Genomic DNA, 72089 nt, shown 5'->3' with positions numbered 1-72089 from the left:
CATGTAATAAAGTAATTTTAAGAGACAGAGAATACAAGTTAGTAGAAGAATTGGAAAAGGAGGTGGCATCATTTAAAGAACCTAGGAATTCTACACAACAGAGAATCCGTTGATAATTGGGTTTTAAAAACAACTCTTGTGGCTCCTCTGGGTCTAATCCTCCTCTCCTCAGTTTACATTTACAGATTGAGATCTCCTGGGAAATGGCTATCACATATTGGAGACAGCTCAGGAGCCCCCATCAAGGTACTCATCTTTAACAAGCAGCAAGCAGACACAACTAGCTCAAAGCAGAGCATTTACAGAAAAGACAAAAAAGGAACAATAGTAAGAGAATATTTCCTGGTTAAACCTATGGGCACACTTTTAATATCAGTGAGGAGAACAAGCACATGTACAAAGTGGAGAGGCAGACATAGAGGGAATAGATAGGAGCCAGATAACTCACATTCCTACCAGTGCAGAGCCCCTGAGTCCTCGTGATAGACTCATACTTCTCCCCCTAGGAGCAATAGATTTGCTGGGAATAGTGTTCACCTGAGTTCCCTGAGCCTATTCTTCTCTACACTCAATGGCTCTCTTCTTGACTCATGGTGATCACAACCTTCAAAATGTCTTACTGCCTGGACTCTAGGAATGTTTCCTGCTAAGGGTGCTGCTTCCTAAAGGGCAAGTAACCCCCCTGCAGGACACTATACCCCAAAGAGACATTTATAGGAGGGGAAGAGAGAGACATCTTCCCTTATCTCTGAGAGGCAAGAAACAGCCTGAAAGTTAGATTCAACCTATTCCCTCTGGCATTTCATTAACCTACAGAGTAACCATGTTTTAGAAAGTTGCCTGGGGTCCTCCTGTGGGTCACACAAGCCAGTATGTGTTAGAAGCAGGACTTGAACCCAGGTTTTCTTGACTGTGTGGCCAACTCCCCATCTACTATCCCATTCTGCCTCTTGACCACTCACAGAGTAGGCGCCTAAAACACTTGTCCAATGAATACAGAAACTGAGGACTCAGAGGAGGGGAGGATAGTGCCCTGAGAGAGGAGGTATTTAGAGGAGGTGGGCACAAATCATGGCACGATGAACATGAAGACGATCCCCAGGTGACTGTATGGAACAAGATGTTCTGTGTAAAACTGAATCTGCCTCCTTTTCCTTCTTGAGTAACCCGAAGCTTACATCAGGAGGAAGGAAAAAGGACACCATGAGACCCCCAAAGTTATTTCATTTCTGGTTAACGATGTGCACAGAGCTGAAAGGGGCTTACTTAATGACACATTTCTTTGGATATTAGATCAACAACAGCCATCAGGTAAGGGTCAGAAAGCAGTTTGAAACTTTATAGCCAATTAAAAATCCATTGTACCTTCTACAAATAATCTGTTTGGCTTGTCTGTAGGCTCAGCTGTGAGCATCGAGCTGAAAAGAAAGCCATTCCCTCTAACTCCTTTTCACAAATAGCACACGCAGCAGTCTTCACAATTATGTTTCTTTACTGTATCTACATAAGGGGTGCCCCTAAACAAGGGCCGTGATTTCACCACTGAAAATGTGCTTAGCTTTTAAATGCCAAACATTTTCCTTCTTTGAAGCTTGAAATAGGGAGATGAAGAGGATGATGAGAGATGTCCTGCCTCCCCTATGACCCTCCCATGCCTAAAGAAATAGCCCCATCATATGGAGTCTACACTATACTAGAAAAGAATCCAGGGCGGACTGCAGAGGAAGTCATCCTTAACTATAGAGAAAATTAATTGAACATGAAAGGGGATGGACCAAGATGGTCCCTGAGACGCATTCTGACCCTAGTTCTTTGATCCTGTGGTCCAGGACATGGGAAGTGGCTGGACAGGCTAATTTCAAGAGATAACCGGACCTTAGAAGCCATCTAGCCCAAATCATACATGAACGAGAGCCCCTTCTTCTGACAAATGTTCATTTAGTCTTTGCTTCAAGACTTCCAGTGAGAGGAACCCCAGTCCCTTCTGAGGATGCCCTGGTAGGAATATTTTGCTAATGCATGACCAGACTTTGCCTTTGTAATTGTCACTCACCTCCCCAAATTCTGCCTCCAGGGACAAAGAATGTAAATTGAATTCATGATAGCTCTACAAACTTTTGAAGACAACAATAATGCTTTCCCCATTCTCTAGTTTAAAGATCCAAAATTCCTTCAGCCAATCATGATAGAACAGAGAGAAGTAATGAGGTTTTATGATTGCCTTTCATTGGGTCCACTCTTCTGTTCATCAAAGCCCTTGCTACAATATGGCAGCTACATGGAACATGGTACTGAAGATGTGGTCTGACCAGGGCACAGTACACTGGCATTACCACCACCCTCCCCAGCCCCACCTCATTCTGAACACTTTGCTTTCTTGGCAACCCCAACTCCTTGACTTCTGGTGAGCTTAAAATCCACTAGAACCCCTGAGTTTGTTTTTTCCCCCAGACTGACTGAGATCAAGCTATATCTAGCAATCTTGACTTGGGAAGTTGATTTGTAGAAGTCAAGCTTGAGAATATACATTCCTAACCTATTAAATTCCACCCTAGAAATTTCCCTAACGTTTTGAGGCCCTCAAATTTTAGACACAAATATTCCTGAAACCTCTCTACACTTCAATTTCTTCTTCTATAAAATGTAAGCCTACTGTGTACTAAGCTGATAACTAATTCACTTTCAGATTTATAATTCTATAAGTTTATTACTAGTAATATATATAATATGTGAAATATTATATATATTATTTATTGTTCAATCATTCCATCATTTTGTGGTTCCATCTGTGGCAAAGATATTGGAATGATTTGTCATTTGTTTCTCACATTCATTTTATAGATGAGGAAAGTGAGGCAAATGGGGCTAAATGACTTGCTCAGTCACAGCTAGTAAATATCTGAGGCCAGTCTTGAATTCAGATCTTCCTGACTCCAGGCCCAGCACTTTCTTTATTTTTTTAAACATCCACTAAGAGAATCAAGCATTGAATCTGAGTAAGCTCTTTGAGGGCAAGAACTGTCTCTGTTTTTCTATTTGTACCTCCAGCTCAAGCAGATCTTAAATAATTGATGATTTATTTACTATTTCTATAACCTACACCTCCTTCCTAATAGACATCCCAGTCTGGGCTTAGATTAAGAGTCATGAAGAGATGATGAATTTTTGTCTATTTGTTCTCTTCTGTTATAGCACTGTCCCTTCTAGTTCTGAGTGAAATTATATTCTTTATTCAATCCGTCTGTAAAACAAATACATTAATAGAAGATAAACTTTCTTTAAGGGATTATCCAGCAGCTCTTGCAGCAAAGTATTAATTTTGAAAAAGCAAATTTGTGGAAGAATCACACCATTCCAACACTATTCTTTTTGAATCTCCTTTTATCCCACAAGCATTGGTGGCTTCACAAGGTTCTAACCCACACAATTATATCAACTCCAAATCTTTTCTTTATATGGGGACTTAGGAGCATCTATTATTAGGGACAGAATTGGCAAGTTAGGTTAACATAACATATACCTGCACAAATCATAAATCCATAGTTCCTCATATCAGTATTAAAATCCAATTAGTCCATTACAGCTCTAGGAAGGAAGGAAGGAAGGAAGGAAGGAAGGAAGGAAGTAAAGAAAGAAGGAGGTAAGGAAGAAAGGAGAGAGGAAGGGAAGAAGGGAGGGAGAGAGGAGGAAATTATTTTTCCTTTCCTTGAGTCCTCATTCACTTACAAATAAAATACAAGCTTCTAAGCTGAGACCTACCAATACTAACTGTATATTATACTACTATATCTACACATTATAGTGAAAAAAATTGTTGTCTTTGTAATTAAGTGACTTGTTCTGGAATCTGGCTTTTACCATCTTAACTTTTGTTTCCTCATCTTTAAGGTGAGAATGAGGTTTGATTAGATGACATCTATGCCCTTTGCAGCTCTAAGTTTATAATCCTGTGATCCCATCCTCCTGCCATTGCCTTTGGATACTGTTCAGTATAAGCTTCCTAGTCCCTATCTTGGAAGCAAAGCCCTATTCTGATCATTACTTTGGGTCACTTAACCACTCTAAGCCTCAGTTTTCTCATCTGTAAAATGAGAGAAAAATAATACCCATAGTTTTTCATGGGATCAAATAAGATAATGGAGATAAGGTGCTTTGAAAACCTTAAAATGTTCTGTAAAGGGAAGCTCTTAGCATCCCCTGGCAATGGCTCCAGGTTGCTTCCCCCTACTCCATCAATCTTACTTAGCTCATTGACTTTTCACATACTTCTCCAAAAGCCTTGATTCAGAAAGGCTGGCCAATCTGACCTTTCAGATCCTTTCCCTTAATACTAGGGGTTTCCTACCGTTAAGCATCAGAGGAACTTGCCTGAGTGAGGAAATGTTCAGCTGGTGACCCATGGGTGTCTGATTACAATTTCACAGTCCATCTAGTTACCTTAGAACCACTGAAGGAAGAAGAGTCATTTTTGGCCATGTCTTGCTTGTTTAATGGGATGGACCTCATTTTAAAGATTACTGGAGAGCACCTTCTATTAGGTTTTATGGGGCCTCCTTTTCAAATTGGTGGCTTTAGGCTATTTACAACTCAACCAGAGATTCCCTGCACTTAGAGGAGCAAATAGGCACCTGTGAGCCAGAGCTTCCTGTCTCTACTGGCTACCATTCCCATATGGGTCTCTTTCTATCCTTTTCTCTTCTATGTATTAGTTTTTTGAAAAGTAGACATGATTGAATAGTCCTTACTCAATATCAAAGCAGAGAATGGAGCTAAAGACTCAAATGTGAGACCTGAACATTGGGGCTATTTTGTGGAATTATAAGATCATCCATCTAGATCAGGAAGACAGCTCAGAGGTCCTCTAGTATAACCCCCTCATTGTACAAATGGGGAAACTGAGGCCCAGGAGAAGTTAAGTGACTTGTTATATGTCTCTTAGACATACATCCCTTATCCTTTATGGATTGAAGGATGGTCAAGAGCCTGTCATTATCTAAGAGCTCCCTGTACCAGTCAAATTATGATTCAGGACTCTTTCTTCCCTTCCCTTTCTTTTTCTTTGTTTTATCCAGATATAAGAAAAGACTTAGGTTGGGCAGAAGAGTTGTCTTCAAGTATTTCAATCAGTTAAGAATCCATTAAGAACCTACTAGGCATCAGGCACTATTACTAAGCTCTAAGGATACCCAAAAAGGGGGAAAACCCAGCATCTGTCCTCAAGGAGCTCAAAGCCTGATTGGGCAAAAGCACACAAACCACTGTTTACAAATAAGCTAGGTACAAGAAAAAATGGGAAATAATCAGAGCTAATAGGTACAAGAGGGGTGTGCCCTGTTTGTCCCCAGAGGACAGAACTGAGAATAATTGCTTTGTATTGAAAAGGTAAGAATTTGTGTTTGGTTTAAGGGGAAATTCCCTAAAGATTAGAATTATTCCAAAGTAGAAGGATCTAGGTGGGCAGCCAGGTAGCACAGGGGTTTGAGTCAGGAAAACCCTTCTTCCTTAGTTCATTCAAAACTGGCTTCAGACTCTTACTAGTTGTGTGACCCTCAGCAAATCACTTCACTCTGTTTGCTTCAGTTTCCTAATCTGTCAAATGAGCTGAAGAAGAAAATGGAAAACCACTCCAATATATTTGCCACAAAAATCCCAAATGAGGCCACAGAGTTGGACACAAATGAACAACAACACAAAAGAAGGGGGGCTATCTTCACAGGATAAAGGATTTCCCCACCCTGGAAGTCTTTAGGCAAAGGCTGGATGATGTGTGGTATAAAGAGGATCCTTTCTAAGGTATGGTTGGAACTAAATGATCTCTGGGGACCCTGCCACCTCAGAGAAATAGAACGCTACTAGTTTCTGGATCTTTTAAGAATTGCTAAGGGCTTCCCAAGCATTACTTTCTTACTACAGTGGAGAGGGTAGGTGTTTTATTAACACAATTTTATAGATGAGGAAACTGAGGCAGACAGAGGTTAAGTGACTTAACCAGGGCCACACAGACAGTAAGCATCAGAGGCTAGATGAGAGAAAATCTAGTCTTACCTTCTATTATTTTCAAGATTAGGACGAGATTGTTTTTACGGAAGGCTTTTTCATTAGTTCTACAATAATGGCAGGTGGGTGGCTGCCTACTGTGCCATGAGTATTGACAGACTGACCGGGGATTTGGAAACACACCTGAGGGCTCTGATGGAATCACCCACCTTGGAGAGGGAACTTTTCATTGTCATAACCCCTCTCATGTGCTAGACAAGACCTTATTCTCAGACTAGAAAGTCTACTCAGTGGCCTCAGATACCTCCTAGCTAGGTGACCCCCAGCAAGTCACTTAATCCCCATTTCCTGACCTTAGTACTCCTCTGCCTTGTAATCAATACACAGTATTGATTCTAAGACAAAAGGTGACAATAAAAAAAAAAAAGAAAGTCTACTCAGGTCCACGAGGAGAAACCAGGAGAACAGAACATCCGGATCAGATCCCTCAGAGCCTTGTTCTCCAGTCCCCCACAAGGATAATTATGCAATAATAACAGAAGAGAATGAGCTCTGTGTAAAATGTTTCACACACACACACACACACACACACACACACACTCCAGCGCTGTCTAAATGCCAATAGTTATTACCAAAATAAATAGAAAAGAGGGTCTTGGTAGACCCCAGTTAGGCATCTTTCAGGGAAAAATACACTGGAGATGAAGAGAAGAAATGCTGTGCCACGTGGAAAAAAATTCTCTAATGTGAAGACTGGCACTGGAAGGGGTGGGTGGATTTAGACACATGCTCTGTGTCTCGATAGCCAATGTAGTATTTTTAACCTTGACCAGAGTGTTCTCAGTATGCCTTCATATTAACTTGTAACAGAGATAAAATCATCCTGTTAAAATAGCCATAATATTAGTTACCTCGGGGCGATGCTGTCAGGCTTTCTAAAGCACTTTGGAGCTCCCTGGATAAAAGCTGAGATGGGCTTGCAATGTTATTATTTATTAGCTCACAGGGCTATTTGGCTAACCCTCCACGTGAACTCACTCTAATAAACCGACTCCAAAGGCCCTAGGAGCTATAAATCCATTCTCCCACTTTCCTTCAGCAAAGATGGAGGGAGCGAGATGACCGCTTGCCACTTGAACCTTAAAAAGGGTCCCGTGTGCGTGGCCACGGGTGGGAAGAATATCCAGGGAGGGCGTGCATTAGTCAGCCTGGACTCACGACCAGGTTCTAGTATCCTATCCTGGTGGAGTGGTCTAGATTCAGGCTAAATAAGAAGGGGAAATCAAGTCAATTCCATTTAACGAGCATTTATTAAAGGGTTTACTATGTGCCAGGCACAAGGAATATCAAAACGATGAGGGAAACCATCCGAGCCCTCCAAGGTCTTACATTTTACTGGGAAGAAACAACACATACATAGATATATAAATACCAACCACATTCATAATACTAAATTCTGGGGGAGAGGAGAGGATGGAGGGCAGATAGGAACAACCGTGGCAGAAAACAAGAAAGGGTATCATCAAGATGGAACTTTAAGGATGATTGGGGTTAGAAAAGGATCTAGAGGAGATGTCAGGATCGGTAGAAATCCAAGGAGTCTGACCTGGTCTTTGGTCATCACATTGTGCCTTGAACTTAAGAGTCCAAAGACCTGGCTTCAAATCCAGTTTCTGATACTGTACGACTGTGGGTAAGTCACTGAAACTCTTTGAATCTTAATTTCCTCATCTGTAAAAGAAAAAGGATGAACTAGATGGTCTCAAACATTTCTTCTAGCACTCAAGCCATGATTTACTTCTAGCCATCTTTTGCAGAATAGGTGGTAGTCTGTGCAGTGGTATTTTCCTTTAAAAAATGGGATAGGTAACAACTAGTCCAGGGTCACACAGCTAGTAAAATCTGAAGTCAGATTTTAACTCTGGTCTTCCATATTCTAGACCCAGCATTCTATCCACTAAATCATCTACTGGCCTTCACAATTTACAAAATCATTTCTTCACAATGGGAAGTAGGTAGAGTATTTTCACTACCCTTTTGTAATTGAAGGAATTGAAGTTCAGAAAGCTTATACATGCTTGTACATGATTTAAATTGGGAAGGAATGTGGGGTTTGTATAGTTCAAACCCCTCATTTCTGTGTGGGGGAGGGAGGAGTGGAGACCTAGATAGTTAGCTAATTTGCCAGGCTGTAAGGGCTGGACTCAGAATTCCAGACTAGGTTTCCTCATGTGTCTTCTCCCATGCTGATTAAAATGTAAACTCTCAAAGAGATATCTTAATGTGTATTAAGCTATTTCTACATTAATTTGATTGAACTTCCTGAGGATGACCTCAATTTTAGAATGCTGACGTGGGGCTCAGAATGGGGATGACCTCCTCTGAAACATCATGGTTACAGAACATCGCTGAGACCCTCTCTCTAAAGCTACACATTTCAGAGCAGGAGCCCTCTTAAGCTCTGGTGCCAGCCTGAACAGGACTAAGGGCTAGAGGGTTTTAGGAAAGGTTCTGTTGGTGTGCCTTCTAATCTGACTCTACCAGACAGGACACAGATCAACCACAGTCCCATCAGATCCTGAGGAAAATCAAGAATCTCTTTGCAAGGCACATGATTGACAGCTTCCCTCTTACCTTCACCTTCTGATGCCAAGGAAAATGGTTGGTCTGGTTCAATGGAATGGAGCATCAGCTTTGGAGTCAAAAGACTTCAGTTCAAATCCCATCTCTTTCTACTATTTACTACCTATGTGGCTTATGGGCAAGTTACTCAAACCTGCTGTGCCTTCATCAGTTTGCTCAACTGTAAAATGAAGATTTTAGACTTGCTGGCCCTTGGGATTCTTCCATTCTATAATGGAGATACTGAGGTGATGGTAGATTGAGTTATAGACTTGGAATCAGAAAGACATTAAATACAGCCTCAGAAAGTTACTAGCTCTATAAGCCAGGATAAGGCACTTAACCACTGTCTGCCACTGTTTCCTCATCTGTAAAAGTAAAGATAATACTAGCATCTAGCTCCCAGGGAGCGTTGCTATGAAGATGAAATTAAATAATGTTTATAAAGTCTATCACAAACCCCAGAGCATTTTATGAACATTAGTGACTTTATCATAATAATAATAATAACAATTATTATTATTATTCTCCAAATATGTATAACATGACGCTTTCCAGGAATTTGGGGGCTATGATATTCTTGCTGGACGTGAGTAACACAATAGTTACAGAGCCTTCTTAAGAGGCTCTTAAGAGTTTTAAAGAAAGAAATCAGGATATACCACAATTTATTCAGCCGTTCCCCAATTGAAGGGCATCCTCTCATTTTCCAGCTTTTTGCCACCACAAAAAGTGCAGCTATAAATATTTTTGTACAAGTCTTTTTAATCTATGATCTCTTTGGGGTATAAACCCAGCAATGGTATGGCTGGATCAAAGGGCAGGCAATCTTTTAGCACTCTTTGGGCATAGATCCAACCAGAATAGTTGGATCAGTTCACAACTCCACCAGCAATGCATTAATGTCCCAATTTTGCCACATCCCTTCCAACATTCATTACTCTCCCCTTCTTTCATTTTAGCCAATCTGCTAGGTGTGAGGTGATACCTCAGAGTTGTTTTGATTTGTATTTCTCTAATTCAGTGATTCCCAAAGTGAGTGCTACCACCCCCCGGTGGGTGCTGCAGTGATCCAGGGAGGCGGTGATGGCCACAGGTGCATTTTTCTTTCCTATTAATTGCTTTTAAATTTTTTAAAAATTAATTTCCAGGGGGCTAAGTAATATTTTTTTCTGGAAAGGGGGTGGTAGGCCAAAGAAGTTTGGGAACCACTGCTCTAATTATTAGAGATTTAGAACACTTTCCCATGTGCTTATTGATAGTTTTGATTTCTTTATCTGAAAATTGCCTATTCATGTCCCTTGCCCATTTATCAATTGGGGAACGGCTTGATTTTTTATACAATTGAGTTAACTCCTTGTATATTTGAGTAATTAGACCCCTGTCAGAGTTTTATGTTATAAAGATTTTTTTCCCAGTTTGTTGTTTCCTTTCTGATTTTGGTTGCATTGTTTTTGTTTGTACACAACCTTTTTAATTTAATATAATCAAAATTATTTATTTTACGTTTTGTAATTTTCTCTAACTCTTGTTGGTTTTAAAATCTTTCCTTTCCCAGAGATCTGACAAGTATACTATTCTGTGTTCACTTAATTTGCTTATAGTTTCCTTCTTTATATTCAAGTCATTCACCCATTCTAATGACTTCCAGGAATTGATGCAGAGTGAAAGAGGCAGAGCCAAAAGAACATTGTACACAGAGACGGATACACTGTGGTAAAATAGAATGTAATGGACGTCTGTACTAGCAGCAATGCAATGACCCAGGACAATTCTGAGGGATTTATGGAAAAGACACTACCCACATTCAGAGGAAGAACTATAGGAGTGGAAACACAGAAGAAAAACAACTGCTTGAACACATGGTTTGATGTGGACATGATTGGGGATGCAGACTTGAAACGACCACACTAATGCAACTATCAATAATATGGAAATAGGTCTTGATCAATGACACATGTTAAAACTAGTGGAAATGTGTGTTGGCTATGTGGGGGATGCTGGAGGAGTAAAGTAAGAACATGAATCATGTAATCATGGAAAATTTTTCTAAAAAATAAAAATTTAAGAAAAAATGAAAAAATCAGGGGAGATGGAATACATGTGACCTTATTGACCATTTTTCACTGACTTTCCCCCAACTTACACTTTGGATATGTTTTGGAAAGGCAAATTATTCACTCCCTTCAAAGTGGAGCAAATGAGTCAATGATCAAAAGTTTTGATAACTTTGAAATTTTGAGACTCATCTTGCTAAGTGGCCTCTCCAATTTTGGAGTGTATTTCCTAATATTTAAGAAGGAAAGGGTTTGAATTGGTCTTAGAAAGCTTACAATGTCAGGGGTTCATGCTACTAACACACAGAGAAACCAAAATCTAGACAAAATAAGGGATCTGACCAAGGACAGTTGGGCAGCTTCAGACAGAGCTATGACAAGGATTTGGTCTTCTGTACCACCAACCTCTGCTCTTTCTACTATACTACTAACAAAAACCTTATTATAACTGCATATTAACACCTATAACCAGATAAATACCATTTGAAACCCTATGCCTTGCAGTATGAATTCATAAGAGTAACAGCATGATCCCAGTAATTATTTTGTTTTTATTTGTATTGTACTGATAGGCAGCATAGAGGAAGTGGTTGTGTAGAGGACAGAGAACTGGTCTTGGAGTTGAGAAATCCTCATTGAGAAATCCCAATCCCAGTGAAATCACTTTTAAAAAGGCAATATGGAAGTGAGTGGACTTAAAGTCATACAATCTTGTTTTGAATCCCATCTTTCACATTAGCTAGGTAATCTTATGTAAGTCACTTAATTTCTCTGAGTCTTGGTTTCTTCTTCAGGAAAATGGGGATAGTAATTTTTGTACTATGTGCCTCAAATGGTCATTTAAAGGAAAGCATTTTGGGAACTTGAAAGAGTCAAAAATGTATTATTAATAGTTTGTGCTATGTCTCTCTTTCCATCAGATGATAAGCTTCTCGAGAGCAAGAGATTATGTATAAATCTACTTGCCACAGAACTTAGATGAATACACTACACAGTGTATTCACTGTGGATGTTTAACTAGTGTCAGTTGGGACATAACAGAGGAAGACATAGGTACCAGTCACAGCCCCCCAGTACTAACAGAATGAAGTCACATTTGCAAGAAATGTTCTCTGTGACCTGACGTGTCTACCTTCAGCAACACTGTCTAAACTTACTTTCTTCCCATATCAAAAAGTTGACAGAATGACAAAAATACCCTATGGCAATGACCAGCCAGCTGCCCTTCCATCATAATGCCCACATCAGTTTAAGGACAAAAGTATTATGGAAGTTTAAAGCTCCTAGGAGACATCAAGTAGTACAAAATTGGCAACTCTTTCATAAAGTGCATCATGCTAGATGAGAAGCATCTTTTCAAGAAGAGCAAGAAGATTGCTCTGCATAAAAAAGCATAGACTAAACTAAGATGAAATGATCACTTTTTTCCCGTGGTATTTGTAGAGCTGAGACAGTAAAGACTTTTATGCTGCTAGAAAGAAAAGACTTTAAAATCAGAACTCTGTGGGGTTATTGACATGCTCCATTGAAGCTCCTCTCTACTGATTTCCAATCCTCAGGAAGATACCAAAGAATTTTTCTGATAGAATTCAGTAATGTTTGTTATCTCGAATTCCTTGAAACATCTGGCTGTCATATTAAAGGAGCCCCACAGGGAGCAAGAGGACTGGCTACTCTTGGGTTAGCCCATTCCTTCCAACCATTAATTCAGTTCTGACAAGTTTCAAGTTGAGATGGATCTTCTCATATTGTCCTGGATCAGTCACTGGAAATTGTAGTCCCAATGGCTTCAGCCCTGACTTGTACTTTCTGGTCTAGCTCTATGATGTCGCTAAAGAAGGAAATTCTTGATGAGGGAACTCCTACAAATATAAGTCAACAATTAGTCTGCAACCTGTAGTTCTAGTCACCTGGGGTGTAGAGAAGTTAAGTGACTTGCCCATAGTAACACAGTTAGACATAGCAGTGGGTAGAGTATTGGACTTGGTGCCAATAAGACATAAGTTCACATTCTCCATTTGACACTAAGTAGTTATACAATTTTGGCAAATCATTGAACCTGCCTCAGTCGAAGTTTCCTCATCTCTAAAAGAGGGCAGTAACAGCACCTCTCTCCCAGGAGTGCTGGGAGAATCAAGTGAGCTAGCATATGACTCATTTGATTATATATATACATACATATATATATATATACATACATACATATACATACATACATACATATATATACATACATATATATACATACATACATATATATACATAAATATTAAACAAATGTTTAATAAGCACCTACTATGTGCCAGGAACTATACTGGGGATTTTTTAAAAGGCAAAAAATAGTCCTCAAGATGCTTATAATATAAAAAGCCTTTGCAAACCCCAAAGAACTATATACATGTGAGCTATTATTATTATGATTATTATGTGTCAGAGTGAGACTCGGCTATTACTCTACCTAATCTTAATGAGGCTCTGTCCCCCTTCATTACACCCAGGTGTTTGAAGGGCAATCCTACTGCAATAGCTGTTACCCCACTAATTGTCTTGGGTGGCTGTGGTTATCAGCCTAGTGGGAGAGTGGGAGGGAGCTGTCCACGTGTATCCCTCCTGAAGCTGCTCTAGGTGTAAAAGAACAACTTTCCCTGTTAGAGGTCTCTCACTCACTGGCCAAGGGTAACAGCACTCTCCTGGAGGAACAAACTCCTCCAGATTTTGCCTTGGGAGAAGAAATGATTTCCATGTTTTACTGACCTCTCCCTCCCCTAGCATGTACTCCCCCAGGATTCAGGTTTCTCTTGGATGAGCCCAGTCGGATTCTTCTTGTAAAGCTTCAAGGGTCTGTGACTTTGCTAGTGTGGGGACTTCCAATATTTATGGAGCTCATGACAAGGTTAAGTGTGTTGCTCATGGTTATATGACTAGCAAAAGCTGGGACCCAATTCTCACCTAACTCCAAATGTAGCCTGCTTCCCAACATAACTCACTTTCAAATAAATGGATTGAGGGTCTACTGTATGGAAAGGCATGGAGTCAAAGGGAATATATAAATATATATATATATATATATGCATACAAGCTACACATATGGATATATATATGTAGGTGTGGGTATATCAAGACATAGATTCATGTGTGCACTAACATGTATGCACACAAACATATATCTTCACATCCCCACCATTCATTCATCAATCAGAATTCTTTAAAAAATGTAACCCTTCCTCCTGTCTTAAAATTAATATTGAACATCAGTTCCAAGGCAAAAGAGCAGTAAGCGTTAGGTAACTGGTGTTAAGTGACTTGCCCAAGGTCACACAGCTAGGAAGTATCTGAGGCCAGATATTTAGACTCAGGTCTTCTTGGCTTTAGGCCCCATGCTCTATCATTGAACCACCTAGCTGCCTTCTTCTCCTAGTCCTAAATTAATGGTATTATAACTGAGGCACTCAATGAATTCTCATTAAATGAATTAAAATGAGTTTAGTTTATCTTGATTTTTAAAATAGCATTTGGAAAAGAGAAGAGGCCAAAACTTTTAAATTAATAAGCAAAAGATACTTCCTCTCCCTTACAATAACAATAACAAAACAAAAAAACAGTAATCAGGGTCAACAAATAAGTCACCTCGATGGCTCTTAACCTTCCATTTACCTTAATTGTTACTAGTGTAAAACAGAATGAAAATGAATCCACACAAAGCTCAGAGCACCCAAGAATGTGTGTGTACAGAGAAATATTTTCCATCATACATGTTGAGTGTTTACACTCAAAGAGAACAAAGAATTCTCTTTTACAATGTGCATATCAACACCTATGCTACATATATGCATAAATATAAATAGTATATACAAGCATCTAGACTTGGTCACCTGCCAAGATAAAAAGCTTATTTCAGGAGTCTCTGTATATCCTGAATATGCTGATCCTCCCTGAAAGACTTCCCTAAACTGATTGCCATCTACTATTGGGTTCTTCAGTGAGTGACCAGAACAAGGAAGGGCCAATCAAATCAATATTGGTTCAGTGTCAAGATATCCAAAGTGTTACGAGCCTGTAATAAACCACGAACCCAAGGCTTTTATATGTATTTTTCTGTATCTTGGTTTCATTTTCCTGGTTTAAAATCTCTCATATGGATGACACCTAATAGTGTCACACTTTATCCAAGAAACTCTCTTCCACATTCATTCAGAAGGTACTGGATTGAAATCAGATCCCCAGAAGGTCAAGAGTAGTAGAAAGGAACTACCCTCATCATCTCTTTCTTGGATGTTCAGAATGGAGTGGCATCTCTCCCAGCTGCCATCTCCTTATTACTACAAATAACTGATCTGTTTGTGCCCAATGTCTCCTCCTCTCTAAATTCTCTTTCATAGGGCTGCCATTCCTCCCTCCCCACAATACTTGTCTAACAGTGATTTTGTTGATATGGGGAATTCCCAGAAGGATAAAACCTCCTTCTGCCAATGAAGAAGTAGGCGAGCTCTCTGCATCTTCTAGTCTTAGAGAGTTGCCTGGAGCTGGGAGAGGTTAAGCAAATTCCACAGGATGACAAAGCTGGGATGTGCCTTGGAGGTGAGGCTTGAACAGCGAGGTGACAGTGAGCAAATCCCTTAACCACTCAGAGCCTCAGGCATCTCTCTAAGATGTATCACTTGACTTACAGATGGATTGCAATCTGCAAGAAAATCACAGATGACTGGTGATTCTTAGTAACGAGCACAGGAATAGCCCTGGAGTAGATAGCTGAAGGGGGCTTTGTACTGGATCTCTGATTTCATGGTTATAAAGGATTCTCAAAAAAGGAAACTTCTTCTACCGGTGCAAATTGGCACCTTCTCTGAAACTTGTAGTCTTAAAAAGTTGTCTAGATCACTGAGAGTGCACTGAGGAAATGATGGACTTGGAGGCGGGTGGCTTAGTGGATTGAGAACCATGCCCAGAGATGGGAGGTCCTTTATTCAAATCTGACCTCAAACACTTCCTACTTGTATGGCCCTGGGCAAATCACTTAACCCTCATTGCCCAGCTCTTACCACTCTTCTGCCTTAGAGCCAATATACAGAATAGATTCTAAGCTGGAGGGTAAGAGTGTAAAAAAAGAAAAGAATGGAATAGACTTGCCCTGGATCAAACAGTTAGTGTGCAAACAAGGTAGGACTTGAATCAGACCTTCCCTGGATTTGAGGACAGATTTTTTTTCTAATATAATTCACTGCCTCTCAAATGAATCAAACTGATTTCAAATCCAATAGTTATTTTTTAAAATCCAATAGTTATTAAACATTTATTTTACTGAGCATTATACTGGTTTCTGGGGATACAAAGGCTAAAATTTTAAATGTCTCTGTCCTGAGGAAACATACCTTCTCCTGAGAGGCATAATATATGTGTGGATAAATAAATAGAAGGAAATCTGAAGATGGAAAAACCAGTAGCAAATGGGATAGGGGTCAGGGAGAGAAGGAAGACAATACCTGAGCTGAGCTCTAAAGGAAGCCTCAAGAGTCTGAAAGGCAGAAAGGAGGAGATGGAGAATTCCACACATAGGGATGGGCTGTGTGCATGCCCTAAGTGGAGGAGAGATTTGATGTTAAGCTCAGAGAAGACACTAGAGAGAAAAGAGAGTTCCTGAATGAGAGTAGTTAAAAATAAAGCTAGATCAGTAGGTTGGAGACAGACTGTAGAAGTCCTCAAATATCACACTAAGAAGTAGTTAATTTATCCTAGAGGCAATTGGGAACTACTGATTATTTCTGAGGGATGAGGATGAAGTGGTTAGATCTGGGCTCCCCGAAGGTTACTTTGCCATCTGGGGGGGGGATGTTAGATTGGAGAAGAGAGAGAGAACTGAAGCAGGAAGTCCAATTAGGAGGCTATTTCAATAATTCAGATGTGAGGTGATGAACTAGGATGGTGGCCTATGAATAGAGAGATAGGAATAGAAAGACCTTCTTCTGGAGAAAAGAAACAAAATCGACAAGACTATGGATGAAGCATTCGTTGCACAGAATTATTGTCAGGATCTAATTTTGTCTTTAACAAGGTCAACAAGCTCTGTTGCTAAGGGCAGTCATCAGGATCTCAGAAACATTCTCCATCTAGTGAACTTTCTGCTGCCATGGTAGTCATCATAATGAGATTAGCCCTGCTAAATATTCCATAAATAAGAACATGGTATTTATAGCAGTTCAGCTGGACCATAGCAATGGACTAGTCCAAGACCTATGTTTTACAAAGAAGGAAGCTGAGCCTCCGAGATATGGCTGAGTCTTGGGGGTCTTGGATTCCCCCATGTCCTTTCCAGTATGCCAATCTTAGGAACTTGCAAAGACTAATAATGCTCTGAGCTCCTGAGGGAGACTGGTAGAGAATTAGTGTTTCCATGGTGGAATCGGACTTTTATACAAATCCCTCTAACTGCCACCGTCCCAGAGGAAGACAAAAAGATTGATTTTATTTCTTGCCTTATCAGTCATAAAAATGAAACTGCAGTTCATTCCTTCAGGGTGTGTGTGTGTGTGTGTGTGTGTGTGTGTGTGTGTGTGTGCACATATATGCATACACATTTCCCTTTATCCTATGTAATACTTAATAAGAACAATCAACCTTCTTTCTCTCCCTGTGTCACCTGAACAGTGATAGATGCATCACGGAAACTTATAATAGCCCCAAGTGTGTAGGGAGAATGGACCATCACTCATAGCAAGTAGCAATTATACTATGTAGGGAAAATACTGGAGCATTTGGGCCACATCTTGAAGAATATTTCTGAAAATCTATAGGTTTTGCCAAGATGAAAAAGCAGTAGCAAGAATAATTTGAAACCAACAAAAAGTTAAAAGGTTTTACCTATAAATTGGCCAAGAATATGATTTTTCCCTCTCCTGGATTTGGCTGATTGTTAAGCTAGCATTTCAAAAGAAGAAAAAGGAAAAGAAGCATATGGGAGAACAGAGAAAGAGTCTCTAAATACAGTGATGCCAAAGGGGATGACTAAGGAAAACATCACACCTTTATTAGGTGGAAAATCAAGGCTAATATTAGATGGCACTAAAAAGATGGATGATTTCAGAGGGCTTTTTAAGATGCTTAGTCTTTGCAGAGGCAGCTAAGGGGAAATCTGTCATCAACACAAGGTTAGTGGAAACAAGCTGCCATGGTGGATTATGGCACACAGGGCCACTGTCTCTCACCCAGATGAGTAATAGGCCCCTGCAGGTCAAACAGATCAGACTTTAATGATCAAGATTTTGTGTTGGTCAGGTGGATTTTTCCTGCATGATCTAAAAGCCTAATATTTTTGGATATTCTAAAACCAAGCTAAAACAGAGCAAAACAGAGAGAAAGAATTGAGAGTGTAACATAAGGGGGGGGGAAATAGGGTGTAATTTTTTTAAGAAAGAAAGAGCATTGGGGAAATTAGGAGATCTGGGTTTGAGTCCTGGCTCTGTTACAAATGTGTGTGTGATACTCCAGTAAGTTATCTGAGAGTCAGTACGGTATGATATTAAGAGGGCTGAATTTGAAACTGTGGGAGGTCCCAGATTTGCAACCCACTCTTGAATCATCTTGAGCAAGACCCTTAACTTCTCAGTTTCTTAATCTATAAAATGAAGGGATTGGAATAGATTCCCTCCATGGTCCCTTCTCACTCTAAATCTGTGACCTTTCTAGAACCCAGTTTTCTCATCCATAAAATAAGGTAGTTGGACTTTTCTAATTTTATCTCTGGCAGCCAATGGTTTTTTAAAATCAGTGGCATAAATCCATTTTATTTATTTTTGCTCTGCAGACCCTAGAGATTTGGAGTCTGAAAGAAATTAAACCAAGGCTGAAAATTATTTTAAAACTGAATAGATGATAATAGTGGAATGATACTTCAGGCTAATGATATTCACTAATATTAGACCCTATGATTTTGTGAGGGTAAAAGGATGCTGATGCAATTCACAGCTCTCTACATTCAACATTCTGCATTTGCCACCTCGCTGCTCTCTTCTGGACTTCTCCATTAAGCCCTCATTTCTTCTCCCTCTCCCACTTTCAGCCTCCTTTCCTGTGTTATTTTCTATTAGAATTTAAACTCCTCAAGGGTAAGGATGTTCTTCTTTGTATTGATATTTTCCAGCACTTAGCACCATGTCTGACCCATAGTAGACATTTAATAAATGTTTATTGATTATTGACTGACTGATAAACTGACCTCCTTCAAATAAACTACTCTAATTACTGACCCCAGAACCCTCCCTACATTTTTCTAGATTTCATTCTGTCTTGACTGTGGCTTCCCCAGTCTTCAACTGCAGTCCACATGCCTTGAGCCAGAGCAAACAGAAGGCAGCTGTATGTCACATATTAAAATTTAAAATGATGGCTCCCTTTTCCAATTTCACCACCTCTTCAGTATGTGAACATTATGGTGTCTGCATACTACTGTTCGGGAAAAGCTTTAAGTTTCCCTCAGAGATACAGGTATACCTAGAGGGGACATCACAAGCATTAAAACATTCTCTCAAGGTGAGCCTCCATTGATATTGGGTGCCACCTGGAGAGGAAATCTCCTCTACCAACATATAACCCAGGGTCTCTCACATGCTTCAATTCCGCTTACTGAATATTTATGAAGTTTCTACCACCAACCAACCAACATGCATTTATTAAGCACCTATTATGTGCTAGCCACTGGGAACCCAAAGATGGTCTCTACCTTCTAGGAGTTAATATTCTAAATATTAAGGTAGGGAGTGGAGATGACACAACTTATAAACATAAGAAAACAGAATAGGGCAATGGAAATGCAAAGTTATCTGGGGAGAGAGAACAGGCTAATCATTGGGAGACTCAGGACAGGTTTCTACAGGAAGTAGCACTTGAGTTGCTATTTAATAAAGTTTGATGGAATTGAACTGAATGTCAGGAATCATAATTTTCTGGTCTTCCCAAAGCTACAGGGCAGTGATAGATTTTCATTTCAAAATGCCTTCCCTTAGACTGCCATTTTGGTTCTCTCTGATTACACGGGACAACAACCAACCAACCAGCTCTCTGAAGAACAAATTCCTAAAGTAGGATTAGGAATTGGGGTGGGCACACATTAATCACAGGTATGGGGGTTTTGCAGAAAGACTCCTTGCCTGCTTCTGACCAGCCACATGTAATTCACCACACATTGGGATTTGGTGCTTGGGTGGCCCTTGGTCCACCCTGATCCATGACATTAGCAAGGGTCAAGTGTTAAAAGGAGAGATAATTTCCTGCTTTCTCTCTGTCTCTCTGTCTCTGTCTATCTGTCTGTCTCTTCCTCCTACTCTACCTTCACTCTTGTGAGTGGGTGGGCAGAGCCAATGTAATAAAAAAAGATAATTCTAATAATTCTCTGGATGCCTTTTCCATCTTGTGACTCTTTTTGTGAGTAGGTCACCATCACTGTTCTCAAGATGGACATGTCTAGGATTAATGGTGACCATGAAGGTAAGAGAGGTCTTAGGTCCATCAGTTTGAATGGGTGAATAGCAAGGGGAATTTATTCATCAGAGGAAACGATAACTGATAGAAGTCATTGACATTTGGACAGTGCAGAACCAAGATGATAATTTTCCCTCTTCATGTGCTGACATTCAGGAATCCTCCTGGCAAACTATAATGGAAGTTTTAAGTTACTGATTGCTGAAGTCTTGTCAATACATACTGTGAGAACTTTATATCTTTTTAAAAACAGCTTTTGTAGATAGAAAATACAAGTTTAGCTCATACTAGACTTGTATGGTAAATTTATTATATTTTTATCTATTTCACTTTAGGAGAAAAGCATGGGCAGGAGCCTAAGTCTTGAGCAATTTTTCCCCAGAATGCTGGGATGAAAATAATAATAAGCTGAAAAATATGAGAGTAGGGAGCCTAACTCCTCCCATTAGAGATCAGAATCCTCAGGAGTGGTTTTGGTCTAGAATCAAGAGAGATCTTTTAGGGAGAGGAAGTTGGATGCAGTGCTCCAGCCCCAATGTCCCAGAATGGAGTCAGAGGACCTGGTTCAAATTCTGCTTCTGTCTCTTATTTCTTAGGGAGTAAGTCATTTCATCTCTCTGGACATTAGTTCCCTTATTTGTAAACAAAGGAGAAAATATGGTCTCTGATGGCACAGCATTAGATTGATGATCTTATTTTTTAAACCCATACTTTCATCTTAAATTTGATATTAAATATCATTTCCAAGGCAGAAAAGCAGTAAAGGCTAGACAGTTGGGGTTAAGTGACCTGCCCAAGGTCACACGGCTAGGAAGGGTCTAAAACCATATTTGATCTCAGGACCTCCCATTTCTAGGCCTGGCTCTTAATCCAGTAAGGGACCTACCTACCCCAGATCAGTGATCTTATAAACCCACTATTTTCCTTCCATGCAGCTTTTGGTCTTAATGCTGACATCCCAGCCCCTCATGGATTTGGTAGAGAAAATGAGGTAGCATGCTGTAGGTCTCTGAGGCATTTCTCTTATCAGAGCAATATTTCTGACTCATTTCAGTAGTAAAGGAGCAAATGCTAAAGTTTCCTGATGATCCTAGAAGCCATTTTTCTAAAACATCAAATAATTCTCCTGGTACAGCTTCAGCTCCAAGGACCATGGTCCTCCCTCCCAAATAAATTACCCTAATGCTAGTGTCTGAAGCAGCCCGACTGGCAAGGCCATCAGACAGAGTGGCTGGGGAACGTGACCTGGAGGCTGATGGGTCACTTGGCCCGGGCTGAAAACTGCCAATTTGGAGGCAGAGCTGTCACTGATGGAGCCATGGTCCAGCAAGTGTGAAGAGAAGCGAGAGGAAGGAGGGCAGCGTCTGTGTGGACAGCTCCTTCCTGAAGAGAGGAGGCTGGAGCAGGAGCTCATGTCTCAGGAGCTGCAGACCTCTGAAAAGTAGGTTGTGTGGTACAGTGTGTGCGTGTGTGTGTGCACATGTGTGTGAATGTGTGTGTAGTTTTTTTGAACACTGAAAATGGTTGCTTAGCAACTCGTCTTTGCATCGCACGATGCCATTATGATTTCCACCTGCTGGAGATAAACATCAATAAAACTATTTCTTTGGAAATTAGAGAAATAGCAAAATGAAGTCTTTCCACAGCATGAATTCACATGAAACCTGCAAAATTAGGAAGCCCAAAGACATAAGTGCACACATGAAAAGAAAATATGGCTCTCTATTCATATGTATATGTATGTATGTTTTTATTTATACCTATTTTATATTATACATCTACTACAGGTATATTATACTTATATAATAAATATTTCCTATTTAAGCACATATATCTATCTTATATTTATATATATTTTATATTTATGTATGTATACCTGAATCTTATATTTATATACATAAAAACTCATTTATATTTATATATATATGCATATAGGTTTTTTCTATTTATAGATACATATATTTATGTGCACTTTTTTCCTTTCAAAATGTACTTCAGCCCAGTTAAATTGTTAGCATTCACATCTTTGCCAAGCAAAAATAAGTGTCCTGGCTCCTAAGAGAGTATTCGCTCAGAAATGATGTTGAATTTCAAGCGTCAGTCCAGGCAGTTGACCATGAGTGCAGACAAGAGAAGGCAGCACCCATGTGGTACAGTTTGAGAGACACAATAAAATGGTGCATGCTCAGAAATGCTTCCACCACTGACCTGCCACTGAACCAGAAATCACCAGCATTTAAGACATATCTCAGGCTCCAGAAGGCCCTCGTGAAAGTAGCTCCTTGGAGAGGTAAGACATATAAATGACTGGGATGCTGAGTAGCATCGCATCCTGCAGTTGGGTTTCTCAGTTTGGCTTTCAAGAGATTCATTTGTGACTCAGAAAAAGCAGACTTTGGTTACCCTTGTCAACAGGGAGCAGCCATACTCCAAAGGTTAGAAGAGTAGGCTTATGCTTTAAGTAGAATTAGTCAAAAGATATTATTAAGAGGTAGCCGGTCATTCTCTGTATTTACATTAGAATCTTGAGGCTTAACTTGAATACTTAACCATTATAGTGGCATGATGAAGCAAAGTGGGGGGGGGAAGCTTGCATTTAAAATGTTTAAGGACCTAAATCCAAATCCTGCCATTCCTACTTAATAGCTGCGTGACCATGACCACGTGCTTTACCTTCTGTGGGCTTTAGTTTTCTCATTTGTATAATTGGGGTGGGAGGAAGAGAATAGATGACTACTAAGCCCTCTTAATGTTCTAAATCTGAACACTTTATAATAAACTACCATATCAGTAGGAAAATATATTCAGAGTTCCAAAGATCCAACTCAAAAGTTAAATTTTAGATCATAATTTATGTGTAATTTAGAGATTATTTCTAGGATTTTTTCTTTAAGTTTTCAAGAAATAATTACCTAGGTATAGTTTGATAACTTGAGCCCTAATCCTTAGCTTTAATTAACTACAGTGAAAGTGAACCAGGTCATATCCAGAGAAATGATTTTAGTATCTCTTTAAATTTACCCTCACACTTTATCTTAAAGTCAGAGTTACTAAGAACCTTTCAATAGCTGCAGGACTTCAGCCCAGGTTGACTTCAAAGGTCTTTGCAGATTCTTACACTTAAAAGCTACAATAAAGTCTTTAATGAGGTTTCTCTAATTATTATGAGTAATCTTATTCAACCAGTGGTGCTCAATATCTGTTCTATTTATTTTCTGTGTCTTTTCCCAGCGATAGCCCAGAGAAGACATTGTCAGAAAGAAGATAAAAAATCTCTCCAGTTTTCTTGTCCTAGTTTTTCTGGTCTTCAAATACCATTTTTGAAATTTTTGAAATAACAAATTATTATTGTTCAGTTGTGTTCAGTTCTTCATGACTCCATTTGGGGTTTTCTTGGCAAAGATGTGGAAATGGTTTGCCATTTCATTTCCAGATCATTTTGCAGATGAGGAAACTGAGGCAAACAGGGTTAAGTGACTTCCCCAGGCTCACATAACTAGGAAGTGTCTGAGGCCAGATTTTAACTAGAAAGATGAGTCTTCCTGACTCCATGTCCTGCAATCTATCCACTCCATCACCTAGCTGCTCTCACTCAAGAGGAGGGAAAAATATAAACAGGACACATAATATGGACTCCTTATCAGCAGCATGAAACCAGTCAATGTCTTTATGTTCATTTAACTTGCCTTAGCTTACTCCTCCAACACTAGGTTAGACCTGAGACCTAAGAGTTCTTCCCATCTGATTGAAGAAGAAAATTAGTCACATCAGGTGTCATTAGATTGAAAAAACAAAAGCCTACGTATCAGGTATGTAGTGGAGAGGATTTCTATTCCTATAGAGATTAAACTAGATAGCCATTGAAACTCCATGAATATGTGAGAAATTATTTCTGATAAGAAGGGAGTGATTTTTCATCCTCAAAAAAGAAAGAAATCTTTCTCTTCCCAATAGAAATCTTCAGTGTAACTTCTGTTTAAGCTGTTAACATGGATTGGAATCTAATGTATCATTCACTCTTCTCTAGCTGAAGACATAATTCTATAAGAGAAATTCTTGGATTTGATTTCCAAAAAGAGGGCTCATTTTCCCCACAGAACATTATGTCTTGAATATTTTTAAATAGAAAACATAAGAAACTTTTGATAAAAAGAGTTCAAATAACTTCCAGACCCACCCAATATACAACTAACAGATACAGAGTTCTATTTTCTTTCATCTCAAAAAATGTCATATCTACACTCTCTAAAAACAAGGTAGCATAAGCTCCTTGAGGTCAGGCACTGTTCTATCTCATTGCCTTGTGTATACATACACATCGAACAATTCTGTGGTGAAAGGATGAATCAAGGTATTTTAACTCACCAATTTTCTGTGGATATGTTTTGCCAACTTCCCAGTTTGTTTTTTTCTGGAGGCATTATTAAATGTTAATTTTTACTAAAGGAGAAAGAAACTTCTAGAAGGCAGGTCTTACAATGTCATCAGAAACAAGCTCATTGAAAACAGGCTGTGTACTCCTCCTTCCACTTTCTTTGCAGAGGTGGGAGATTGAGTGTGGAACGCTGCATATGTTAGGGTTTTTCAGTGTGATGGCTGATTTTCCAGAGCTGAGTTTTTTTTTCTTCCTTTTCCTTCTTTGTTATAAGTGATGGCTCTCAAAGGAGAGAGTGGAGGATGTGATATGGATATATTTGGAAATGTAGGTGATATCAAAATAAAAGATGTCAATAAAAAAGATTTTCAAACAGCTGTGTGGTACTATCTTTATAAAGTTCAAACTCATGGATTTTTTGTTAAGAAAATTACTTACCAGAACACTTGTTTTTGAGAAATGGGAGCTGGCCAACTGTGAACTGTGAAAGAACCCACCAGTCTTAATTACCTCTGTCCTGCATGCCTTCTAATGAAATCCTAGATTCTAAGGGTTGGAAGGTCGCTCAGTGGCCACCTAGTGCAGCTAATGTCATCCTTTCCATCTCAGAGAAGTAGCTAGCCTTTCCTTGGAGCCTTCTAATGAGGGAAAAAGTTCACTCACCATAAGATGAGGGATTCCATTTTGCCACTTTGGGTCAGGTCTAATGTTTAGGAAGTTTTCCCTTAGATCAAAGTTCGGTCTACCTTTTTTCCACTTGCCACTCGCCCCCATCATTCTTTATTCTGCCATTTGGGGCCAACCAGCCCACCTACAACTTCCTCTAAGGTTAACTCCTCCTCCATATGGTAGACCTTGAAACACTTGAACACAGCTGTCAGTGTGGGACAAACTCTTAAGACTCAGCCAGCTTTCTTCTGACATCAAGAACTATGTGCCCTCTCAGCTTGTCCCACTTTCCAGCCATTGTATACTCAGAAAATGCAGGCTAGTTTTAATATTAAACTAAGGAAAACATAGCGAGGAAGGTAAATCTTCTGGAGAAAAGATAATCAAATACATGACTAAGCCAAATAGAAATGACATTTTGATTATTTGCTTTTGCAAAATATCCCTTCCATGAGCCTAGAAAAGTAGGGATTGACTAAAGGTGTTTCAGCAGAGGGAAATGATGCCAATAATCCATCTTGGACTCCTTAAAATCTTCCCTAAGACACTGTCCACCATATCTCCTCTTAAGTCTCTCTTGGCCCTATCTGGAATTTCTGTGAGTTCCTTACTAGTAAATTATACTAGCAGGAGCAGAATGGGCTAGCGGGAAAAGTGCTAGTCTCCGAATTGATAGAGCTCTGGGTTTGAAACCAGCTCAGATACTAGCTGTGTAGCCAAGGATTAAGACCTTTAAAGTCTCTCTTCCTCAGTTTCTTCATCTGCAAGCTGGGAATAATAAGAAGTAGGGAGGGAATAAACACTTATTAAAAGCTCACTATATTCGAAGTACTGTTATAAGCATGTTACAAATATTATCTTATTTTTATCTTTAGAAAAATCTTGGGAGGTAGGTGAATTATCCCCATTTTGCAGTTAAGGAAACAATCAGTCAGAGGTTAAATGATTTGCCCAAGGTCAGAGAACTAGTGAATATCTGAGGGAAGACTGGAACTTGGGTCTTTTAGGAGATCTACAAATGAAAACGCATCTTATTGCTTTATTTATTTATTTATTTATTTATTAGTATCCATTAGTATTAATTAATTATTTCATTGGGTGCTATGTACTATATAGATATATAAAATAATAAGTGTAATAATAATTATTAAATATTAATATTTATTAAGGTGTTTTGCCTATCAAAATACTACACCCTTTCCCAATCTGAGTGCAGTCAGATTTTCTTCTTACACTTCAAAGAAAATGACATGTCACAACACACTGAATGCAAAAGCAGATATGAGAATCCATCTCTCTTCTATTTAATCAGACACTAAAGAGATTTGCAAAAATATGCAAAACAATGTCACTCTTCTTCTTTAAATATTTTTTGTTCTGGAAATATAATTGCTTTTCATAAAATATGCTATTCATGTGAATAAGTTTATTATTGTTGTTTTAAATTCATTCATAAATATTTTTGAAATTTATCAGTTTGCTAACATAGCAAATATCTCTAGCTCCCAATCAACTCTATAGGCAAAAGTTTTGGGGGGTCTTCACTAATTTTTAAGAGTATAAAGGGGTCCTGACATGGAAAAGCCTGAGAACTGCTGGCCTTGAAAACAGCTAAAGTCCTATAAATCATGACTTAAGGTACAGAGAGGACTAATAACACAGCAAGGATTGGAGGCTGGATTTGAACCCAAGTGTTCCTGACTCGGAATCCAGCCATTTTGTTATTAAGTGCCTCTTGAGTTCATGGGTGTCTTCTTAAAATAAGAAGGTTAGAGTCAGACTCAACAACTGCATTTGGTGCTCAGGTCTGTCTCTTTCTTGCTATATGACATTGGGCTCTTGACCCTGATTTTTTTTTCATCTGTAAAATGTTTCAGTGGCTTCTAATTTCACAAGCTAGCTTAGTACTTTAAGATTCTCAAAGTACTCTATTTTTTTTAATTTTTAAACCCTTAACTTCTGTGTATTGATTTATAAGTGGAAGATTAGTAAGGGTAGGCAATGGGGGTCAAGTGACTTGCCCAGGGTCACACAGCTGGGAAGTGTCTGAGGCCGGATTTGAACCCAGGACCTCCCGTCTCTAGGCCTGGCTCTCAATCCACTGAGCTACCCAGCTGCCCCCCAAAGTACTCTATTTTATCTCATTTGATCCTTATACAGTCCTGGGAGGTGGGTGCTATTATCATTATTTCCATTTTATCAATAAAGAACCTGAGGCAAACAGGACTAAAGTGCCCAGGATCACCCAGCTAATAAGGGTCTGAGGCTGGATTTGAACTCAGGTCTTCCTAACCCCCACTCCTGTCTCCACTGAATCATATGTGAATTCTCCTAGATTTTAAGTTTATAGAGGGAAATTCAAGAGATGCTGTGACCAAGACATTCATTTCTGCAGTCAGTCTCGTGAGGAACATCTCCAACCTTAGCCAAGTTGGTCTTTGGCCAACAGACATATAATCCATCACCAGACCAGCACATCTGTAAACTAGGGATAGTAATTGCTTCCACAATCTACTTGACAGGGTTATTGTGAGGCAGAAATGAAACAATGTGTGCAAAGGGCCTTGTAGACTGTAAAATATTACATAAATGTCAACTACTATTTTCATTTTAAGATTTGGAAATACCTGTAGGCGAGACAATCCATGCATTCATTTTCTCGTTCAACACAAATGTGCTACGTATGCATAGCATTTATATACTATAATGGGGAAAGCAAAGAAGACAAAGGACTCAGTTAATATATATATATATATATATATATATATACACACATATATATATATATATACATATATCACAGGTGGAACTTGAACCCAGGCTTTATGGACTTCATAGCTGGGCTTCTATCTCTTTTTCTAATTAGGTATTTAAAAAACCCATTTAGATCCATAGTTAGAGACTAAATAATTAATTTATTTCTCTATGCCTCTTTTTTCATCTGTTAAAAAAAGCAAATGGATAACCATTCTAATTTATTTTAGAGGTCAACAACAATCCATTAGCAAGTATTTACTGAGCTGCCATATGGCGCATTCCACTGAACAAAGATCTTCCTAGCTTTGTTGCATGAATAATAAACATTATTGTAAAGTCTCACATAAAGTTGATGAGTTTTATTACAACTAAATTTCTAGTTGCTTTCTGGGATTTCAGTGATTTACAAGTTTCTGAATGTTAGACATTTAATATTTATAAAAGTCCTAAGAAAATGGTAACTACACTTGGGTACGATAAAACTAAAATAGACTGAGGGTGATTGGAAAACTCGTTTATAGTATTTATACATGAATAACAATGGAGAAGGCAATAAAAATGAGTAGTTTTTTCTTAAAATACTCTATAACTTTAGTAATTTGGTAATCCAATAACAGAAATATATTATGGCAAGTCAATTTTAAATGAGTCGATAAAAAAAGTCCCATGTAAAATTCTGACAGTGCACACACAAATAGAAAGGATAGCACACTAGTGTGGGGAAAGAACAGATGATTAATTACCCTTATTCACCCCCATAACAAAGGAAAGACTGAAGGAAGCACAGACTAGTATAGATTAGACCAAGGACTGTACCCAAGTGCTTAACAAATGCTGTTAACTGGCCAAAAGTGAAAGGAATTCTTGTTTTATCAATCACTATTGCCTCGTAAGAGGCGAAAGATACAAAAATTAAGCAGAGATTTGGGAAATAAAAGTGTTTAAAGTAGTTATTTACTTTCTTCCTTCTGTACTGATACGGCACCCCAAAATCAATCAGTTTCACAAGCATATATTGTGATTACTTTGTGCCAGGAACTATTCTAAGCACTGAGCATACAGAGACCAAAGGAAAATGATTCTTGCCTTCAAGTGCTTGCACTTTATTAGGGAAAGCGACCCATACACATCTAAGTAAGTGCAAAATTTGTACAAGCAAATATAATGAATTGGGGGGGGGGATGACTGGATTTGTAAATTAGGATCATCAGGAAAGGTATTGTGTAGAAGATAGAACCTCAGCCCATCTTTGAAAGGTGCTGATGATTCCCAAAGGGGTAGGGAAGTCCTCCTTGATGAAGGTGGTCTAGAGCCTTCCCTAATAGAGAAATAGTCAAAGGATATGAACAAACATTTCTCAAAAGAGTGTTCAAACTCTTCACATTCATATGAAAGAATGCTCCAAATGACTAATAATGAGAAAAATGTGAATAAAAACAACCATGAAGTTTCACCTCATGCCCTATAAATTGGCAAAAATTACCCTCAAAATGATGATATCAGTAATGGAGGGTTTGTGGAATGATGGGCACTCTAATACATTATTGGTGTAGTTGCAAAATTATATGACCATTTTGAAAAGCGGTAAGAAATTATGTAAATAAGGTGACAAAAGCATACATAGCCTTTGAACTAGAGATGTTGCTATCGGACTAAACTCCAATAAGCCACAAAAGAGAAGAAAGTCTCCACATACACCAAAATGTTTAAAGCAGTATTTTTAATAGCAAAAAAAAAACTGGAAATAAAGCAGATGTCCCCTCAGTTTGGGAATGGCTAAATCAGTTGTGGTGCATGAATGTAATGGAATATCACTGTGCTATACAAAATGAGTGTGATGAATACAGAGAAGCATGAAAAGATCTATATGACTTAATGCAGACTGCAATCAGCAGCAGAGCCATGGAAACGATCTATACAATAGCTACAAAATGAAAATGGAAAGAACAACACATCAAAAAGTCCAAAGCGAATGTAACAAAATTACAAAGATCAAGGTGTTGAGAGACGAAACATGAGAAGACATTCCCAGCCCACCCTTTCATGGTAGCAGGAGGTCCACAGCTTTTACACACAGCACAGGTTTTCAGCCTTTTTCAGTGTATTAGCCTGTTATGATCATTTTTTCTCTCTGAAAAATATTATAAAATGATTCTCTTGGAGGGAGAGGGAAAGGATACTTGAGATCATTATGGTGATGTAAAATGAAGACAGAAGACATCAATAAAAACTTACTTTTAAAAATTAAGTGAGATGAGGAAAAGGGAGGTAAGAGTTGGGTGGAGATCTTGGCATCTCATAGAGACTTTTCCCTAGAGCCTCCAGGGGCATTTTAATGCAAACCATGTTGTGGAATTGTTTTTAGAAAGAAAAGGGCACAGTCCAGTGTATTGACAAGGAGGATTTTGGAGAGGAAGGTAGACAATATATCTGCAAATAATCAGACAAGTCCTGGTTGGTGTAGGGATGTCTCTCCTTCCTCTCAAAAGGGCAGGGACCAGGTCTGCCATTTCTTTTGTGACATATTCATAGAGAGATGTACAATTCTCACACACATTATCTTATTTGATTTCCATAACATTCCTATGAGTTAGGCAGGAGAGAGAATATGATTCCCATTTTACAGAGGCGACTGAGGATCAAACAGTTGCGGATTTCCACTCCAGATTAAAGAACTTACCTGAAGTAGATGCTAGAATCTTGACTTCCCCGCACCCCAACCCAGCGCTCTTTTCAAAACAAAATTGATTATACAGAAACTAAACATGAGCATGTGTTTTGTTTTTCATTTCAGTTTTATAAAATGTATCTCACACTTCCCTAACTTCTTCAACGAAGAATTTGGAACAGATTTTAATCACTTTTAGCAGCTTGGTGTTACCAATATGATTTGAACCCGAGATCTTCCATCTCTAGGCTTGACTCTCAGTCTACTGAGCCACCTAGCTGCCCCACAGTATATTTGCTTTTGTCACAATTCCCTGATTTGAATTTTCTCCTCCTGAGCTGCTAATCCATGGGCTGGGAATCCCACATTTGGACTTGTTAAATTCTTTTCAAAATAAGGATAAATACACTCCAAGCAAAGGCTTCCTTGTTCCTCCAGGCAGTGAAGAACATGGGCTATAGATGGATCCTGCTTTAATGTTTGTGACTCCCTTTGCCCATTGTGACTTTGTCTGCTCACTCTCTGGGACACAAGTATTTCTTCACTGGTTCTCCTCTGTATCCATAGAGTGAGCTCATCACATCAGTACCTTCCAGACAAGATAATTGTGATTGTTTTCACCAACTAGTTTTCTGACTTTATTTCATTTTCTAAACAAGCAGATGCTGAGGAAAGAATCTGCTGACAAGGCAACATGGATATTCTGAAGCTTGGTCATTCTATTTCTCATGAATTATTGAATTGACTTTCTGGCCAGAAATCATTAATGAAAACACCTCTCTCACCCCATCTCTCCTACCTGTGGAGAAGCTATAATCAGAGCCAATGTGCACCCACAACACTCTAGCTCTGCCGCTAATTATACCTTTCTCCCTGAAGCCCAGAATCACAGCATGGCTCAGGTGGAAGGACTTCAGAGAAAAGAAGAGATGGAAGGACTGTAGTTGAAGGAAAGAATGTGATTATGCCCAAAGTAAGAAAAAAGTGAAAGAAAAAGAGGAAGGAGGTCTGCCATGTTTAGATGATCTCTGGAGAATTGACCACTCTCTCTTTCTGGATACATTTTAGATACTCTGTCCTTTGTGGGAGGTTTTTTTTTCTTTTTGGGAGAGGGGTGTTTGTTTTTGAAACTTGTTCTCCTCCTATGTGTCTGACCACTACTACTCAGTCTCCTTCATGGATCTTCATCTATGTTATGCCCACTAATCATGGGAGATTGAGGGCTTGGAGAAGGGCAAAGACTTTATTACGCACTTACTATGTTCCAGGCACTATGCTAAATGTTTTACAAATATCACTTCATTTCATCCTCACAACCACCTTTGGGAGGGGGATGATGCTATTATTATCTTCATTTTACAGACAATGAAACAGAGGCTAAGACATACTTGCCCAGGATTACACAGGATGATGTCCCTGAGGCTAGAATTGATGTCCATTGATTGATGAGGTTGAATTTATGTCCAATACTCTATCTGCTGAGCTATCTACCTGCCTAGGTGGGTCTTCCAAGTTTCTACCCTGGATCTTTTCCTCTCTTCTGTCTATATTATCTCACTTGATGGCCAATAGATCTTATGAGTTCAATTATTATCTCCATGCTCATGATTTCCACATTTATTTGCCCAGCTTTGCTCTGTCTCCTGAGCTTGTCTCAGATCACCAACTATTAGACATTTTAACCTGGATGTCTCATGTGAGCTATCTCTAAGTACTTGAAAGATAATCTTGGGCAGGATTGATTAGACTCATACTACTTGGTCCCATGAGGGCAAAGAAAAAGCAGTAAGTTTTAGAAAAGTAAATTGAGGCTTGACAAAAAGGGAAATTTCCTTATGTCATTTAGGGGAAGGAGGAACAAATGTGGATTGTTCAATACTTACTATGCACCAGGCAAAGAGCAAAGTTCTGAGATACAAATAGAAACAAAAAGACCTCTCTTGCCAACAAGAAGCTTATAAGCTAATGGAAGACAATACACGGAAGGAAGCTGAAAGCCAGGGAGAGGCAGTCATTCAACAAAGGCATGATTTTAAAGTCCAGAAAGACTGAAACAAAGTGTGCAGAGGATTGAACCTGACCAGCCTGGACTCCTCCATAAAGTGGAGGTCCCAAGAGGAATTCACCACTGACGGAAAAAGGCAGACCAGGCAGTGAACTCTCCCAGGGCTAGAAGACCAGAGACAATTGAATGCTCCAGGATGAGAAGAACAACAGGCAGACTAAGAGCTTCCAGGAGAAGACCACAGGGGTAGTCAGATATCCCATGGCCCAAGCGGATGTTCTGGTACAAGGAAACTCCAGGGATATAGTGAAGTTCTATGATGTTATAATAATGGATAAATGGTTTGGAAGTCCAGAAAATTGGAGGCAGATTCAAGAGGGGAAGAGAATTCACCAAAGTGGAATGGACTGCTTCAAGAGATAGGACATTTCCCATCACTAACTATCTTCCAGAAAAGACTTAATGACCATTCTTCAGAAATGTTGTAGAGCCAATTTGAAGAGAGGAGGAACTTTGGGCCCATATGCTAAATGGCCGCTAACATCTTTTGCAGTTCTTCAATTCTGTGATTGCATAAAAGATGGGGATAGTCTGTGCTTGAGTTACAGGGACAACTAGGTGATATAGAGGATAGAGCATGGGATCTAAAGTCAGGAAGACCCAAGTTCAAATCTGGTCTCAGGGACTAGTTAAATGACCCTAAGCAAGTCACTTAACCTTTTGCCTCAATTCTGTCATCTGTAAAATGAGCTGGAGAAATGGTAAAGCATTGTAGTATCTTTGCCAAGAAGAACTTAAGTGGGATCACTAAGAGTTGGACACAATTGAAATGACCAAACCACAAAAACAGGATGCCTCTAGCCTTGCTGCAAACTAACTACACAAAAATGTATGGTTAGGGGGCAGCTGGGTAGCTCAGTGGATTGAGAGTCAGGACTAGAGACGGGAGGTCCTGGGTTCAAATCTGGCCTCAGACACTTCCCAGCTGTGTGACCCTGGGCAAGTCACTTGACCCCCATTGCCTACCCTTACCACTCTTCTGCCTTGGAGCCGATACACAGTATTGACTCCAAGACGGAAGGTAAGGGTTTAAAAAAATGTATGGTTAACCATTAACTAGTTAGCTAACAGTCATCTAGTTAACTAGCTACACAAAAAAACATAGATAACTCTTAAAAATCTCATTTTGTTTTCAAATTTTCTCAAGCCAAAATATTTGCTGTCCCATCCTAAAGCAATCATTTACCGTAAAATGCCTCATCCTGGGGACCAACATATTCCAAGATGGCAGCCTGAAAGAGATAATAGCTTAAGCTGGTGAATTTCCAGTGGGGGTTCTATGTCCTTTTCCTGCCTTTCCAAGTAAAACCTCAGTATTAGCCACAATATAAGCCAGTAATGTTCAGTGTTCTGCTGATACTATCCTGCCCGGAAGCATCCAGGAGGTGCTTTAAAGAGAAAAGTCATCCCATTAAAAAACAGCCAAGAAAAAGGAAGCAGCATATAAAGGCATATGAAAGGCGCTAGTCTCCTTCACTATCTGAAAGAGCTCTAGTTTATATGAATAATTCAAAAACAGCTACAACAAATGATCCTGGGTTTATATGGAAATAGAAAAACCTCTGGAGTCTGCCGTTTCTTTTATTATAGCCTGGTTCACATTGAGTACTGTTTTCTCTGGGGTTATTTCTTCTCTAAATGTGCAGTCAATAAGGCAAGAGCTGCCTTCGATCGCTCCTGGGTGACAGCCTAAAGAGGAATCATTTTTATCTTCGATTCATTTTCACCTTGTAAATTATTCATTTACATGGATTGGGCAATTGGGTGAAAATTAAAAATAAGCAAATTAGTCTTCATTTGTTTATGTTAATTATTCCAGGGGCTCCGTAGTTTGCATTATGAGACATTCTGAGGGTTGAAGCTTGAGGCTGCAGATGCGTGTTGGCTCTGCAGACATCAAGGCGAAGAGCATGGCAGGCGCTAGCTTCCAGGAAGGCTTTAGAAGCAGGGCATTGGTGCCCAGATGGTTTAACTGCCATTATGGACGACATTCAATGTCTTAATTATTGCATTACCCCAGGCATGCTTCAGTGGTATATTGAAAAAAGAGATGCTTTGGTATTCATAAAACGTAGATCTGAATTTGTCACAGAGTGCACGCTTCTTCCATCGTCTCTTGTTGATGTTGGGGTGAAATACAAATCTTTCAGAAAAGCTGTGTCGCATAGTGGTTAGAGACCTGGTCTGGAATCCAGGAAGACCGAGGTTCCAGGCTTGCCTCTGTCATACGCTGGATATGTGAGTCTGGGAGTCTCAATGCTCCAAGCAACTCTTGAAGACTGCAAATGGCAAAGAAATAGTGATCTGCATTGGTAAAGGGAGTTTCTTCTCCTGGAGTTTCCTACATTAGTGAAATGACAGGCCCAGTCCCTAATTCATTCTCTATCCTGGCATCTCAGATCCTAAACAATCGACTCCCCAACTACCTTGCCGAGATTCCTCATATTATTCCTCCATATACCAATTCTGCACTGCAATAGAACTGGCCTCCTTCCTTATGGTCTATTCCATCTCTCCACCTTTGCAATGTATTTCCTCCTCCTCCTCCACCTCTTCCTCCTCCTCTTCCTCATGGAATCCTTACTTCCTCAAAGCACAACCAGGGCCACTTCCTACAGGAGGTCTTCTCTGATCTCCATATTTATCAGTTTTCTCTCCCTCTTAAAATTACTTGGCCATACTGGAAGACAGACAGCGAAGTGATGCTATGGATAGAGCACTGTGTAAATGGTATAATAATTTGGGCAGCTAGGTGGCAAAATAGACAGAGTCCTGACTCTAGGTCAGGAATACTCTCATATTCCCAAGTTCAAATATGACCTCAGACACTTAGTTGTATAAGTCTCAGCTTGCCTCAGTTTCCTCATCTGTAAAATGAGCTGGAGAAGGAATGGCAGACCATTCCAGTGTCTTTGCCAAGGAAACCCCAAATGTAGTCACAAGCCGTTGGACATGACTGAAATGACTGAACAACGATATGTGCTTTTCATGTAATCATAATCATAGTCGGAGCTAGTATTTATATAGTGTCAAGGTTTCCCAAGCAAATATAATCTCACTTTTTATTCTTCAGTAACCTTGGGAAATAAGTGTTTATTGGCTCCATTTTACAAAAAAAGAAACTGAGGCTGGTGGAAGTGAAGTGCCACATAGCCAGTAAGTTTCTGAATGTGAATTTGAACTTGGGCTGAGTTGTCTGGCACCAGACTCAGTGCTCTATCCATTGTGCTGCCTGGGAGTCATTATTGACTTTTTTATGTAAAACATCCCATTTACCCACCCCCATCCAACAGAATGTAAGTTCCTTGAGATCAGGGATTACTTCATTTTTCTCTTTGTGCCTCTAGTGCCTAATCCATTACTTTGTAGATCTGGGAATTTATAAATACTTGTTGAATTAAATGTTTACATAGAAAGTCTGAAGTTTATGTAACTGGAATATTATTTATTGAAATGATTGTACTCATTTCACTACCACCCTTTTTCTATCCCATTCTGTACAAATTATTGAATAGATTTCATCTTCTTTAACAGCATTAGAGGTCAGTCCACTAAAAATGGAACCCCTGAGACGAGAAGTCTCTTCACCAATGCAGATAGCACTCTATCTCTAACTTATAGTGCTTTAGAGTTATCTAATTCTTGGAGCAATTAAATAACTTGTCCGTGATCTCTCGGTCATTATGTGTCAAAGGCAGGATTGGAACCCATCTCCCTAACTTAAAGCTGGACGCCATGTTGTCTCTTCTCCAACACGTGTTAATAAAACCATAACACAATGGCAGTGAGTTCAAAGAGTCTCTTTGATAGCAGAGACAATTTCTTCCAATACCGACAGGAGGACATGTTAGAAGCCTGTCAGAAGAAATTAGGAATGATCGTTTGAAAATATTTGTGTTAATGGATTACTTGGTAAATGTGAGAGACTGTGAAGTTTGAAATTTCAGTCAAAACTCACAGAAATGTTCCAGCAAATGTCTTGCCAACTCGATGTGTTCATAGTTTATTTATAAAATTTTGACTTAAAGTATTTTGTAATGCTTTTGTTATTTTATATAGACAATCTAATCTAGAGGGAAACAGCTTGAACTAAGAATTTGACAGTCATCTAACGACTTCTATTTCTTATTTTTCTTTTAAAATACTTTCTTGGTACTTGCTTCTTTGCAATTTCCCAACAATCCTCTCTGCCCCTAAAATCTCTATTTTGACAATTAAGTACAGTCAAGCAAGGGCAGTTTGGAGGCAGGAAGGATCATCTTTGTTAGTTCAAATGCAGTCTTAGACACTCAATAGCTGTGTGACCCTAGGCAAGTAAATTCACATGGTTTGCCTCAGTTTCCTCATTTGTAAAATGAGCTGGCAAAGAAATGGCAAACCACTCCAGGATCTTTGCTAAGAAAACCCCAAAAGGGTTCACAAAGAGTCAAACAAGACTAAAAAATTACTGAACAACAACACACACACATAAATACACAGGATTACAAGATAGCCTAATTATACTGAAGTACAGTTATCAAAGTATGTTTTTTGAGGCAAAAAGGGTGAAATGGCTTGTGAGAGTCACACAGCTAGTGAATATCTGAGGCTAGAATTGAACTTAAGGAGATGAGTTTTCCTGACCCCAGGCCTGGCACTCTACCCACTGTGCCACCTAGCTGCCTCTCACAGTATTTAAAAAAAAAAACCCAGGGGGCAGCTGGGTAGCTCAGTGGATTGAGAGCCAGGCCTAGAGACGGGAGGGCCTGGTTCAAATCTGGCCTCAGACACTTCCCAGCCGTGTGACCCTGGGCAAGTCACTTAACCCCCATTGCCCACCCTTACCATTCTTCTGCCTTGGAGCCAATACACAGTATTGACTCCCAGATGGAAGGTAAGGGTTTAAAAAAAAAACAATCATGGGCATCAGGTTAAGAGTTCTTTGGATATAGCCATACAATACCAACCACAATGGGAAATATAAAAAGTGAGATGAAACCAGTTATTTGGAAGCATTTGGTTTAAAAAAAAAGCACTATAAAAAGTGAATATTTCAGTGAGATTTATTTAAGATCACAGCACAAGCCAAGAGAACAGTCACACCACCTTTGTAGGACTCAGTTTCTTCATCTGTAATATTATAGGCTTCAAGTTCGGCTTTCAAGGTCTTTTCCTGTTCTAAATCCTTGAAGGCAATAAATCTCATTAGGGTGTACACTCAGGGAACATTTCTTAAAAAGCAAACATCTATTGAATATTCAATATTCAATCATAAGTGACATTTTTATTCATCCAAGAAACCAAAACAACTTAATTTTTAAAAATTAATAACTAAATTTTATTCTAAAAATACATGATAAGGGGCAAAAGATTAAATTTTTGCTTTAGTAATTATCAGGAATATATAAAGATAGTCCATTTTCATGACTGTTATTTTTAATTAGATAATGAATGCTCCCAAACTAAGCAAAATAATTCAGGATCCCTCACCTTTCTGTGCTAGGGAATGATTTATCACCCACAAGATACAGGCTAAGGGTTCAAATCTTTCATTTTAATTAAGTGACGAAGCCAATTCTTTTTCAGTGTATAAGACTGCGAGTCAAGAATACTGTGGGGACAATGTGCTTTTTAGCTTGATCTTTTTCTTTTTTTTTTTAACCCTTAGCTTCTGTGTATTGGCTCCTAGGTAGAAGAGTGGTAAGGGTGGGCAATGGGGGTCAAGTGACTTGCCCAGGGTCACACAGCTGGGAAGTGTCTGGGTCCGGATTTGAACCTAGGACCTCCTGTCTCTAGGCCTGGTTCTCAATCCACTGAGCTACCCAGCTGCCCCTTTAGCTTGATTTTTAAAAGCACTGCTTTCCAGAAAATCTTTCACATAAAGAGCCAGCAATAGGCAAGAATTAAAATCCCCCCCTTTTTTGAGACACCAGGGTGTTCAAGTACTTTGTAAACCTATTTTGCTACTACCTGGGTACGCACAGCACAGTTCATGCAGGTCCTCAATTCTCTAAGTAAATCAAAGGCACTTCAGTTCTCTCTGCAGAGTCAAAACCATACCAAGTGAAAATTCAGTGGAAGGATGTAACAACTCTGATGCCAAGGTGAAGGGAGAGAAACAGTCAGGTGGAAAAGGTATAGCTAGTATGGCGGCACAGTCTCAGCATGGGTGCACTGGCACCAGAGTGGGTTAGGTTTTCCTTCAAAGAGTTTGCTAATTGATTTTCTGGTTTTTGTTTGATTGATTTTGAGTTGGATCATTGAAAGAAGGAAGCGTGGTAAAGCATCCTCCCAGAGAAGACGCAAATCTCCCACCTGCACTCTTCGTGTCAGTGCTCTGAGACAAAGTCTCATTTCCCTCAGACCAGTTACATTTCCAATTCTAGTCACCATTAGGTCAAATCCTGCTCTGTTTGATGTTTAAAAAAATCTTAAAGGAGAGCTCTGCCTCGAAAACAAAACAAAACAAAAAAATGTGAACTGAGTGTCATCTTTGGTTTATGTTATTATTGTTTTCAGTGCTAGAAAAGAGTCGGTTACTCTCTCGTGAGAAACCACCAGACGAGGAAGAGTGAGAACAGGGACTGAAAAGTGAACGGCTCCCTCCGATGGCATGCTTTCTCATCTGCTGAAAATGATAGCCCTTTATGCCTTAATGAATATTTTAAGCACAGTCCAAATTCCAACCTCAGATGTATAAATCATACCCTTTTTGCTAAACAAGCAAAACTGTCTCTTCTGCTGTCCCCCAAATCACCAGATTCCAAAGGCTTCTCTCTCATCCGAAGGGGATGTTTCTAATTCTGGCAAACACTATTTTTTACACAGAAATGTTAAAGGGAACTCACATTCACTTGAAAAACAGAGGGGGTGGGAGCGGGGAAGTGCCTTCTACAGGTATATCCCCAGCCCTGAGCATGCCTCGATTGCAATAATTCACTGGCAATGGGAAAATCCACTACTGACCAACGAGGGAAAACAGCATGGCACCTCTGAGTGCACTTTGTTCACTCTAGTTAATAACTGACAGGGAGTTTTAATTATTTATGATAATTCTTAATAGTATATTTTGTAATAGTTATGAAGCCTTGGTAAGCCGAGCCCACCTGACAGCTCTCAGCTATTTAATCTTGACTGAAAAATGAACCACAAGGCTTAGAGTAGAAACTCTGGGCTTATGAATTAATGACACAAGAAGGTATGCATTTATTTCTCTGAGGTTTCAAGGGGCTGTGCAGGCTCTCTCGTTACAACAGAATCATGTTCAGTATAGTAAGGACCCTTCTAGCACTATGGTCTGTGGTCTAGGACTTCCCACCTGTGTGACCCTGAACAAATCACTTAACCCCATTTGCCTAGCCCTGGCCCTTCTGTCCTAGTATTGTCATTAGGGAAAAAAAATAGGGTTATTTAAAAAAAAGGATTCTCTGGTCTATAATGGAGGACAAGTATCAGAGTGGGGCAGTGGAGAGTAAGGAATACAGTGTATGGAAACAAAGAGATTTGGCACCTAATATAGGTGTTTAATTTTGATTGACTGATCACTTGATTAGATATCCCAGCTAAGATTATCATTCCTTGTTTTTATAGGTGAAAAAGTCAGGAAATCATCTCTCTGTAAGATATGCACTTAAAATCCCATTATCTACAGATCTGCCAGCCAGCAACAGAACAAAAAGGTGCGTAAGCCCCAACTGAAAGAATTATTATTTTTTTTTAAATCCTTACCTTCCGTCTTGGAATCAATATAGTGTATTGGCTCCAAGGCAGAAGAGTTGTAAGGGTAGGCAATGAGGGTCAAGTGACTTGCCCAAGGTCACACAGCTGGGAAGTATCTGAGGTCAGATTTCAACCTAGGACCTCCCATCTCTAGGCCTGGCTCTCAATGCACTGAGCAACCCAGCTGCCCCCTACTATTTTTTTAAACCCTTACCTTCCATCTTGGAGTCAATCCTATGTATTGGTTCCAAGGCAAAAGAGCAGTAAGGGCTAATCAATGGGGTTTAAGTGACTTGCCCAGGGTCACACAGCTGGGAACTGTCTGAGGCCAGATTTGAACCTAAGACCCCTCATCTCTAGGTCTAGCTCTCAATCCACTGAGCCACTCAGCTGCCTCCAAGAATTATTTATTTTCAATGGCATTAGGTAGAAGAAAAAAATGAATATGGACAAGCTTTTGCAGGTTGCTATGAAGGGAGGTAACATCAGGGGTGCCATTCTGCTGCTTGATGACTGTGGAACCTTGGACAAACAAACCACTTCATATTTCCAGACCTCAGTTCCTTCTTCTGTAAAGTGGGAGGCTTGAACTCTTTGATTTCTGAGGCTCATTGAAGCTAAAACTCTCTTTTCCTAATTAAGGCTAATAAGGCAGCTTTCCTCTGACCATAGGTTGAAAAATGTTGCTTTGGACAACCTGCTGTCAAATCTTTCCGTGGCCACCCTAGCATTCCCGCCTCCCCATATCCCCTAATAGGTATAAACACGCCACAGGGATTTGGGATTTAGCTGCTCCATTATCAATGTGGTTTCTAAAAGCTCCCTGAATTAGCTGATCATCTCTGAGAGTTCTTATGGCTGAAAAATTCATTCCACTGTGGTCTGTTTTCTCCACTAAATGTCGCTTGTACCTTCCACTGACCTTCATTTGGCATTGGTATAAGTCCCACAGCATCCTTGATGGTCTCATCTGGATTCATTCCAAGTCTATTCATGTGCTCCCTAAAATGAGGGGCTGAACTGGATCCTGCTCCATGTGTGGCCCTCTCTTCTCTTTTCTCCCTTAGCTTTGACTTCTTTCTTACTCTGTTGTTGCATTTTGAGCTCCTTAAAAGACCCAGATTTTGTTTTACCTGAACTATTGTCCAGCCATTACCCTCCCTCTGACATCCTGGCACTAGTACCATTGGTCTGTTGAAGACAAGTATACAACTACATTATATATATATATATATGTATATATATGTATTTATATATATGCAAAGACACACATATATGTGTGTGTATATATGAATGTGCATATATGTATAAATATTTATACATACGTATGTATATATAACATTTTTTTTCATCTTATTAAATTTGGTCTACCATCTTAGACCAACAAGATCTTTTTGGATATTGATTCTGTCATCCACTATGAATGATCTCACCATGTTTTTTGACATTTATAAATTTTTAAAGGGTATCATCTAGAATATTCATCCAAATCATTGATTAGAAAAAACCACACACATTTTGAAAAGAATAAGGTCAAGAATAAAACCTTGGAGCCTTCCTTGAGAGAACAACCTCCAAGTTCACATTGATATATTAACCAATATTCATTGGTCCACTCATTCACCAAGACCAAATTTACCTATCGCCTAACCTACATCTTTCTAGACAGCTTGTGGTCTTTCTTAGTGAATAGGATAATAGACCTAATTGGAGTGAGGAAGATCTGAATTCAACAGTTTTCAGAAGAAGAAATCAAAACTATCTAAAGTCACATGAAAAAAAAATGCTCTAGATCATTCTTGACTAGAGAAAAACCAGTTAAAACAACTCGGAGGTGCTATTTCATATTTATGAGACTGACCAATGTGATAGAAAAGGAAAAAGATAAATGTTGGAGGAATGCAAGAAAAATGAAATACTAGTACACTATTGGTGGAATTGAGATATTATCCAACTATTCTGGAGAGCAATTTGGAACTATGTTCAAAGACTCTAAAACAGTACATGTTCCATTACTGGGTCTGAATCTCAAAGAGATAAAGAAAGGGAAAAGGTCATATTTGTACAAAAATATTCATTGCAACTCTTTTTGTGGTAGCAAAGAATTGGAAATTGAGGGATTGACTATCAATTAGGGAATGGTTGGACAAGCTGTGATATATGGCTGTGATGGAATACAATTGTGCTAACAGAACAATAGTATAATAATAATAATAATAATAATAAACATGATAAATGACAAGCAGGATGGTTTTGGAAAAATCTGGAAGGACTCACAAAAATTGACGCGAAGTGAAATGAGCAAAACCAGAAGAACATTGTACAAAGTGACAGCAATATTTTTTGATGCACAAGTGTGATTGACCTGGTTATTCTCAGCAATTCAGTGATTGGAGACAATCCCAAGGACGGATGATGAAAAATCACATCTGCCCTTCAGAAAAAGAACTGATGGAGTCTGAAAGCAGACTAAAACATACTATATTTCACTTTCTTCTTCCTCTTCTTTTTCTCATTTGAGATCTCTGCCACAAAATGAATAATATAAAGAATAGTTTTATACGACTGCACATGTAAAATCTACATTAGATTGCTTAATGTATTAGGGAGAAGGGGAGTCATGGGAGAGAGGGAGAAAATTTGGAACTCAAAATTCTTTTTTAATGTATGTTTTAAAATGTTTTATGTGCAATTTGGGAGAAATAAAACATTATTTTAAAAAGATTGGTGTTCAGACCCTCTCTTGGACACTTGCTAGCTGTATAACCTCCGGCAAGCCACCTAACCTCTGCATGCCTCAGTTTCCTCGTCTGTAAAAAGGAGATTATAATAGGACCAACTTCAATGATTGTTGTGAAGATCAAGTGAGATACAGATGTATATAATACTTTGAATGTAATAAAATTCTATGTAATGATAACATCCAAAAGGATATTTTAAGAACCCTTTCCAAATGCCTTGCTATAATTAGGCTAGGCTCATAATAAAAAATCCTTTCCAAAAAAGTAAGTTTCACCTGTAATTATTTGTAATGAATCCATCCATAATAGCCTATAATGAGTACTGCTGTCTTTTCAAAGGGCTCCCTGACCATCATCTTAATTATTAATTCAAGACGATTGCCAGGCTTTAAAATCAGATTCTCCAACCTATTGTTTGAGGAATACATCTTTTCTCTTTTGAACTCTTCAGCACATTTAGGATTAAGGGTTAACCTACAACAGAGTTCATCATAATTTTATTCAAATAATAAATACATGCAAAAAGAGAACAATGTATCCAACAAATCATATCAATAAAGAAATTGTGCAGACCTTTGTATCTTTTAACACAATCACTCCCTATGCCGTCTGTGTGGTTTAATGTAAATGGACTGATTTTCTTAGGGATCTTGCCCTCACGAGAAGCTTCTCAGTACTTCATGTCTGGGTCAACTTCTTCAGAGAAAAAGGAAAGGATGGTCAAAAGGGTTTTAATTTGGCTTCTTGGAATCATAGAACATTTTCATTGAAAGGTCCCTTAATGATCATCTGTCCCAAATCATTCATTTTATTTTGTTTTGAGTTGGTTGTTTTTTTAATATCATCCTCTCAACTCACTCATTTTACAAATTTAAAAATGGAGCCCCAGAAAGGTGTTCATGATGATAATGACAATAGTAGTACTTATATAGTACTTTGAAGTATTGTGAAACAGTTTACAAATATTTGCATATTTTATCCTCACAACAACCCTGGGAGATGGAGGCTATTATTATCTCAGTGTTATATATTTAGGAAACTGAGGCAGGCAGGTGATAGGTGACTTGCTCAGGGTTACACAGCTAATGTTTGAATTTGGCCCTTCCTGTTTCCAGGTCCAATGCTCTACCCACTGTACCACCTTGCTGCTTCATAGCTCATTTAGATGTGAGTTCAGGCAATTAGCATTTATTAAGTAGCAACTACATACCAGACACTATACTAAACACTGCATGCACAAAAAAGGCAAAAAACAGTCACTGCTCTCAAGGAACTCCAAGGTTATAGTTAGATTTTGACTCCTACAAAAGCAATTCTTCTTTCTCTAGTCCCTCTCTCTTATTTCACTCTTCTAAACTATGCTTCCCCAACCTGCATTTATAACTAGAAGGGAGTCCTTCATTTCACAGATGGGGAAACCAAGGCACACAAAGGCTAAGTGACTTCTCCAGGATCGCCCAACTTCCACCTTCCAAGCACAGTGACTTGTCCACTATACCATGCTCTATCACAGTTTTCTTTTTTTTAATGTAAAATGTTTAAAATTGAAAAAAAAACTAACTGAGGCATTGAAAGTTTCCCCACTACGATATTTTCTTCTATAAACCACATCCACTATTCTAAATGGGAAAAAATGATACTCCAAAATACAACCTTTTGTACTTGGAAGACCCCTAGTGATGTATTTTATCCTCCACATCATAGTCCTTTCCTTGTTTCTTGCTATAATTCACCTGGATTTTCCTTTGGTTGCTTGGAATGAATTAATACTGATCTCCTTCACAGACAAGAAGTGACCTATGGAAACCCTGATGCCTCTCACTTGGTCTGCCTCCATCCCATCATCCTCTTCACTATCCTCTTCCTTTTTTCTTCATTTTCTGTCTTTATTGGTAGGGAATCACCATGGCAACCATCTGAAATAAATCAATTCAGTGACTGTTTTCTAGATGTTACAGCCCTGTTCTGAGGTCAGATTTCACAGAAAGCAGAATACTGAAGTTTCTGACAGATGAATGAAATGGATTTTTTTTCCATTCACTTGAATAATATCTGTGAAAAGAATCAGATGATCTCATCGTTACATGCTTCTTCCAACGAGGCAGTTGCAAAAAAAATATTTTTAAATCACTGATTTTTTGAAGCCATTTTTAACCATCTGGAACCAAAACTGAAAAGCTTATACTGTGCAATAACACTTCTTAATGAGTAAAGAGGGTTAAAGTGTGGTAGAACAGGGAAATGAGATTGAATTCAAAGCTGGTCCTGGTTCTGCAACTTATACAACCTTGTGTAAGTCATTTTACTTCTTTAAGGCCTCAGTTTTCTCATCTATAAAACAAAGGGCTGGAGTAGGTGTTTTCTTTCTATTCTGAAAATCCCACTTCTCTGGATTCAAAACACTGAGAGAATGACCAAATAGAATAAAGAAAAAAAGCAAGTTTTTTGAAGGAAGACATACCTTAGCAGAGCCACACTGGGGATGTTTTGGACATAGGAAATCCTGGACAGTCAAAGAGTCAGCATGTGTAGTGAGGGACTATTGAAGGAGCTGAGAAGGGCCCCAAGGAAGGAGGAAGAAATTCAAAGGCTTGTCTGTCCAGGACAGGATCAAGAACATCCATCTCATCATAGCTGCCTGGTTTCATTCTGTGCCACTACATGTAGGGGTGCTTTGGCCAATTGGATTGGATAAAGAGTTGTGAGGAAGGAATTAGACCCATGAATGGAAGCTACAGGAAGGCAGATTTCTGCTCAATTCAAGGAAAATTCAAATAGAGTGGACAATGAGTTTTCCATCACTAGATCTGGAAGATTTCATTGACAACTTCTTGGTGATGTTTTAGAAGAAATTCACATTCAGGTATAGGTTTGACTGGAAGAGATCCTTTTAATTCTGAAAGTCTATGATTCAGTATCATGTCTATTAATTATGATAAGGTAAAAGAACTAACTTGATTAACATGAAATAAATAATACAAATTCTTATTTTTTATTATGCATTATTCTTTTTTTGTTACAGTTGTGGATGTTAAACTGCTTGGCATTGAAGCATGAGTTGGACACATGAAATCCCACTTTTGTCACAGTGGATATTAAATTTACTTTTGACAGACTCCACTTTTCCAAGCAGAGCTCTTGACTTCTTGCCTCTGGGTTCAAGTACTGACTTTCATATACCCATGCTGTATTTTAGGTGGGGGTATGTGGACAGAATGAAAGATTTTATCTCTATCACCCTTCTTTCATAGCGTATGATGCCAATATTCAGTGGAGAATCCAAACATCTCCACTCTCCAGGATGTGTTGAAGATTATGCAAGCCAAACATGAGGAAAATGAAACTTACTTTTTCTTAACAAATAGGAATTGACTAGTTACAGATAGAGACATCTGTGTACAGTCAGCTCCTCAAGTGGTTAGAACAAAGGTCCAAGTAAATATCCAATTAGAAGAAAAGATAAAATGAGAAGACTCTGCATGAGATCATAGCCGCAGCATGCCTTCCCCCTCCCCAGTCTGTTTGAGCAAGCTGTCAACTGGAGGAAAATGAGAAACTGATTAAAGTAAAGCTGTTGACTCTATTACCATTTCTTAAAGAACCCTAGTTTTATGCCAAAGAGTCATCACGTTAAAGACACTTAAACCATTCAGAAACAGCCTCAGCCAACAAATACTTCATCTCCCTGCCATACATAGCTGAGACTTGCAGAAGACACGGACAGAATCAGTTTAGATTACAAATTGCAAAACATCACAGAGGAGGAAGACTTTGAGCAGGAAGAAAATACTTCCCTAAAGGTTCAAGAGGGGGTAAAAGAAAATGTACCTGCACCATGTTTGATGTGAGACCCAGCTAAGCCAACCCATTTTGAGAACATGGACAGATGAAACCAGGAGGAAAACAAATAGAAACAAGATCGAACAGATCTGCCAACAGTTTTGTAGGTTCTATATTCATCAGTAACAATGTCTCTGCTAGGTGCTATTATTCCCATTTTACAGTTAAGGAAACTGAGGGAAATGGGTTAAGTGACTTGACCAGAGTCACCCAGCAAGTGAGTGTCTGAGACCAGATTTTAACTCAGGCCTAATTGATTCCAGGTCCAGTGTTCTATACACTGTGCCACTTAGTTGGCTAAAACATAAGAAACCGAAAGAAGGCAAATTGGTTGAAATGAGATATGCCTGAAGGGGAATATGTATGATAAGGCTTAAAAACTCAGCTGAGGCAGAACTAGGAAGGACCCCAAATGTCAAAGTAGTTTATTTTTTATCTTAGATGCGATAGGGAACTACTGGAGCTTTGGGGACAAAGAAGTAAAATGATCAAGCCTGTCTTTCAGGAATATCAATCTGGCAACTGTGTGGAGGGTGGACTAAAAAGCAGAGATAATCAGGGCATAAAGAGATTAACTAGGAGGTTAATGTTCATGTCTCCTCCATCCTTAAAAAACTGACACTTGAGGAAATCCTCATAAGGTACATTCAGTACTTCCACTCATTAAAAACTTCTGCTCCTCTGATTGGATCCTTGGACTGGAGGGAAGGCCATAGGCTCCAGAACCTCTATTTGAAGAGGAAATCTAGCACAGTCTTCTCCCCATTTCCTACCAGCTATATGACTTTGGGATTTCTTTGGACTTCTCTGTGATATCCCTTACAATGAGTACATAACATTTCCATCTTTGGGGCTTCCTTTTATAGTTTGTCTTCCCCTCTTAGATAGTAAGCTCCTTGAAGACAGGGATTGTCTTTATTTTTTATTTGTATCTATATTCCCTGCATTTGGGATACTGGTACATAGTAGGCATTTAATAAATGTTTATTTACTGGCTGACTCCATTTTCTTTCCTTTCACTCAATTCTCAACTCTCTGCGGTCTGACTTCCTACCTCAACTATTCAACCAAACTGCTTTTTTCCGAATATCCAGTGAACTTTTAATTGCCAGATCTAATGGCCTTTTCTAATCCTCATCTTTCTTGACCTCTCTAAAGCTTTTAACACTGTTGATCATCTTTTTTCTCTTGGGCACTTCCTCCTTTCTTTAGGTTTTCATGACAATGTTCTCCCATAAATCTCCCCCTTGCTATCTAATCACTCCTTTTTGAATCTTCTTTCAAACCAAAGGCATTAACCAAGAGTACCCCCTACCAATGGTCTTCCCTGGGCCCCTCTTTTTCCCACCACACTACTTCACTTGGTGATCTCACAAGCATCCAAGGATTTAATTATCATCTCTATGTAGAGGATTCCCTAGATTTATATATCTCTCCAAAGTCTTGCATCACTAATTCTTTCTTGGACATTCCAAACTGGATTTCCTGTAGACATATTAAACTCAACATATCTAAAATAGAAATGATTTTCTTTCCTCCACAAAATTTTCCTTCTTCCCAACTGTCCTATTATATTCCTATTGAGGGAACCACCATTCTCCCAGCCAATTGTGCTCACACTCTCAATGTCATCCTTGACTTCTCACATCTACATGTCCAATTTCTTGCCAAGTCCTGTTGCTTTTACTTTTGTAAAATCTCTCAAAAATGCCCTCTTCCTCCTCTGACACTGCCACCTTCCTGCTATAGACTTATGTCCCCTCATGCCTGGACTATATTATAGTAGCCTGTTGATTGATCTGCCAAAGGAAACTTCTTAAAATGAAGGTCTGACCTCCACTCATAAAAACAATAATTCCCCACCACCACTACCTCCAAGATAAAGTATAATCTCTGTTTTGTATTTAAAGAAACCTGGACACTTCCTACTTTTTCTACTTTGCTCTGTATACCCTATAAATAACACTGACCTTCTTTCTATCATATATGGTCAATAGTTAATAAACATTTATTAAGCATCTGCCATGTGCCAGGCATTGTGCTATGTGTTGAGTATACAAAAGAGGCAAAAGACAACCCTGCCCTCAAGGAGCTTACAATCAAATGGGGCAAACAAATGACCCATCTCCAAAAAAGGCACTCCATCTCCCAGTTTGGGACCTTTTCATTGGCTGTCCTGTATGCCTGGAATGCTCTCTACTTCACCTTAGCCTTCTAGACTTCCTGGCTTTCTACTCAGCTGAAATCCTTCTTTCTATAAGAGGCATTTCCTGGTTCCTCTTAACGTTTGCTTGCTGCCTTTCCTCTGGAATGATCTCCCATTTAGATTGTATTTATTTGTATGTTGTTTCATGTATTAGAATATGAGCTTAGCACAATGCCTGGCACACAGGAAATGCCTGACATATGTTCATGAATTGATTGAATAGTCCAGTAACAGGCAACAAGAGTATTAATTAGAATGGTAGACAAGAAGGTGGAGAAAAGGAAATGGAGGCAAGAAAGTCTTGAAAGTCAAATTGATAAGACTTGACAACTGACTGGATGTACAAGTTGAGGTAGGGAGAAGAGTCAAGGATGATTCTTGAGTTTTGACCCTTAGTGTTTGAAAGACTTTAATAGATAAAGAACTGGATTTGAAGCATAAAGATCTGGATTCAAATCCTACATAAAGGAACTTACTTCTTATACAATCTCTGAGAAATGATTTAATCTCTCTGTGCCTATGTCTTCTCATCTGTAAATTATGGATTTTAACTCCATGAATTCTGAGGTTGCTTTTAATTCTAAAACTATAATTCTTAAGAGTCTATAAACTCAGAAGCAGCTAAGTGGTTCAGTGGATAGAGAGCCAGCCCTAGAAATGGGAGGTCCTGGGTTCAAATTCGATCTCAGACATTTTCTAGCTATGTGATCCTGGGCAAATCATTTAACCCCAATTGCTTAGTCCTTACCACTCTTCAGCTTTAGAACCAATACTTAGTATTGATTCTAAGATAGAAAGTAAGAGTTAGAAAAGATTCTACAACACTGCAAAGAGATAATATAAATATTATTATTATCACCTTACAGTTGAAGAAATTCAGTCTCAGAGAGGTTAGGTAACTTAGACACAGTCACAAAGCTCGGTATCTGAAGTAGAATATTCCAGTCCTGATTTTGTTGAACCAAGTCCAGATTTCTTTCCAATATACCACATTGTCTCTCATTGACTATTTGTACATGAATCAAGTGTGTTTTCCACAAAAATACAAAATCACAATATTCGCAGTTTTCTATGACAGGCGATATCTCTATAGTCACACACCTGAAAGGAATAAGGACAGCAGGAACCCATTCTGTTGAGGTGGAGGACTCTGGATGTGAAATCATGTATTTGCTATTTGACTTGATTGATGAGTTAATTAGTTTTGCCGGAGTACTTTCCTATTTATTGTTTATTCTTTGCTATGATGGTGATTTAATAAAAAAAAAAGCCAGGGCTTACTCTGTTTTTATTGATTTTTAAAGAGTATTCCACTGGGGAATGAATGAATGAACAAGTTTTGGTATAAAGTTGGAAGGGAATATTATTGTGCCATCAGAAGTGGCAAACACAATGAGTTGGAAAAAATGAACTGAATGGAAAACTTGGAAAGACTGATATGAATGGATACAAAGTAAAGCGAGCAAAACCAGCAGAACAATGTATACAGTAACGGAATTATTATACAATGATCAGCTGTGAAGGACTGAACCATTATCAGCAAATCAGGCACAAGAGACTCATGATGAAAACTGCTGTCCACAACCAAAGAAGGAACCCTTGGAGTCTGATTGCAGATCAAAGCATGCCATCTTCCCTTTTATTTCTTTTATGAGGTTTTTGTTTTATGTGATATGCACCTCATATTATGACATGAACAATATGGAAATATATATTACATGGAAATGTGAGTATAACCAATATGAGATTGAAATGGAGGGAGAAAATCTGAATCCTAAAATGTCAGAAAAAATTGTCAAAAATTGTTTCTACTGTAGAAGTAGAAACACAGAAGAAAAACAACTGCTTGATCACATAGGTCGATGGGGACCGGTTTGGGGATGTAGATTCTAAACGATCACCCTAATGCAAATACTAATAATATGGAAATAGGTCTTGATCAATGACACGTGTAAAACCCAGTGGGATTGTTTGTTGGCTACGGGAGTGGGGTGGAAGGAGGGGAGGGAAAGAACATGAATCATGGAAGCATGGAAAAATATTTAAAATTAAACAAATAAAATGTTTCAATTAAAAAATTTGTTTCTACATGCAACTGAAAAATAAATGAATAAATAAATAAATGTATTTTTAAAGTATTTTATTCCAGACCAATATGAAGAGTTAGAGACACTCTTTATCCAGGGAATCTCCTTTGTATAATGAAAATTAGACATGAAAAAAATGTCAATGGCAATGCTAAGATTATTTCCACTAAGGGTTTTTTTTAATTCATCAAGTCAGAATGCTTAATGAATTACAGACTTTAGAGTTGATAAAGACCTCAGCACGATTTTGTCCAATGGGCAGTGGAAAGGTATCATACTAACCCTGACAAGTAATCATCCAGGTCCTACTTAAAGACCTCCAAATGGCAGTAACCATCATCTCTAAGGACAATCCATTCTATTTATGACACTTTTTGTTGGAAAATTTCTGAACAACAATTTTTAAATTTGGCTTTTTTTCCAGCTTCCATCCTTTACTGGTACATTAATCTTCTGGAACTGAATGGAAAACTTTAGAGGGTTCTCATGTCAACCCCAAGTCTACTTTTCTCTAGGACAAAGTCCCTTCATATACATGTAGTCATAAAACTTGCCAATCTTCAATAGAGGAGAATTTTCCAATACCTGTTAACAACAGGTCCTGGAATAAATTTAAAGGGAAAAAAAGACCATCAGAATTTTAAAACAACCATATTCAACTACCACAGATTCCACGGTTGACCTCAGTTTGTCACAATTCAGACGAGGACTAGGGCTACTTTGAGTCACTGGCTCGAATCTTTCCTTTGAAAGCATTTGACTGAGGGTTTATCTGTACAACAGAATGAAAAATTGCCCTCTGTAAAAGATTATATTTTATGGCTAGAATGAAAAATCTTTCAACCCATGTTACAGGAGCTTGAAGAAGGTGGTTGGAACTTTTAAAGTTAACTTCAGTATGTGTTGCTGAAAAAAACTTTCCAGGAGCTGCCTTGCTGGTGGACAACCAGTAGTATAAAAATCTACATGTATGGGTAAAAATGGTCAGATCAATTAGGCTATTGATGTAGAAGAATACAGGATTCCGCAGACAAAAATGTCAGGTATAACAATGACATTCAAATAGCCATATTTTAACTTCCCAAACATTTTGGGACTTGTATAAACAGAGCCAAAAGGTTCTTATAGGGTTGAACACTTGTCTACACAACTGAAATAATCATCTGTAATGGTCTGTTAACCTGAATCATCTAAACAGTTGATTCAATTCATTTCAAGGTCAATTCTATTGATGAAGTGGTAGTCAATTGGTAATATAGACCAGGAAGAAGAATGGGCTTGCAGAATCCCTGAAAAATGGCTTTAGTTTAACTCTGCTAATTACAGAGTCACTGAATTTCAGACTGGAAGGTTCTTCAGTGGCCATGGAATGCCTGATTTACTTGTGCCTCTATAACTAAACCCAATTCCACAGGCATCTAGCCATTTCTTGAAGACCTTCATGGAGCTGAAACTCACCATATCTCGTGACAGTCCATTCTAATATTGTATAACTCTCATTGTTAGGAAACTTTTCTTAATCTAAACCTAAATTTGTGTCATTTCATCTACCACTCATCCATTGATCTTTGTTCACAAGATCAGAGAATTTCTGAGTTGTTAGAAACTTCAGAGGACAGTGGATACAAGTTAGATTCTTCTTAGCTCAGTGGTTGGCACATAGTAGGTACTTAAAAATACTGACTTCTGTGCATATTCTTTCAAATATTTGTAAAAGCTAAAATGTCTCTTGCCAAGTCTTCTCTTTTCTATCTAGGTAGTTAGATGGCACACTGAATAGATCACTGGGCCTGGAATCAGGAAAATTTGAGTTCAAATCTGGCCTCAGATACTTACTAGTTGAATGACCCTTGGCAAGTCATTTAACCTGTGTTTGCCTCAGTTTCCTCAATTACAAATGGGGATAATAAAAGTACCTATCTCATGGAGTTATTGTGAAGATCCAATCAGATAATATTTGTAAAGTGCTTGGCACAGTATATCTGATATATAGGAAACACTTTATTAATGCTTGACCCTTCCTCTTCCTTCATTTTTCAGAAAGAATATCCCTAGTAGTAGCAGGAGCACAATATTCCCAGAGAGTATTATTATGGAAACAAAAAAAACCCTAAAATAATGATGCTTATTATGTTATTATAATGACTGCTCTTGACCCAAGGAAAGAGAATTGGCAATGTATCTCATTCCTTTCTGTGCAGAGATGGGACATGGTAGATGTGTAACATGGCTAGATACCAGGTCAGACATGGCTAGATCAGTCGGCTTTTTTCTTTATTTAAAGCAGTGGTTCCCAAACTTTTTTGGCCTACCACCCCCTTTCCAGAAAAAAATATTACTTAGTCCCCCTGGAAATTAATTTTTTTTTAATTTTGATAGCAATTAATAGGAAAGATAAATGCACGTGTGGCCATCACTGCCCTCCTGGATTGCTGCAGCACCCACCGGGGGCGGTGGCGCCCAGTTTAGGAGTCACTGATTTAAAGGAAGGATCACTTCAGAACTGGCAGTGAGGGAGAGCACCTTATGGAGAAATAACAGCAATGTAAAGAAAAAAGGCATCAATAAACAATTCGTTTAAAGCTAAGGCAAAGGCAAGTCTCACAACCCCACAGTCTTGTAAAGGGCCTGAAAGTTATCCATAATAAAAAGCCTATTTTCAAAGTAATACTGTTTTCACAGACTGCTTTAAAAATAAATAGAAATATCTAAGTTCATTTCTTCTTTAATTTTGTTACTTGAAGGCCCAAGAGTCTAGAGAACAAGCTAAGGATTCATTTTTCCATGAATATGCTGGAGTACCTATGCAAAATGATAACTCAAAGCCCATACAAAGCAAAAGCCAGCCTGTTTTCATATCCTTTTCCATCATGAAAATCAATTTCTGTAAATGGGTGACTGTGAATATACAAATTTACCTACACATTAATTTAGTTTCTTAAGGAAATGAAGAAATGCCTTTCGAAGCCTCAGCTATGCAAAAGAAAAATGACTATTTAGTTCAAGGCTGAATGACAAACAACCTATAAGCAAATACTCAGGTCTCGGATTCCAGACCTTATTGCCAGAAGCAAGTAGCTGCTTTTAATACAAGCATAAATCAATACTTTATAGGGAAATCCCAAATTGCTTCTCATAAAAGACAAGCACAAAGAAAAATGCATCCACAATAACCTATCAATGATCAGTTTGAGAGAGAGATGGAGGAGAATGCTAAATGAAGCTGATGACTCTGCATTTGAAAGCCAGTAGCAGACCAGGTGGGAGCTCAGAACCCACTTTACAGCAAATATAATCTGAAGATCTAGAGCTAGAAGGAACCTCCAAGATTGTCTCATCCAATGTGTTCCTTTGGCAGATGAGAAAACTGAACCTCAGAGAGGAAGGAACCTGGCCGCTCACACACACGAGTGACAAAGAGGAGGTGACGACTTCAAACCCAGGTCCTCAGACCAGAGGTGGACCTAAAAATTCTCTCACCTGAGGTAAAAACAGCTGGAGCGACAGCCCAGAAAGAGAAGGCTCATCCCTCACCCACCAGTCCACAGGCAACACCGTTGTTCTTTAAGGGGCTGGTACTAGGGGCACCTACCCTGAAGGCAAGGGTGTAGGGATGATGATTATAAGAGGGAAGAAGTATACTCTTTGCAGGAGGAAACTTGACTGCCTTGAATGTCAGTGTCCTTAGTCAAAGCCCCATTTAAATTGTGTTATTTATTGGTTGGCCTCGGATTATTTATTTGATGCTTATTCCATTGGACTTGCGCAATGATCTCTACCTGTTTGGCTTCTCTTTCATGAAAAAAGAAGTAAGTCCCCTGGACCCATACTAAAGATTTAAAAAATGCATAAAAATTTCCTTTTTAGGATTGAATTGGAGAAATTTTCAGTCTCATTCACCTCCACTATGTACACTGTTTTCATTACAGATACCATAACCTCCAACCCTTTAAGTAGAAGTATTTAACCTTTATGTGTCTTATAATCTCTAGCGGTAGCCTAATGAAACCTGTGGACACCTCAGAATGATATATTTCATGCAGAAAATACAAAGATTTACTAATGAAATCAATTATCCTAAATTGCAGTTATCAAAATATTTATACCTATCTAAGATCCCAGGACCCTTGAAATCTATCCATGGAGACCGTGGACCTCAGGTTAAAAAAGTCACACCCTCAGGGGATTGAGAGCCAGACCCAGAGATGGGTTCAAATTTGGCCTTAGACATTTCCTAGCCATGTGACCCTGGGCAAATCACTTAAACTTACCATTCTTTTGCCTTGGAACCAATATTGATTTTAATATAGAAGGTAAGGAGTTTTAAACAAAAATAGAATCTATGTCCTAGATGAAATATATTCAATGAAAGCTTGGCAGGGGCATCAGAATCTTTCTTTTCTACAGCTGATGGGTATTATGTTATTTCTGGTCTTGTTCCTCCTTCACATTTTGAAGAGGGTCAATGGCATTATAGGCTGATGCCTTATCTTGCCCTTGAATTTGATTTAAGTGAGGCAGAGTTGCACAAAATCATCAGCTTCATTCTTTCTTCCAGAGTCATGGAAGTCCAGAGGCCAGACCAAAGTCAGGATGATTGGTGATGGCCTAGGATGCAGTGGATGACCATGACATCTTTGATGTCTGACCAGTCTCTAAGCTTCCACAGTGCCTGGTTTAGCCACCTTCATGGCTGTTGGAATGAATTGTTCTCATCTGCCCATATCACCAGAGGAAATCTTCCCATGTTTGGGGTAGACATCCCACCATCTCACTGAAAGCCCAAGGCCTGTTGGTTCCTCTCAGCCTAGTTTAGCTCTCTGCCAAGACAGTTTTACCAAGGTGGTCGCTACTCCTATTACAACTTCTAGGAACCACAAGTCAGAGTTGGGTGAAAAGTAGACACCAAAGGAGGCTGAGCAGCCCTGAATAGGACTTGGCAAGTCCTCGTACCAGAGGTGCTAGTCCTCCTGAACATCTCATACTGAAGTGTTCAATGCAGTATTTGGTGTATGATTTAGTCTGGCTGACCATGTTTGTGCCATCCACTGAGAATGAGTTACCTCTAAAAACGTGGAATTCATTCCAACTCTTTCAGCAAAGCACTTTTGTCTGGGGAAATCGGGTGGGGTCTTAACAGGTTAAGTGAAACAAGACCATATTCTACTTTTACTCTATACTTTTGATACTGACTTCTTTCATTCTTATTCTTCAATCAAGGAATTGTTGGGAAGAGAAAATGGACCAATCTCATGAAGGAGGCAAGAGAGGATAGTCAGAGGGTGCCACTGGCTCCCTTGTGATGGCAGGAAAAATCAAGGAAGACTGATAGCATGTTGGGTGGACACTTTGTGGCAATGAGCAGAAATGGAAGACCCTGGATGACAGTCACACAAGATGACCCAGCATGGACGGGTTCTGCATTGCACTGGCAGAGGAAGCTTCCAAAATGATGAGATCACAGATCTATTTTAGCATTTGGATGTTGAAACATAAATACTAGCAACTTGACATAGTGGAGCTCAGCTTGGAGGTAGGGAATTCTGGGAATGAAAGCTAGTTCACACGGGATGTCCCTTAACCTTTCCGTGTACCTCAAGCCATGTAAGTATTTAGCATCTGTTATATGCTGGGCAAGGTAATTTTGAGGGTTTCCCTAGTAGTTGGCCAGTTCATTCAGACCTTAGAGTGCTTGGAGAATTGTTATACAAAATGAGGCTGAAAGGAAAGGATGGGACCATGTTGAAATGGCCAAATGGTGGTTTCTATTTAGTCCTAGAAGCAACAGAGAGTCATGGGAAGTAGTTGAATTGGTTCAGCCTTCGCTTCAGGGGGGAAATCTTTTGGCAGCTCTCCTAGAGGATGATTTGGAGAAGGGAGGGATATAAGGAGGGACACCAAGTGAGAAGCTACAACAGTAGTCTGTCAGAGGTGATGAGGGCTGGAACTCTTAAGTGCTGAAACATTATCCTTCCTTCATGTTCAATACCCTTTATGCCCATCTGAATAGAAACTCCTTGAGGGCAGGGACTCTTTGCAGGATTTTTCTCTTTGTATCCCCACCATTTGCTATAGTTTCTGGATGCCAATGGGTGACTAATAAATGTTTATTGAGTAAATGGCTGATCTTATATTCAAACAGACTCATCCCCATCACCAATCATCCTGACTGGTCTGGCCTCTGGACTTCCATGACGCTGGAAGAAAGAATAAGGCTGATGATTTTGTGCAACTCTGCCTCACTTAAATCAAATTCAAGTGCAAGATAAGGCATCAGCCTACAATGTCATTGACCCTCTTCAAAGTCATAAAGTGCTTCAGTTTCAAGGGCACCTTTCTTTGGTGACAGCCTTCCTCAGGGACAGTATGACTTCCCAGAAACAATACTAGATTTAACCTCAGGAGAGACCTGGGGGTGAATCTAATCTCTGACCCATTCTGGCAGTGTGACCCTGGGTGAGTCACTAAACCTTTTTGCGCCACTTCTTCCTCATCTGAAAAATCCCCATCAGTAACAATATAATAACTATAATATATCACCTACCTCATAGAGTTGCTATTTGGAAATCACTTAGCGAACTTTTAAAGAAGAAAAATGATGATATGCCTGCCCCTGCCAAGGGGCTTACATTGTGGGGGGAGGGGAAAATATGTGTATAGAAAAGTAGGTACATGTTGTTTGAAATGAAGGCAAAGAGAGGACACAAAAATAATGCTCTAGGAAAACTGAAGGGAAGGAGGATGGACTCTTCCAAATGGAGTGGGGCTGAGTCAGGAGTAAAAGAGAAGACCAAGGAAAATTTCACAGAGGAAATGTCCCCTGAGCCGAAGGAAGGCGCGTAATCTACAAGGCAGTGATCAACTGATCAATATTTAGTCAATGATTATTTCGTGCCAGGCACTATGCTAAGCCCTGGGGATACAAAATAAAAGGGCAAAAGGGAGTCCCTTCCCTCAAGGAGCTTACAATCCAATGGGGAAGACAACATATAAAAAAGCCTTTCAAAGCATGTCAAAAAAAGGATAAATAGGATATACAAGAGGAAAGGTGCTAAATGTAGACATAAGAAGGGAGTGTATTTCAGGCACAGGAGAGGATCTCTCTGACTGTACAAAGGACAAAGGCAGCTCATGCATCCGGAAAGCTTCGAGCAGAGTAGTTTAACTAGAATACGAGGTTGGGATGGATGGTGTATCTGGACAGGTAAGTGGAAGTCAGGTGGAGGAGAACCTTGTAAGTCAAGTTGAAAAGCTTGCATTTTTCCCTAGAGGCATAAGGGACCCACTGAAGGATTTTAAGCAACATGACATGACACTGCCCGATGGCAGCACTGATCAGGATTCCCCCCCAAAAGAATTCCCTTTTCTAGCCATCACTCCCATATATTTATGGAATAGAATCTTCATAGAAAAATAAACCCTCATCTTCTCTCTCAGTATTAGTTCCAAGGCAGAAGAGTAGAAAGTTCTGGACCTTTGAGGTTAAGTGACTTGCCCAGGGTCACACAGCTAGGAAGGATCTGAGGTCAAATTTGAATCCAGGACCTCCTATCTCTAGGACTGGCTCTCAATCCATTAAGCCATCTATCTGCCCCAGAAAAGAACCTTCTTGAGATTGGGAACTTTGTATTTCCAGCCCTTAACATAGTGCCTAGCACAAAGCAGATGTTTAATAGATGTTTTTACATTCATTTATCCACAATCAAATCATAAAGAGATTATTTGATAGTTGAATGAAGGATAAATTAGGATAGGGAGACTGAAGAGAAGGAGAATGTTAAAATAGTTCAAGTGAGAGGTGAAGAGAATCTGAAAGCATTGCTACTATGTGAGGAGAGAGGAGGAAATTGGAGATTGGGTCACCAATAATCAGTTATTCTAAGCTGCATGAGGGGAAGGACCATTACAATGGGTTTTGTCATCTCAGAATCTAACGAGGTACATAGTACATAAGAGAAACATAATAAATGTTGACTGATAAGATGTTGGGGTCAGGGGCCAATAGAAGACAGGGAAACATTAAAAAAACAGAGAAGATAAGCCTAGGTGACTGTACGGGAAATTATACTATCAATAGAACCGTGGATATTGAGAAGAAGGGGAAATTTCCAGAGGAAAGATGAGTTCAATTTTGGCCAAGTAGAGTTTGCTCTGCTAGTGAGATATCATTCAGAAATGAGTTATTATTATTATTTAAGTAAAAGATCATAGACATAAAGAACAGAAGCTCTGGCTGCAGCAGCATCCCATAAATATAATTAAATGTGGGAAAGCAGTGATGCCATCACATGTATGAGCCCCATATTTTTAAGGGGCATCAAGGCTTTCATGATGTATCTGTAAAAATCTGAAGATCTTAGTTAAGGGTTAAAAAGACTGGTCTTTATCTGATCTTTTTTTCCTTATAAATTGGAAATATGAAATAGTAAAGGTCAGATCACCAACACCGGAATATTCCTTCATATTCTTTGTAACCTTTACTCATAAAGAAGCATGAAGGGCAAATCAATAGTTTTATGTAATATTTTCTGCACCAAAGTAAACTTTAATCATTTGTGGGATTTTCTAGGGCTCAATATATTTGTGAATGCTAGGAGCTGCCAGCACAAGATTTAGAAGTGTTCTTCATATTGGTGCTATCAATCCTTAATATGGGAGAGATACCAAGATAGCTCCAAGGTTAAGATCATCTAAAATTAACTTGTAGTCATATCCTGCCCTTCATGGATTAAATGAATGCTCTCTCTCTCTCTCGCTCTCTCTCTCTCTCTCTCTCTCTCTCTCTCTCTCTCTCTCTCTCTCTCTCACACACACACACACACACACACACACACACACCACACACACACCACTTTTTTCTTTAGCCTAAAACTACCCAAAAAATCTAGTCATAATGCTTTCAGTGGAAACCTTGGAAAAAGTCCTCAAATTGTGAGCACTACAATCCTTCTTTGCAAAAAATGAAATAGGCTCTGAAATCTAGGATTTACTCCTTGGTTTCAAGACAAACTCCTGCCCCTCTACCACTTACTAATTACTTACTCAGAGGAGCATGCTAGTGAATATTTAACAACCAGCTCTCTGAGAAAACAAAATATATGCAATTTAAAATTTAATCTGTGTATTAACATCTTCTCCATCACTTTTTTAAGTCTAGAAAAATCAACAAAATAATGAGCTAAGCTCTGATTTTTAACATTTACCAATTTTCAAGGTACAAAAGCTTATGATGAAAACTTAACCATTGGCTCATGATCTGGCTTACTTAGCCAGATTAATTAACTTCAGAACTTAGTTACCTAATCAGTGAAACAGAAATGATACCATCTTACCTACCTTAAATCAGACATTAGATATTAATCAGATATTAGAGATCCTTTCACCTCCAACATGTAGCTCCTTTTAGGCTAAGATTTTATTCATTGACCATTTTCTTTCATATCCAAATATCTTAAAAGATAATCTTTTATGTAAATGCAACAAGAAGCCTCCAGCAATTCAATTTTCATATGCTACATCCATTATTATTGTTGTTAAGTAGTAGTAGTAGCCTTTACTTTATACTTTAAGCTTCACAATGCACTTTACAAATATTGTCTCATTTTATCCTGAGGACAACTCTGAAAGATAAATGCTATAATCATCAACATTTTTATAGGTGAATAAATGGAGGTAGATAGAGATTAAGTGACTTCTCTAAGGTCTCACAGCTAGTAAGTGCCTAAGATCAGACTTGAGCTCATCTTCCTAAAGTTCAGCACTCTATACAATGTGCCACGTGACTACTTCTGACTACTGGCTGCTTCCTTTGAGGCTTTAGAATCCCTCATGAAATGAAGCCTGGAAGGGTGACACAAAGACATTTTTAACCATCAATACTTTCTCTGGAATTGCTTGACATGATGAGTTAGCCAGCCGTCTCTCTGGGCTCTGAGAGAAAAGATAATGGAACAGGTAAATTTTGACCAAAATAAGTCCATAGCTAAGTCTATGATATAGAATTCTCCTCAAGAGGCATACTCTTAGGATTGCACCAACATAGGGACTCTGGCTATTGAGGGGCTCACATGATCACACCAAATATATAATGATGAACTGCTGAAAGGTAGCAAGAATCAAGTAAGGAACAAGAAATAGTCAGTCAACTAGAATTTATTTTATGTGCCAGGTCCTATGCTAAGCTGGGGAGATTTGTTTCACAGTAGATGGTCCCAAGACACCACAATGATATCTAGCTACTCCTGGGAGTCTTTTCTTTAGCTCTATTTATCCATACACATTGATCTGACTGATATTTCTTAACTGATTTACACAGGGAAATAAAATTTAAACTTTTTTATACTGCTATAGGCTGGTGCATTTGCAACAATGATTCCCACTTATATTGTAAACAATAATAATAATCCATGAGATTTATGTAGTGCTTCAAGGTTGATAAAACACTTTACATAAGTAATGTGTGGCCCTGCCTGGTTAGTACCTTCTTGGGTTCACTTTGGTTCAAAGCACAGTTCTGAGTGATTATTCATTCTGAAATTATGGCTCTGAGCCCCCACCAATGCATGACCATGCTAACCTACACCAGCTAACACATGAACTCGTGGCAAAAGTAAATAACAAGGAAGTGAATCATAGAGAAGTTGCTCCCTGTATTATACCATATAGCTGCCACCTGCCATGCCTTCAGGGGAAGAGTGGAATTGGCACCTCACTCTATCACTCTGTTTTCCAAATATAACATGAAGGCACAATCATATTGCTCACATCACTGCAACTAAAGACCAAAATCCCTATGCAGAATGATTTCCCCTCTCAATCTTACACCAGCAGTCCAACCAGTATCACCTTTCCTTGGCAAGTTACTGATTTCTTAATACGTTAGTCTAGATCGGTGATTTCCAAAGTGGGTGCCACCACCCCCTAGTGGGTGCTGCAGCAATACAGGAGAGGTGGTGATGGCCACAGGTGCATTTGGGGGTGGTGAATAACTGTAAGGGGGCAGTGATAGTATGTGACAGGGGGTGCTAAGTAATATTTTTTTTCTGGAAAGGGGGTGGTAGGCCAAAAATGTTTGGTCTAGATTGTACTGACTTTCTATGAAGCAGACAACTTTTGAAACCTGTTCTCCTCTCAGAGTTTCAATGGGATGATCTCAATGGGATGCCCTTTCTTCTCATAACTCCCTAGCTCAGTCCACATCTCACCATCTTTCTTACAGTCCATTCCTTGCCACCTCACAGAAGCCTCCTGTAGTTGTTCTTATTTTAAATCTTGCAAGTAGCAGAGCCTTCTGCCCAGTATAAGTCTATAGCAAGGGATGTCCCTACACTGCAGACTATATACAGTCTTCTGTGAAATTTAATTCAGGGAATTAAATGCACATATGCATATACTTCCTCTAATATATTAGATGGAATTGTAAATACTCCAGGAATTCAAAGGGGGGGGTAAAAGTATCTGTAGTGAAATTGGAAATGATCAATTACCAAAGATACCCAATTGAAAGAAGGGAAAGATTGTCCACCAGTCAAAATGCAAAATGGCCTTCCCTAACATCGTCTTAACTCATAACCAAAGGAATTATTAGATCAGAAAAAGATAGTCAGTTTTTGTTTTCTTTCTTTATTAAGAGTGGTTTTCTTATTTATGCTGAACTCATAAGCATAAGCAAATGGCAAAGAAGAGATTAAAGGAGAGCTGGTTAATTGATCTTTCACAGATGGAGTAAGAGATTTTGTTAGATGTTGAAATAAATTGACCTGTAAGTTTCCTTCCAATTCTTAAGATTTTATGATTCTAAGAAGTAATTCTGTCAACAGAAAAATGGGTTGTAAAAATAAATAAATCCAGGAAGTTCTAAACTATTTAAAGTATAATGTTCTGCATTTTAGTTATTCAAGAAGTACTATTAAGTGCTTCCTATGTGCCAGGAGCTATGCTAAGGGCTGAAAGCACAAATAAAAACAGATAGTGTCTGTCTTCAAGGAGCTTACATTCTTTTTTTGACATTTTATTTTATTCATTATTATGATTATTTTTAAGAAATTTTTCCATGGTTACATGATTCATGTTCTTTCCCTCTCCCACTAACCTGCCCCCTCCCTCCCCATAGCCAACGCACAATTCCACTGGGTTTTACATGTATCGTTGATCAAGATCTATTTCCATATTATTGATAACTAGGGTGATCGTTTAGCATCTACATCCCCAATAATATCACCATCAACCCATGTGTTCAAGCAGTCATTTTTCTTCTGTTTCTACAAGGAGCTTGCATTCTAATGGAAGAAGACAACACAGAAAAATAAACTTAGAAGTAGGAAGTGGATAAAGGTACTTAGCGCAGGTGCCTGATAGAGAAAGTCCAGACTATATCCTGGAGAAGAATAAAACATAACTGTCCTGGGCATCTTTCTTTAAATGAAGGTTCTAAGAGAAAGCATCTTCTCAGAAGGAAAAGTCACAGGCATATAGGGTATGCCCAATGTGAATTCCAGGATTAGAGAGAGCTTCAAGGATTAAGAGGTTTGGGGGACACAATACAGGAAGTCAAAAGAGCATCCTGGAAAGGAATAAGATATGGGTGGCCTGTTCATTCTGTGTAAATGCAGGTTCTAATTGTATGCAAAACAACTTGTATATAAACAGGAAGCCTCAAAGGACAGTCATAGGATAAATACGCTAGCTACAGAATGGGCCACCAAAGCAAAGTTGGATAGTAACCTACTCTTGAATGGAATAAGACCATCCAGTGGAAATGTCATATATACTACCCCATGGTTTTTCTACTTTTTTACTTTACCATAAGAAATGTCAGTCAACAAATCAACAAGTCTTTATTATGAACCTACTATTTGGGGGAAAAGAATCTACTATGTGCTAGGCACTGAGACTACTAAGAAAAGCAAAAGACAGTCCCTGCTCTTAAGGAGTTCACTTTAGTAGAGCCAAACCATGAGACAATGGATAAATCTCATCCTATGGGAAAAGAAACACAGGAGATGCCTGCAGCATAAGACTAGGGAAAATCTCCCAGAGAAAGAACTGTTCAGGAAAACAACGTTTCTCTACAAATTAGAGTTTATATAAACAGAGGGGGGTCAGCTGGCTTTTATGATACAGAAGCCGATGCTCTGGGAAAGCTGTAGATTACCCCACAGAAACAAAATTAAAGATTGTTTTGACATCAAAATGAAAATTAGGCTTGAATTAAGGAGCAATTGAATTAAATTTAAAGCAAGGATGATTCCAATTTGTACTTAGGTATGTTTATTAGAAAGAACTTTTGATCTCAAGAAAGATGGTCCAAGTCTTGGCCCAGCTATTTATTAATGCTGTTCCTATAGGCAAATAGTTTTCACAAAATCATAGAATCTTAGAATTATGGGCCATTGAGTACATGAGCTTCGAACCATCAATGAGAGAGGGAGTCTTCTTTGCCTCTCAAGGCCTCAGTCTCTTGAATTTTAAAAGAAAGGGTTGGATGCTAGAATATTGATTATTCTTTCCAGATCTGACAGTCTATGAGCCAATATTCTCTTTCATCTTGCATTGAATATCATTTTTTGAAAAATCATTAGACCAAGGTAGGAATAGTTAATATATTCATGTCATATATTTACATAATATTTAATGTTTATTTATTTAATAGCTAATATACTTAGCTAATATCTTTGTTGTATTGGGATGGTTCAGTCATTTCAATTGTGTCCAACTCTTCATGAGCTCATTGGGGGTTTTCTTGGCAAAAATACTGAAGTGGTTTCTTCACATATGTGTGTATATGGTTCATGAGATATGTGAAATACACATACTATATATCTCCTATATATACAGATGTGTTTGGAAATGTATTACATGCTCCTAAATATACACATACATGTATATGCATGGTGTAGATATACACATGCATGTCATACACACATGCACAGGCAATTAGTGGCACAGAGGAGAGTGTTGGGTCTGGAGACAAGAAGACTCACCTTCCTGAGCTCAAATCTTACTGGCATCAGATACTTATTCACTGCATGACCCTGGGCAAGCTATTTAACCCTGTTTACCTCAGTTTCCTCATCTATTAAATGGGCTGGAGAAGGAAATGGCAAACCACTCCAGAAATGTTGCCAAGAAAACCCTACATGGGGTCACAAAGAGTAGGACATGACTGCCACAATTGAACAATAACAAACACTGTTTTATAATGTGCATTATCAGTATGAGTCAAAGGAGACAGTGAGCAGCTAGTGGGTTGGCAAGGGTGGGAGGCATCAGGAAAAATCTCTTGTAGAACTTGAGGGCCTGAACTGAGCTCTGAAGAAATCAAGGGATCCGCCATGTTGTCCAGGCATGGGGAACAGCCAGAGCAAGGGGAAAAAGAAGGGGGCAAAATGTTGTGTGACAAAATGCAGGAAGGTCAGGATGACTGGTCCAGGGTGTGTGAACAGGGAGGTTATCTATAAAAAATGCAAGAATGGAGGCTGCACACATGTTGTGATGGGCTTGAAATGATGACTCTTGCATCTGACCCTAAAGGTGATGGAATTAACTGGAGCTTAGTGAGGGAGTGAGGGGCATGGGCAAGCCTTTGTTTTAGAGATAAGGGTCTGGAAGCCATGTGAATGATCAGGGGAAGAGTATAGGGAGGGACTTGAGGCAAGACAGATACTCAAGGAGGATGCTATGGCAGCAGTCCAGGGGAGAGACCAGGTGAGAACCTGAACTCTGGTGGTAACCACTGAAATGGAGAGAAAGGAGAAGATGCAAAAGATGGAGAGATGGACTCAAGTCTTGTCAGCCAAATGGATATATGGGAGGGGAAGCATGAAGAGTCAGCATCACCCATTGTGACCCTGGGAGGCAGAAACAAGCGGGATGCACTTGACGGAAATAGGAATGTTCAGAAGATACAAGGGTTTGGAGGGGAAGACAACAGGTTCTCTTTTAGACACCTTGATTTGGAAATGACTGTGGGACATCCAGTTCCAATAGGCAGTTGGTGATATTGAATGGGAAATTAGAAAAAGATCAGGGCTAGTTATATCAGTCTAGGAATCGTGTGGGGAATCATTTCAGCTATGATAGTAGATGAGGTCCTGAAATACAAGGGCAGAGGACAAGAGGATCGAGGACAGAGCTTTGGGGCATGCCCATTGATGGGAGTCAAGATCTTGGTCATGACTCAACAATGGAAACTGAGCAGGACGTAGACCATGGTAGAAGCCAAAAGAGAGATCACATATGGGAAAGTGCTTTGGAAAAACTTGGATGTGGAAAGTAAACCTGAATTTGCATTGTCATTTTCTCCTTAAGCCTCCCCAGCTGTGAGGCTTCCTCCACAGCTGTCACAACTGTTCTGATGTCAAACCTCGTATTTGCCCAAGTTACTCTACATGCAGATTGCCTGGGATTTAAGGGCTTAAGGCTGACAGGAAAAAAAAATCACCAAAACTCTTCCTTCCTGGTTGGTAAATCTAGTCATGTTGGAATATTGATTCCTTTCACCTTAGGTGATGTCACAGCTTTCCTTGTTTATTTATGCACCACTATAGCTCAGCTTCATCCAGGGGTCTACTGGTACCTATTTAACACCTGGCTCTCCACACCCCCCCCAAATGTTTCACAAGACATTTTTAGTTTCACCTGCATTATTGACATTTCCTCCAACATTCTTAAGTCTAGGCAATCAATAAGATGATATGTCAATCCAGAATCTATAGCATTGGCCAATTTCCTAATTAGAAATGCTCACATTAAAAATTTAACTATCAGTTCTGGCAACCCCTAGGGGTTCATTGAGACCTCACTCATTTTCCTTTGCTTCTCCTCTTATATTGGAAAAATGTCACCATCTATGCCAGATATTGTCTGGAATATAAGACTTAGAACAGAGTGCTGCTAAGTTTGAATATGGGATAGCTAGGTGATGCAGTGGATAGTGCCAGACTTGCAGTCAAGAAGACCTTAGTTCAAATCCAGCCTCAGACACTTACTATCTGTGTGACCCTGGGAAAGTCACTTATCAAATTTGCCTCAAATTTCTCATCTATAAAAGGAGCTGGAGGAAGAAATGATAAGACTACTTCAGGATTTTTGCCAAGAAAACCTTAAAATGGGTCATGAACAGTTGATTATGACTGAAACAACTGAACAACAACAATTTAGGAGATGGAGATCCATCTCTATGGTAGTCATTCTCAAACTACTTCTAAGGGCTAGTGTTCACATTATTTTTAGATATACATTCTCCCCAATGGCAGTTACGCTCGGAGGGCTCAGAAATATTGTCACAGAGATGTGAAGGACCTTAGAGATCAACCAATTCAACCTCATTATTTTTGAGAATAAAGAAATTGAGCCTCCATGAGGGAAAGTGACTGGTCCAAAGTCATAGCATCAAAGATCTTTAGTTAGGAAGGAACTTAGATGCAATTTCATCCAATCTTCCTATTTTTCAGATGGGGAAACTGAGGCTCAGAGGAGTTAAACGAGTGGCCCAACATTACACAGTAAATAACTGTCTGAGGTTGGATTGAAACTGAAATATCTTCACTCTAAGTTTAACTATTACACCAGACTTCCTCCCATTGGTCACATAGCTGAGATAACAGGTGACAGAGTGGATAGAGTGTCTTATCAGGAGTCACAAAAAAATCTGAGTTCAAATTTGACTTCAGGTATTTACTAGCCTTTTGACCTTGGGTTAGTCATTTAATCCAATGATATCAGACTCAAAAAGAAATAGAGAATAGTAACCCAAGGATCCCTGAGGGTTACAAATTGACTTAGAAAACCACATATTATGTTGATCTGTGATCTAGGATATATTATTTATTTTGAAAAATATTTCCTAATTATATTTTATTCTTATTCAGCTGGTATTTGACACCTCTCACATAAAATCTATCTATCTCAGTTTCTTCATCTATAAAATGGAGATAATAATAGCATCCTAGGATCAAAATCAAATGAGATAATGTTTGTGAAGCACTTTTTTTTTCAAACCCTTTCCTTCTGCCTTAGAATCAGTACTGTGTATTGGTTCCAAGGCAGAAGAGCAGGAAGGGCTAGGCAATGGGGGTTAAGTGACTTGCCCAGGGTCACAAAGCTAGGAAGTATGTGAGGTCAGATCTGAATCCAGGACCTCCTGTCTCTAGGCCTGGCTCTCCATCCACTGAGCCACCTAACGTCCCCCTGTAATGCATCTGAAAAAAACATATGCAGCAGTATATATATATATATACCAACACCTAAATGCTAGTTATTATTGTTGTTGTAATTATTATTGTAATCCAGATGCCAGAACTGCCCAGTTCCAAGTACTTTGTAATAGCTCAGGCTGACAGAGAGGATAGAGAGTCTTTCCTCCATTAATAAGAAGGCAGAAGCTCATAGAAGAATGGGTATTTAGAGAATAATAAAAATAAGAATGAGCCTAAATGTTTGAAAAAGGTTGATGTAGCTCACACAAATCTATGAAATCTATGCAAATTAAAGCCTACCAAGGAGCTAAGTGTTCACCAGTCACTGGAGAACAGGACTGTGAATCTTCATTGCCTATTACAAGATTCAGTTCAATAAATCTGTATGAAGCAACTGCTGATGCCAGACACCAACCCAGTCCCTGGGAAGACAAAAGAGTGCCTGTCCCCAAGGCTCTCTCATTCTGTTTGAGGGCAATAACCTGGATGGAGCAGTGAGGTGGTGCCATAGGGCACAGAGCACCTGGTCTGAAGTCACAAAGTTATGAGTTCAAAACCAGCCTCAGGCACTTCCTAGCTATGTGAATCTGGGTAAGTCACTTCACTCTGTTGGCCTCAGTTTCCTCATCTGTAAAATGAGGTGGACAAGGAAAATGTAAACCAGGCTAAGATCTCTGCCTAGAAAATCCTAAACTGGGTCTTATGAGAAAGAACACTATCCACATCCAGAGAAAGAACTGTGGGAGCAGAAATGCAGAGGAAAAACAATTGCTTGATCACATGGGTCGATGGGGATGTGATTGAGGATGTAGACTCTAAACAATCACCCTAATGCAAATATCAATAATACGGAAATAGGTCTTGATCAATGATACATGTAAAACCCAGTGGAATTGCATGTTGGCTATGGAAGGGAGGTGAGAGGAGGGAAGAGAAAAAACATGAATCATGGAACCATGGGAAAATGTTCTAAATTAATTAATGAAATAAACTCAAAATGAGGAAGGAAGGAAGGAAGGAAGGAAGGAAGGAAGGAAGGAAGGAAGGAAGGAAGGAAGGAAATCCCAAATGGGGTCACAGAGAGTCAGACAGGATTGAAATGACTGAATAACAACAACCACCTGGACTCAGGTAAGGCAATATAAAATACATGTAAAGAAATAACATTTCTTCATATTATATATAATAATATATCTTTATAGTCATATCTATATACTATATATAACATGATATCTCTATAGTGATATCTGAATAGTAATATGTCTATGTATGTAACTAGAAATATATGTGTGTATGGATTTATAATATATATGTAACTATATAAATATACGAACATTTCTTTGGGATTGATGGTCTCTAACAGTGCTGCAATGTGAGGTTTGGGGCTTCCCCAATTCTCCTTCCAGACCGGTCTTCCTAGGGTCTTTGCAGGTTGATTAGAAATAATTATAGAGAGAGATATTGGATTTCTTGAAGGAGAGAGAATGAATGGCCAGGAGGATTGTGGGAGCACCTTTGTAAGAGGTAGCCTCTAAGCCTTGGAGGAACATAGGGATTGCAAGAATGGGAGTGAAGAGAGAAAGCATCTTGCATGTGGGTGACCTCCCTCCCATTCAAAGGCACCCAGGGGAGATGGAATGTCCCTGCATGTAGGGAAGAGGTGGCCTGCCAACTTAAGAGGACCAAGAGTAAGTTAAGAAGAGTAACGTGAAAGAAGCCTGGAGAGGCAGGGGAGAGTCACACTGGGCAGAGTTTTAAGGGCATTTCATTACTGGGAGACTTTAGATTATAAGAACCAAAAGTGCCTCCTGCTGACATAACCTCACAGACAATATCTGGGTTCTATGACCAGCAAAGGGGCATATGCTGAACCACATCAAAATAGCCCTGAGATGCTTGCAGTGGGAGTCACCAAGACCTTGGACATCTTCCCTCAAATAGAATGTGAGCTCTTTGAGGGCGATGACTTTTTAGTCTTTATGGTTTCATTCCGCATCCTTAGCATTGTGTCTGACAAATAGTAGAAGCTAAATAAATACCCATTGAATTGAATGGACAGTAGGAGGGATCCTCCTTTTTCTCTCTGCCCACATGATGCTTTCTTTTCTTTCCTCCTTCCTTAATACTAAAGAAAAATATAATGAGTCTTCATTGGAGGCAGACTGAGTTGTTTTACAGGTTATAATGATGGTGACCTGTAAATGGCAGTTTCAAATATTTCCCCCTGCTTCCTCTCGAATAATTACAAATTAAAAGACCCTGGTTCCTCCTTTACAAAGATGTCAGGAATAATGTGCAAGAAATCAATGACAATAGTCCACCATACATAAGCACTGCAGGGTTGTGGGAATGCCAAGATTAGAAAAGCAGCATTTATTATTACATTTCTGCATTGCAGCAGGATCTTTGATTTGCTCTGTGGAAAGAACCCCAAAGCACCCCCCACTGGGTTTTAATTAAATATCATTCCTACTGAGTTAATAAGCATGCTATCTATCAGTAACGTGGCTTTCCCTTAATGTTACAATAATAATAGTTCAAGCCATGTTTGGTAATTACTGATAGCAGATCTGATAAAAATTCTTTCATTGCTGCTCTACTCTATCTGTCATTACCAAGGGTAGCCTTCCTTGGGAGCCCATGAACAATTAACCTTTCCACTGCTGATGCTCTGACAAACCAGGAGGGGCTCCGAATCTGAGTTCACCTGGTAAATGTTGTCACCAGGAAGCTCCTCTAGGAGACAATCACTCGTGTCTCCTTGATAAGGTCCAGATGGTTCTGTGATCTCCTCCATTGGTCAGGTCCTTCTAATCGTGGAGATGATGACCCTTCCATTCCTGTCCGTCCTGTGGGATTCCTGTCCGCCCATGTCCTCCTGTAAGTTAGCCACTCAACACACGAGAAGCCTTCCTTACTTTCTCTTAACATTGAGAAGAGACCAGGAGAGTACTTGGATGGTCTATTGATCATCCTTCATAAGACTTTTCCAAAGTCTCTCCTTATCATGCATTTCCCTGATCAAATCTTTTATGCTTGTTCTTCTCCAAAGTTCTTCAGAGGTCACTCATCAGCCTGTTCACACCTGCCATGGGTCTCCTTATTGCCCCCTTTGTAAATGCACTTTCTTTTCATTTTTTTAAACTTTACCTTCTCACTTAAAAACAATGATAAAGGCTAGGCAATTGGGGTTAAGGGACATGACCAGGGTCACACAGCTAGGAAGTGTCTGAGACCAGATTTGAACTCAGGACCTCCCCACTCTAGGTCTAACTCTATCCACTGATCCACCTAGCTGCCTCTGTAATATTCACCTTCAATTTTTCAGAGCCTACTGTCTCTTTGCTGATAGAATGATATTAAAATGATGACTCTGGTTCTAGAAGAAGCTTGTGGTCATTAAAGGATCTGTGCTATTTCTGAAGAGCATTTTTATCATTCTAAAGATAGTAAAGTACTTTCTATATACATCATCTCATTTGAGCTATCAGGTAGCCCTGTGAGATGGGGACTCCAGGTATCTCCCTCCTTGTTCTGCCTATGAGATCAGTCCTCTGCTGAGCTTGCCTCCAATTGTCTGGACTTTTCCTCCATGCCCCACAGATTGCTCTTCCTGAAAGATGCTCACTTTGGAAAGT

Source organism: Gracilinanus agilis, chromosome 3, assembly GCF_016433145.1.
Source record: "Gracilinanus agilis isolate LMUSP501 chromosome 3, AgileGrace, whole genome shotgun sequence".
NCBI lineage: Eukaryota > Metazoa > Chordata > Mammalia > Didelphimorphia > Didelphidae > Gracilinanus > Gracilinanus agilis.
This window is presented reverse-complemented; position numbering follows the sequence as displayed.